Source organism: Oncorhynchus keta, chromosome 37 (assembly GCF_023373465.1).
Source record: "Oncorhynchus keta strain PuntledgeMale-10-30-2019 chromosome 37, Oket_V2, whole genome shotgun sequence".
Taxonomy (NCBI): Eukaryota; Metazoa; Chordata; class Actinopteri; order Salmoniformes; family Salmonidae; genus Oncorhynchus; species Oncorhynchus keta.
In genome coordinates, this window is record NC_068457.1 from 14522623 (window position 1) to 14594711 (window position 72089).

At 41.8% G+C, this 72089-nt stretch overlaps 1 protein-coding gene and 1 long non-coding RNA gene across 2 annotated transcripts; one reads left to right on the plus strand and one right to left on the minus strand.

Moving 5' to 3' along the window:
• Window positions 1–8014: 8014 nt before the first annotated feature.
• On the minus strand, window positions 8015–18348 carry LOC118370249 (SLIT and NTRK-like protein 6). The gene is made up of 2 exons (XM_035755175.2): window positions 17866–18348; window positions 8015–11440 (listed from the first exon to the last, which is right to left on the minus strand). Exons 1-2 carry the CDS (start codon window positions 17955–17957, stop codon window positions 8929–8931), a joined length of 2604 nt encoding a protein of 867 aa, XP_035611068.1. The 5' UTR covers window positions 17958–18348; the 3' UTR covers window positions 8015–8928.
• A 6674-nt stretch (window positions 18349–25022) lies between these two features.
• Window positions 25023–55225, plus strand: LOC118370250 (uncharacterized). The gene is made up of 6 exons (XR_004822767.2): window positions 25023–25153; window positions 25341–25612; window positions 25695–25781; window positions 45675–45757; window positions 54591–54631; window positions 54782–55225. It is a non-coding gene; the product is annotated as an uncharacterized LOC118370250 (long non-coding RNA).
• Window positions 55226–72089: the final 16864 nt, after the last annotated feature.

Sequence of the window (72089 nt, forward strand, 5' to 3'; positions counted from 1 at the left end):
GCTGCAAATGCAGCTTTTCCACTTCAATAATCTTTGAACAAGAAAATTGGTGGAAAGAAGAAGGACGCCATTGAGCCATAATCTCCACGTAACACCTCAAACCCTCACAACCACTTGGCTGAAATAAGATACGTCCGTCAAGAAATGAGCGAGCAGTGAAAAGGACAGAAACCTTTCGTTGCATCATTCAAATCTCATTTGTAACTGGAAAATGCCAAACAAATGATCTCGAGGAAGCATTTAGTCATGCTTATTTAGAAAAATGCATACATTTCTATGTACATCAGAGTGCCTGCATGGGATTACATTTCCCACAGTTGATTTGCTATCTTTCAGTCACCACTGACCCGAACAACACAGAACAACACAGAATGAATATACACATCTGCTTGCCTTGCCTCTTGGCTGTTATTTAAAAAAATAAAACGATATTCTTCTTCTATCAAAAAATACACCATACCTCCATATGTACTAGTCTTTCTTGGTGTCTTGAGGTAAAGGGAGTACATCTCCTATGTTGTTCTACCTTTGGGCATGTGATTTGTGGATGAGATCTCCCCAAGGGATTTAGCCTTTGTTCCTCTATGAAAGGGCAGCTGTCATTAGTTGAACACGAGGCACACCTGCGAAACATTAATGCAGCCTTACAGCTGACAGGATAACACAGCCATGCCTTGTCTGAACATTTGTGATGTGACGTGTTCCACAGAAATGAGTGGGCTTGGGCACTGGGTACTGAGATGTAAGCACATGTGAAGAAGACAAATCCCAAATGTGGTCATATTTAACAGGAGAAATCTTACATAATGTTTTTGATGTAATTGGGAAACTGAAAGGACACAATTCTCTATTTCATATGACAAAGCATTGAGTCCGTGCTTCATATTCAGTTTCTACCTGAATAGATTTGTGCCATTGAGCCTCGACTAAACATTCTCCATTTATCTGCAGTGCCTCAGTTAGCGGTTCAGTTTGTATAGTCCTAGCCGTCCAATGCTTTTACACCAATATTCTTCCTTCGAGTTCATTCTGTGAGAGCAGAACACATCCCAAAATACATGTGCCTCCAAGCTAGAGACAAAAATAATAAAATAATGTTAATATTAAAACAAAGGTCGAACTTACATTTGTGTTCTCAGATGCTAACACACTCCAAACACATGACAAATATCTTCCTTATCTCACCATCGTCTAATAGCTGACAACAAGGCTACAGTAAGGAAAACAATGTTATGACTGAAGGATGAAAAGGCCTCCGCGGAACGTTCTCAAGGTGACAGGAACGCTGAGATGCCTGGACAGCTTAGAGTAAGGTTTTACAAATGGCTCACATGCTTAAGTTATTTCGACTAAGTGAGGTACAGTACACAAAGAGATGCCAAACAAGTTCCAACGTTACAAAGGAATTCAGCATTGTATCTCAAGGAGAGCTAATCTTTTACCAATCTAACTTCTCAAGGAGGCATTGTGACTGCATAATCACATTCAATATAAGTTGGGGAGGTTATAGCTCATTTTGAAGGTGCAGTGAGGCGGCTAAAAATAGCTTCGGGGGGTGACAGAGCAGACAGTCCACGTGGAGCTTCCTCAAACGGGGGGTCTAACTCTGGTGCTCACTGCAGCCATCACAGCCCTGACAGGCCTGTCTCCCGTAGAGAAGAGGGGTTACAAAGGAGATGAGTGGGTTGGTGGGAAGGGGAGGAACACAGCAGAGATGGGGCGTGGGGCATGGGGCTTGGTGGAGGAGGGTAGAGGGGGAGTCTAACTCTGGTTCTCACTGCAGCCATCACAGACAAGACAGGCTAGTCTCCAGCAGAGAAGAGGGGTTACAGAGGAGATGAGTGGGTTGGTAGGGAGGGGTGGGGGTGGAACACAGCCGGAGATAGATGTCAGCACAGTGTCAACGGTGTTAACCGTGTCCTCTTCACCCCGGCACACACACACCACATTCAAATCAGCTTGGGTCAGAAAAGAAGGCATGTGTGTCGCAAGCAGGGATTTACCTAACACTTCAAATCAGTAGTCCCTCCAAATAACACCCGCACATCACTCTCGACAACAGCCCCCTTTAACTTCCAGCTTACTCCTCAAACTGCCTCATCATGAACAAATTATACTCAGCTGAGAGCTTTGGCAGAATAGAGAACACATGTTTTGGTTTCTATCATGGCGGAATGTCATAGAAGGGGGCCCCGATGGTGCCTGTGTGTGCAGGATATGGAGGGGGCCATGTAGCAATGAGGCCCAACGATTCATCTCTAAACAACCTGAAACTCGCGATGGTGTAAACTGAAGCCGACCGCTCGTTGCACCCTGGATACAACAACACGCCAGTCGGGTGGGGATGGTAACACGGCCACGCTTCCCATTAAGTGTTTACATCGGCCCCAAACTCCTGGAGAAACGACATCAATTACAGCTGTAGGTAGAACACGTTTGCAAGCGACAACGGCACAGGAAGGCTGGCGTTGTTGCTTACTTAGACATCCGTCTCTGTCAAGAGAGAGTACATTAAACTGTTCGTGAAATCTGGGGGTCTCTAAACAAGTGAGGGCTGACTTCATTGTTGTTACTTGTGATGTCAGAAGTACTGCGTATAGCTGGGACCCTTGATGCTTAAAGCTACATACGCTCAAAGAGACATTCACTCTGAACTTATACAGGGAGTAACAAATATGATGGACTAAAACGAATAACTGAGATAGTACTGTGAGATAATGAGGATTCTAGCTTTCCAGCCAGTATGAATGTGGCAGCACAACTGACATACAACCCCAACCCCCAATTGCTTGCTAATCTAGCAAATGATATGTGAAATGCACAGAATCCATATGATATCAGCCAGAGTACCATTGCGGTCCTGAGGGCTGCTCATTATAAAATGACTATCAGCATGCCAACAAAACAGAATGGCGAAAACACAGTAGTAGTTGTTCCAGATTCAGACACATCACATAGGATGTTTGAATTATCATAATGTAGTTACATTTTAAGGGAAAAGGTGTATAATTACATAACTATTGTAATATAAAATACGTACAAAAATAAAATAAAACAACAACACAAGTATTAAGCTATACCAAGATGTAGAAATAGATAAGTGAAAAATGTTTCAAGGAATATGTACAGTTTAGCATCCGGCAACACGGATGCGAGTGACAATGGTGATTATGAGCTGGAACATCTGGGATGAGTCACGAACGCCTCACCAAAATTTCACCTCCTTTTTGTCAGGACAAAAATACACACTAAGAAGGACCCAACATGTTATTGTTGAAGGTAAGACAAACGAAGGCCACACAGTACGTTACATTGGATCAGATATTACTCGAATGGCTTCAACCTTTAGCTTTGCATAGGTTTACTAAAAAAGCAATGCAATAATCTACATCTGCAAACTACATACATTTATCAGGGTTAGCTGTTTTAAAAGAGAAGATACATGTACAATCCTGCTTCAGGTTGCCGCAGGCCAATACTACATGATAGCCTATTGAAAATATTGAAAGAACGTATTCCTCAAAAGTGATGGAACACAGACAAGCTCTAAGGCATGTTTGCCAGAACATTGCTGCAGAGCTATGAGCATTCCCCATACAGAAAGCCTCAACATCCACACCCCAATAAAATGGATTGAGAGAGAGAGAGAAAGAGAGAAAGAGAGAGAGAGAGAGAAAGAAAGAAAGAAAGAAAGAGAAGAAAGGAAGAAAGAGAAAGAGAGAGGGGAAGAGAGAGAGAGGGAGAGAGAGAGACATGCACGCCGCCTCTTTGTGCTGTGCGTGACTGTGGCTTGTGAATGAGATAGCTGGGAGCGAGCACAGATAGTAATATGTTGGCAAACCATTAAACATTTAATTGCATCATCGGTCGGGTACAATAAAGGGTGCTTTACACTCTCCAGTCTCAGCCGTGAAAGAGCATCAGCGATCACTTGAAAAAATCCAAATCCAGACCTCATCTATAAGTGGATCATTACTCTTGTAATATTATTAGAAACACTGTGGGCAATGTCATAGTTTCACTGTTCGATCATCTTATGAGGAATGTCTCGTTTCGAAGCATAGGGCATGGGTGTGACTTCAGCAATGTGACTTCTGTCTCCTCATGGGCAGGCATGTCGTACACGAATGCACATTAAGTTGAACATGCAGAACATTGTAGCACGCGCAGGGCCGAACACTAGAGTCAGTCCTCACGGCCTCACAATAGTATGCTCGGTTAATGTATTAGTCTTTTTCACAGTTTACAATGTGGAGAGAGATGTTTCATGTGGGTCATGGAAGCTTTGAGCATGCAGGGCTGTAGTATATGAACCTCGTGTTAACAAGACAATATGTGATACGTGTGCATCGTTTCAGCCATATCAGTAGCTGCAAGGGCTCCTACAAATATTTTAATGTCATATGCAGGGTGTGTGTGTGTGGGGAGGGGGTACTGAAAATAGCTTTCTATTCATATTTCCAACATTTCTATGGATTTATGCTGTGTGTAAGCTAATCTATATCTAGCTAACGTTAGCTACTCCTCTAGGTTAAGGAACCCGTGTGAAGGTAATCAGTATATATTGGTGAAGGTTCCCTGTGGCGGCGTACATTAGACGATGAATGCATGTATGCATTTGGCTTCACTAAAGGCTATGGATTCATTAGCTTACTGTATAAGGGGCTGTTGATAGCCCGAACTATTCATGGGCAAGATGAAAATCAATAATGTGTTCTAATGAAACCTCTGTGGAATTCACTTCAATGGATGAATTCAAGCATAAAAAGTGTATCGTATCGGCTGACGCTTTAGAGTGGTTAAATAGAGCTTTTTCAGAATGTTTACTGCGGTGCAAGGTCGGCGCGTTCTACAAATAATGAGGTGACATCACCTACAAACGAACCTCTAAAATGGCTGTATATACACTTATATTACCAGGGTTCAAATTCAGTTGTCTGTTTTGTGACTGGATGTGAAACGTTGATGTTCTGATAACTTTGTTAAGTAGGAGTATATAAACAGCAGTGACCCTGGTGCCTTCCTTTCAAAGGTTTACATAATCCAACTAGACCATTTCTGGTAGAGTGCTCTTGTCCAAACCAACAGACAAAATATTCATAATTCACAGTTACATTTGGGGTCATGAGTCTAGCTTCTCTACACCACTGAAAGCAGTGATACGGTACAAATACTGTAACTCTCAGCTGGGTCGTGGTGGAACTATTGGCACCAGTGTACTGCTCAAAACTGCAGGGCAGAGGGCATTCTGTAAAAGAAAATGGTAAAGACAAGACATTAGCCACTTACTTTACAAAGTCTACTGTCCAAAGATCCACTGTAGATTGTCTGAAAAGTAGCTATTAGCAAATGGGTTGGCAATTTCACATCACACTATGTATGGCTCATATGATTGACTTTAGCTAGCTGTACAAGTAGGTCTATTACTGAAATAAAATGTACCTTTGAGTATAAAGGAGAGGGGTAAGATATTCAGCACTGACACTTTCATGTAGTTACTCTGACTCGGGGTACAATAGTTGATTTCTAGATGAGAAGAAATGTAATGTAAGATTGCTTTTACAGTAGAGGCCTACGTCTTGTGTGTGTTCCAATATTACCGTCAGCTTTTGTTGCAGTTCCGGCTGTCAGTGGCAGTGCCCGAAAGTATGTATATTTTGTTACGTCCTCCAAAGACCGAACTGTCGGCACGTCAGTAGCTGAACTAGAGGTTTCAAGTCGGCCAAGGTCTCTTCAAATAACAGGTTTGAAGTTTGAGCTACTAAATAAACATTGTGTGCCGTGGTCTCCGCCCATAGAAAATATTTGTTTTGATATTATTTTTCACCACACATATCGTGGTTTGTATTTCATGTATAATGTAGTGTGAAAAATGGTAGGGCTGGGAATGTCTACTGTACATGCCAGTTTGCACCAAAATGTAGCATCTGGAAAGAATATACCTGCACATGTTTAGAATTTTCCACAAATAGCCCCTTGCCCTCATGCTTAGTCATCCATAATAGGCATTGGGCTGGATTCATTTCATATAGACTGAAGGTGGAGCCAGTTAGACAATCACTGCATACACATTTTATCTCTACTCCAATGTTGACATAAAAGGAACTTTTTCTACTCCCCTGTCGGCACTCTGTATGTTGAGCAGTTTCGACTTCTAACTTCGACTTCCGTTGCTGAAATATTAACACCCACAAGGGTTTCATGAGCACAAAATACTGAAAACATTTCCCCCCAAAGGAACATTGTTTTGCAATTTGGTAAACGTCACAGAGAAAGACCTACCGGAGCACATCTCCCTTAATTCTCAAAGGAGAAAATCCCAAGCCTTATCGCTGTGTCCGTATTCCAACCCCAGTTCACCTGGGGGGGCGTGTGAGCAGTTTTAGTTCTGTCAATTATGATGTATAATGGAAGCACCGGAACAGCCTACTAAATCACCAGCTAGGATGGAAATGGAAGTCGTGTAGAGCAGTGCAGAGGGGATTTTCTATACCCCATTGTTGTGCAGTAATTAAGCACTGTGGATAAGCAATCTCAGAAGGGGGTCCAATAATGCAAGGGGGAAATGACAGACTTGTGTTTGCAAGGCAGAGAACTGGAAAGACTTGACATGCCATATTGGGCGATGGGGGAAGCCAGGCTTGAGCATGGATTTGACACGAAAGAGATTTTCGGTGTGTGCGTCTGTGTGGATATATATAGCAATTCATTTGAAATTCTACTTAGAGTAAAATGACCAGGATGAACCTAACTCTCAGCTTGATTTATTCAAACAAGCACACAGATGGTATATAATGCTGTGCTGTATGTCCATGGGAGGAATACAGAACATGCAGCAGCATTGGCGACATGCATAAGTGTGAATAACAATGTAATGTCATTACTATCTTAAGTGCCCTCTGTGCAGGATAGCATCATGATTTCACCCACTCCCCTGTTGAGCACATAATGTGCTATAATATTAGATGTTTGGTCACTTTTATGCTAAACTCATGACATAATGTAGTCTTTTTGCAACAGGCTTTGCAATATACCTGCAAGCAATCTGTTTAGAGGACTGAAGAGCTTACCTATTGTATTGAATCTTGATTGTTCAAAGTTTGCAGTATTGCAATTCTTTATTTACATTTAATACATGTTCACCTGCACAACACTGAAGGCACAAAATAACATAGAATGTGTGACATATATACAAAAATTACAGAATAAATAATTTCATCTACATTGGTATAAAATAAAGTTTACATAAAACATTTTCAGAGTTGAACAGGGTTGCTTACTCGATCAGAATAATAAAGTGAACGCATATATCCTGAACATTTATCATGCTGAGAGAAACTGGTCAGTTGTGATTTGTAAAAATGACACTCATACAAAAAGGTTCGTACACACGTCAGTAGTTCTGTCCCCTTCAGTAGCAGGAAAGGAACAATGATAAACAGAAATTGCTGTTGAAAAGTAAGTCGATTGTCATGCACCATCTTTTTAAATGGCATTTGATTAGTGCAATGCATTTCTTCTGTACAGATGCAAGATATGATTTATATATGTACTGGGACTTTTAAGTGCTAAGTTTAGGGAAAATGGATTTGTACAAACACGTTCCCACTGGTTGGAATACAAAATGTGGTATTGAAATAATGCAAGGGCTAAATCTAATGAACGACAGGACTAATGTGCACTTCATCATTGCGACTCAGAATACATGTTGGCATTTTGTTGAGTCTACGGCATTTTGAGCATGCTGATTATGGCATATGATTGAAACAGCCTGACAGAATTTGTGGAAAACAATGAGGCCTGCCAAAGATCTAAGCTAAACTGGTAACGAAAACTTACCCCTGCCGTACTTATTTGCCTTCCCGATAATTACATTTGGGAAAGATATCTGTTATATCAGCAACTTCAAGTGCTGTCTGTCTACAGTGACTTGCGAAAGTATTCACTCCCCTTAACATTTTTCAATTTTGTTGCCTTACAACCTGGAAATAAAATAGATTTTTTTTTTGGGGGGGTTTGTATCATTTGATTTACACAACATGCCTACTACCACTTTGAAGATACTAAATATTTTTTTCTTGTGAAACAAACAAGAAATAAGACAAAGAAAAACAGAAAAATTGAGCGTGCATAACTATTCACCCCCCCAAAGTCAATACTTTGCAGATCCACCTTTTGCGGCAATTACAGCTGCAAGTCTGTTGGGGTATATCTCTATAAGCTTGGCACATCTAGCCACTGGGATTTTTGCTCATTCTTCAAGGCAAAACTGCTCCAGCTCCTTCAGGTTGGATGGGTTCCGCTGGTGTACAGCAATCTTTAAGTCATACCACAGATTCTCAATTGGATTGAGGTCTGGGCTTTGACTAGGCCATTCCAAGACATTTAAATGTTTCCCCTTAAACCAGTGTATATACACTGAGATCATGTGACAGATCATGTGACACTTAAATAAAGTCCACCTGTGTGCAATCTAACTAATTATGTGACTTCTGAAAGTAATTGGCTGCACCAGATAATATTTAGGGGCTTCACAGCAAGGGTAGTGAATTCATATGCACACCACTTTTCCGTTCTCTTTTTTTGAATTTTATGAAACAAGTTCTTTAAAAAAAATTCACTTCACCAATTTGGACTATTTTGTGTGTGTCCATTACATGAAATCCAAATTAAAATCTATTTAAATTACAGGTTGTAATGCAACAAAATAGAAAAAAAACGCCAAGAGGGATGAATACTTTTGCAAGGCACTGTATAGGAAAATAAAACAAAGAAATTGCCAAATATACATTACATTCTGTGCTACAAATGACTTGTATGTCCAAGACCGCTGTGGGATATGTAGGTCTTCGACTGAAAATATAAGATGGCAGTTTTGGACAAGGCACTTATGGAGTTGAATATAAAACCATTAATTGTCTTTTTATATCAGTTAAATGCAGTTTGATGCTCCAGAACCTCCAAATAATCTGGCTCGGTGTGTAGGTTAGCTTTGAGTTCAAAGTACTCGTTTTTCGTTTGTTCCACCATGACCTTCCTCGGTCTCGACAACATAATAGTCTCCATTAATTTCAGTTCCTCGTGGTGTCCTGGAACCTGCATCTCTACCATTGGTTGTAGCTGGGACATGTTTTTCCTGAGGTATTCAGTAATTCCGAGCTGCTGCAGCTCCCTAACCCTCTCCCTCTCTAGTATGTTTTTATAGAGGGAGCTCGCATCGCCGAGTGTTACGAACTCAGTTGGGCAGTCTGACGTCACAGCTCTGAACTTCAAATTAGAGCCTGTGAGAGGGGAGGTATTCTCTGTCTCCATGATGCTACGACAGATGTGCTTTGGTTCGTCCAGTTCATTGAGGTCGGACTCATATTCTTTATGCTGAGTGCAGTAGGTGGGGTTGCGGCAGATCTGGACGATGGGGCTGTGTGAGCGCTCGTCATACACGGTGCTTCCGGTCCTCTGCCCCAGTGTGTGGTGGGTGGTTTTCTGGCCGTACATACTGTATTGCAGGTGGATGGGGCTGCTGCTCTCCCGCGGCTGCTCCTCCGCCTGTTTCTTCTTCACCCTCCTTCGCCGTCTGTGCACGAGGAATGCCACAATCCCTGCTGAACAGAAGATGACCATGAGGAAGATGACGAGCAAGCTAAGGATCAGAACCGAGAGCGGAACAGAGTCCGTGATTGAGCTGAAGAAACCGCTCCTAGAGCCGTCAGTCGCCACTGTGGTTGTCTCGTCCTCATCCGTGGGAAAGGAGTAGGTCACTAGGCCGCGGCACAGCAACTCGTTTCTAAGGGCCCTCAGCTCAGCCTTCTCCACTTTTCTCGGTGTGTGACACAAAATGGAACCTACGACTGTGTCCTTCCTCAGCTTCTCAACCCACTGTTTGAGACTGATTAAGTCACAGCTGCAGTCCCAGGGGTTGTCCTCTAAATAAATCTGCTCTAAAGAGTCAAGCTGGTCCAGCACGTTGCTTACAGGCAGGTGCATGAGCAGATTTTTTCTCAGGTTCAGTTTGGTGAGGGGCACGTTGCGAAATATCTGCAATGGGAGACTAGTCAGCAGATTGTTATTCAAAGACAAGAGTTTGAGATTTGGCAAAGGATTAAAAGCTCCTGGAACAATTTCTTTGATAATGTTATATTCCAAATATAGGTATTCAAGGTTGTGAAGTCCAATGAACATAGTCGCGGAAAGGGTTTCAATTCTGTTGCCGTTGAGATAAAGTTTTTTCAAATTGCTTAAGCTGAGAAAAGTTTCATTGTCAATGTAATCAATTCGATTGTTGGCTAAATTCAATAACTCTAAACTGTCATATGTAACAAAGTCATATTTCAACAGTCTCTGAATCATGTTTCCTGTGAGCACCAGCTTGGTAGGGCTTTGCTCAAGTATTCCAATATCTGAAATCCGTTGAATCCCTCTATCCTGACAATGCATTAAAAACCCAGCCACAGGGTGATTGTGACAAGAACAGTGCTCCACACAAGGACTCCCTGGAACATAAGAAGGTGTCGGAATCTTTACGACATCCTCTAACTTCGGAATCTCTGCCACTTTGGAAGACGGAGTGACCACCATGTCCAGTGACTTGGAAGGCTCCTCTAAGTTGATATCAGCGTGAGAGGGGCAGAGAACATCCCGTTTGATTTTGGCCAGGATGGTGCCCCTGAGGTGGTGGGGGCTGCTGCAGACCACCTCCCCAATGGCCGACTGGGCCCGCATGTTCTCCATCCAGATCTTCAGGTGAAGGATCTCACAATCGCACATCCAGTCGTTGTCCTCCAGAAGAAGCTCCATGATACGCCCAATGTGCTCCAGGAAGCCAACGTAAGGCAGGGTTTGTAACTGGTTCCCCCGCAGGTCCAAGTGGGTGAGCGGAACAAACCGGAAAATATTGCTGGGAAGAAACTCTATGGCGTTGTCGTTGAGGATCAGAACTTTGAGGCGGATGAGTTTGCTGAATGCCCCCGGCTCGACAACACGGATGAAGTTTGTGTCCGCCTGGAGAAACTCCAAATTTACCAAGCCGTGAAAAGTGTCTTCCTTCAACGTGACCAGGAAATTACTGTTGATGTGGAGCTTCTTCAAGGAGCCCAGTGCACTAAAGACGCCAGGTTCAAGCTCTTGTATGCTATTAGCCCCGAGATGAAGTGAAACGGCATTCTTTAAACCTTCCAAGTCTTCTGCATTCAACTCCACCAAGTCGTTTTTGTACAGATTGAGGTGGAAAGGTAGAGCTGACGGCACTTTGATTTGGGAGATCTTGCTGATATTTCTCTCCTCACAGTTAAGATACAGGATGCCATCTTTTTCTTCACAAGTACACAATGAGTCACAGGATTCACTCAGAAATACCTTGGAGGGGTGGATGTCTTGGAAACAAGCAGCAGTGAAAAATGAGCAAAGGAAAAGGATGAGGGGTAGCATTTTCTGTCCGTTGTATCTGCAAAGCATAAAGAAGGACGGAGAGAGGGAGGGAAGAGAAAGATGTTACCAAAATGTAATGGATTTGAAAAACAACAAAAACATTGTCAATAAATCACAAGCATTTGTTTACATATTTTTGCTATAAGTATCTTAACTACTTTGATTAGATTATCAGTCCCTTTAGACAGACAATAAAGCATGGGCTCCTATTATAGAAATACATGGACCCATTCTTTCCGAACTGTACCTATATACTTTTAATCCTGGATCATAAGATCAATGCAATTCTCACAGTATAGAAAATGAAGTTGAAACTGAATACACAATCAACTTTAAATTAATTATGCATTGATGTATCATATGCATGAAGGGAGCATTCTTTAAAACATGCATGGCCTAGTGAACATTGGAATCTTGTTTACATGGCCACAATACCTCATATACAAGGTAATGTAGAAAACTTCATATGTTTAAATAATACACTTGGGTATGGCCTAGAATAGATTTGATCCATGTTTTTAACCCAAGAAGAGCCAGCGTCAATAAAACATTTGTTTTCCTCAAATGAGCAAACATGTATTTTCTCACCCACGCGATGTTCCTTTTCGAAATCTTTCACACAGCAATGTGTGATCATCACACGAAGCGATGAGATTTCATTGATTCTCCCTAGATGCCGAACTAGCTTGATACTGTAGGTTGGGTGTATTGTGAGATATGACAGGCCTCACACTGTTGAATGACAGCGCTGCACTGCATTGGTGGAATAAATAAAAAAAATACACCGATCAAAGACAATGCTTTATCACTAAATGCTTTATCACTAAATGCTTTATGTGGATGGGGGGTAGAAAAAAAAATTACAAGATAAAAAAATAAAATGTATACTATTGAAAAGTGACTGGGTGTATTATACAATGGATGACAACAGGGTCAGGAGAGTGGAAAAAAAACAGCCCCACATCTATTTTCAGAATCAAATGTGTGTAGCTTGTGGTGAAGCAACTACACAGATCCATTGGAGGCCAGTGAAGCCTTATAAATGCCTTCTCATGCATGTAAGCAAGGCCAACTCATCACCAAACAGTTACTCTGCTAGTGGGAGGTCATAAAAAAAAAATGTACTGGGAAAAATAGTGCACTCTGAACGAAGGAAAAAAAAGAGCAGAAAACCTCGGAAATAAAACGTGTATCACTCGTCCCCTGCAGCCCTTGTAATATACACAATGATCCTTGTCCATATATCGCCAGACAAATAGGTCATTCACACTGTTTGTTCCATGTACTTCCTATTGCTCTCAAGTGCAATCTGTTCGACAGAGTGCTCGCGCCAAAATGGGGTTCCCGCTTGATGATTCCATAGCACCCTTATCCTGCATCACTGATTGTGTTTTAACACAACTGCAGCAGGTATCCTAGCGGTTAAGGGTGTTGGGCCAGTAACCAGAAGGTAGTTGGTTCGAATCCCTGAGCTGACTGGGTGAAAAATCTGTCAAAGTGTTGTTGAGCAAGGCACTTAACCTAATTGCCCTTGTGAGTCGATGTAGATAAGTGTGTCTGCTAAATGACTCAAATGTAAATGTCACAGTGGTGTGGAATATTCACAATGTAGTATATCAACCCTGTTATTAAGTCATAGCAAATCATAGCTTTTGGGAAATACAGCTATTGCCATTTGAGACCATTGTTTGTCCATTTAAATTGATTTGCGGTGACTGATGCTCCTAATACTTCTCCTCTGCCCGAGCAGAGCAGTTTACATGGCACTGATATAGCCTTGAAGACTCATCCTCGGTAAAGGGGAATGACATACATGCTAAAGCGTTAATCATTATCTCATATAGCTGCTCTTTTCTGCCTATAAGCATTGTAGACGCAGGATACAAACGCTACTTCTATGGCTACCACTACCGCTACTTCCACTGTTACTTCTACTGCTACCACTACTTCTACCACTACTTCTACTGCTACCACTACTGTTACTTCTACTGCTACCGCTACTGTTACTTCAACTGCTACCACTAGTGTTACTGTTACTTCTACTAATACCACTATCAACAACACTAACATGACTACTATTGTATTCCCTAAGTGTACAAAACATGCTCTATCCATGACAGCCTGACCAGGTGAAAGCTATGATTCCTTATTGATGTCATCTGTTAAATCCACTTTAAATCAGTGTAGATGAAGGGGAAGAGACAGGTTAAAGAAGGATGTTTAACCCTTGAGACATGGATTGTGGAGTGCCTTTGAACCGCATATGGTAGTAGGTGCCAGGCGCACCGATTTGAGTGTGTCAAGAACTGCAGCGCTGCTGGGTTTTTCATGCTCAACAGCTCCCCGTGTGTATCAAGAATAGTACACCTCCCAAAGGATATCCAGCCAACATGACAACTGTGGGAAGTATTGGAATCAACAAGGGCCAGAATCCCTGTGGAACGCTTTCAACATCTTGTAGAGTCTATGCCCCAACGAATTGAGGCTGTTCTGAGGGCAAAAGAGTGTGCAACTGTCACGCCTTGGTCTTAGTATTTTGTGTTTTCTTTATTTGTTTGGTCAGGCCAGGGTGTGACATGGGTTATTGTGGTGTGTTTTTGTCTTAGGGGTTTGTGGGGTGTCTATGTAGTCTATGGCTGCCTGAGGCGGTTCTCAATCAGAGTCAGGTGATTATCGTTGTCTCTGATTGGGAACCATATTTAGGCAGCCATATTCTGTGAGTGTTTCGTGGGCGATTGTTCCCGTCTTTGTGTTTGCACCAGATAGGGCTGTTTCGGTTTTCGTTATTTCTGTATGTATAGTTTTTCCTTCATTAAAATATCATGAATCACCATCACGCTGCATTTTGGTCCGATCCTTGTTCTACCTCTTCGTCAGAGGAGGAAATAGAAGAGAGCCGTTACAGCAACTCAATATTAGGAAGGTGTTCCTACTGTTTTGTACAGTGTATAATTATGGGTGGTTATGAAAGGCTTCTGTATTTTACATAATAATTGAATGGCCAAGATTTGTCTTAATCACTATGAACAGAGGCTTTGACTTTCACAGAAATATACCCAATATATTCCACATTTTGGCATTTCTTCCAGAGCAGGTGGTCTTCCAAAGCAATGTCATCCATTATACAACCAAACACTGATGCCCCCCCACAGCATTGATAACGGAGGACACACAGCGGCTGAGCGATAGCAGGCGTCCATGATGCTGCAAACCCCAGCTCCACTCAGGTGGCCAATCTTGCGGCACACACACACACACACAGCTGATCCCCCGATGAGATAGCTATAATTGGTGCCTGATCGATAAACGCCACCGTGCACAGGGCTTGCCACAATAAACAATGCAGCACACACCTATACAGTGGGCTCGGCTGGTTTGCCCCACCTCGTTGATAGCGAGCATATGCGTGATATGCTAATAATAGCAGCACGACACCAATTCCCCTGATAAAGCCGATTTTAGCAGGCGTGCATTTCAAAAGGTCTGTTTTAACTCATTTGGTGCAATTGTTTTCCCACAAGGATTATCAGTCAGATGTACCAAGTGACTTTAAATATGTTTAGCAAGATAGACATCTGCAGACGTGCGAAACATTGTCACAATCAAGGCACTTGGCTCTGCAGTAATGTAAAACACAGCAGAATCTGGACCAAAGGAAGACCCCTCCCGTACTCCCTAGTTAGACCAGAAATGTATTATTATTATTATTCTGTTTTAAAGGAGACTTTGGAGGACGCCATTTGAGAATATCACACACACTGACAGAAGCCGTCATTGGGTTATATAGGGCCCGTGATTTGTTTAAGGAGTTGTCTTTACTCAAGTCATTAAGGTAAAAGGGAAGATCTTCCATAATAGCACTGAGCTGCATGACCAAAACCACAGACATGCCCAAACCTGGGAGATCTTGTAAAACTAGTCAACTTTAAATGACTCATGATGAATAACTTTGACAAGTGACTATCTTTCCCCACCACACAAAGTAGGAACAGTAAAAGTCTCAACAAATGTGGTTTTCTACAGAAGCATCATCCAAAATGACGTGATGTTGAAATATCCTAACGCAGCCTAGTCGTTGGTATCCTTTTAATCTGTGTAGATCCATTACACAAGCCAAGATTAGAACACTTAAACCCAAAACAAAAGGCTGTGATTTCGGTATAATCACTTTGTACAACATAAACATGACATTTTCAAGTCACATACACCACCTTGCCAGTCTCAAATCAACAACATGATTCAAATGACCCCTCTGGATAGATAAGTGCTGTTAGTTTATGATTATGTATTTCTGCATGGTGTATGGTATTGGCATTTGTGTATTGACATACACACTGAGTGGACAAAGCATTAAGGACACCTGCTCTTTCCATGACATAGACTGACCAGACTGACCAGATGAAGACTTCGACTGACCGGTCACTTGTTAAATCCATTCAGTGTAGATGAAGGGGAGGAGACAGGTTAAAGAAGGAGTTTTAAGACTAGAGACAATTGAGACGGATTGTGTATATGTGCCATCCAGAGAGTGAATGGGCATGACAACATATTTAAGTGCCTTTGAACAGGTATGGTAGTAGGTGCCAAGCATTGGAGCATCCCAGTGGAACGCTTTCGACACCTTGTAGAGTCTATGCCCCTAATGAAATTAGGCGGTTCTAAGGGCAAAAGGGGGGCACAACTCAGTATTAGGAAGGTGTTCCTAATGTTTGGCATACTCAGTGTATGTTCACCATTTGCAATACAACCTCTAATTGCTTATTTAGTTATATTATGGAGCCATAGTGTTGAAAGCTAAGGACCACAGTGTCTCTGTACAGAAGTAGATTAGCCAGCAGACTGGAGGCTAGACTAGGGGTTGTTACTGCTGCACACCGGATGCCACGCTCATGGCTGAAGGACTCTAAGGGAGGCAAGGCAGAGAGAAACTCAACTCGAAAGCAAATTAGGAGCTTCTGCACACGATATTGTGCAGTGCATGAAAATGCACCCGGTGGAGGACCTCTGCGCAATGTTCCCAGGCCAATTCATGGAAGGACAGTTCCCTATTCCAGTGTATTGGAAGTGATGTGCTTGTCCTACAGGGAAACCACTACTCCCACATACATCTATAGAGACGTCACCATGGTCCTCAGTCCCACAGTCCACGGATGATATTTACATTTGATCATTCAAGAATGGTGTCTCTGTGTCCCATTACAAACTTTTCATAAGGTCTGCATGTGTGCGTTTGATTTTTGATTTTTCTTCCTGTTCTTAATTCATACTCAATGACTTGCCGAATCAGGAATACGGTTAGTGGGTGTCCACGGGTGATAAGTCCAAATGGGAATTTACATGATCCTACCTGAGCAGGAATACAATCTAGCACAATAACCATATATTGTAACCACTTTCTTCATGCTTTAAGCTAGATTTCAATGCACAGTGAGTGCATAAATGTGATGACCAACTCAACTTGGTCATCCTTTAGCTCAAAGACCATGCACTTACATGGAATCCATAGTCACATTTTATTCTGTTCCCAATGCATTATATTCTTCTACACATATGACTAAAATGTAATTACATGTAAAACCTAGGCCTGTGCATTTTATTTGACACATTCTCAAACAATATTTCATCTGCAGTTACAGTGCTCAGCTGAGTAATTGCATTCTGGTTGCATGGAGGTACCTTCCATGTTAGAGCGATGTTATAAATGCCCCCAGTTATGAGGTAGCCTAACTTACCTGATTTACACACAAAACATGTTGAAATTAGAACGTCTGCACAAATAAATTTTGAGTCAAGTAAGCTGGTAAGACTCGTGTGTGCTATTATTACCAATAGAAATCGCTCGGGAACAGTTTAGGTGAGCATATGCTGAATCATGTTCCATGTTCCAAGGACGATTGATTGTAGTAGACTAAATCAATGCGTTGCTGGAGATTTGTAGTACGTGCAGCTGAATTTAATGCATGGCGGTGCGCCAGGTGCGCGTAAAATACCTGAATGTGTCTTGTCGACCCAGGTGTAACGTTACTTTAGCAATTTTATTTCGACTAATTCAACTGCCCTCACGAACTAAATAATTATTTAATCAGACAATCCAATTTGCAAATGGAGGATAACAATTGTTGAAGTTGTCTTTCCAACTGCAATCTCTAAAAACACACGCGCTTTGGCCAGAACACTTCCGGACGTTTAAATACAAAATATAATACAAATTGATATCTGTAGGTTATTTGGAGGAAAGCGTGCTCACAGCCTCAGCTAGTCCGATCAAACCTCGCCATATCGAACGGACACCTGGATACCACACAAGATAGACGCAGGAAGTTAAAGTGACTATATGTCCTACCAGTCTAAAGGAAGGTTGTCAACAAACTAATTATAGAAAGTAACGAATTTATAACAGTTGTGAGACTTCTCGTTCTGATGATATGATAGGCTACTTACCCGTTGTGCAGAGTGAGAAAGACTGTGGCTAATCCAAATGATGCTTGGGTTAGAGAGGTTGATCCATGTGGAGACGTAAGGATGCGAGGCATCAAAAGTCCCCTCAAACCGTTTATTTAAATTTTACAGCATCTTCTTTAGAGAATAGGCTAGGCATACTGGTGTAAATAACGTTTACTTTTGTCACCTCTTCTTTTAGTATTAGACTGTCGGCGTTTACAATCCGGTATTGCAAAGTGTTCAACCCGACGCGACCCGTCCGAAGCAATTTGGGATGTGTTGGCCTTTCCACTTTATCTTTGATTAATTAATTGATTCATGTAGATCCTTATTAGTCTCCCTGGTCAGTCCTCTCTGTTAACTTCTTCTGTGCTAAGTTACCAGCCACTAAAGGGTGAGTGTAACTGTAGAGCCTTTTTGGAATACTGAGCCTTAGAATTTGCATGCTTTTGAGCGGTGGAAAGCTCCGAAGTATTGTAGTTGTTCTGGGCTCCTCCCCCCGAGACTCACTGACTTTTATGGCATTGCATGGTGTTGTGGAACGCGTTTAGGAGAAGGTATCTGGTTCTGAAGGTCAGATTGCCCACAGTAAACCTACGAATGTTGATATAATATAATTATTTATAATGTGTCTATATAGATTCATTAGAGATTCACCTCCATCTGTAATGTAACTTATTGATTTGCTTTATTTATGTTTTTGTTTGTGTGAAGATGACTGTTTTGGGGAAACAGAAATCTTTCCTGGGAGCCATGATCACAGTGAATATCACTTTAGGTCATGCAACTGTCAGAAATCGCAGATTCTAAAGTATTTAAAGTGTGTGTGTGTGTGTGTGTGTGTGTGTGTGTGTAGGTGTGTGTGTGTAGGTGTGTGTGTGTAGGCGTGTGTAGGCGTGTGCAGACGTGTGCTTTATGGCTATGTGTGGTAAGCATGAAACCTAATATTTCAAGTGAACTACAAGGAATGTTTACTGTGCAGGGGTTACCTTGTAAAGGTGTTTACATATGTTTCCTGGTCTCTTGAACTCTCTGTTTTACAGTAAAATAAAGCCTCACCTTGGTTGTCTTTTTACAGTTCCTATCAGGGAAACTAGCGCTAGGCTAGGTGTTCAACACATCATATTTTATTAATGCTCAAAATAACAGGAGACAATGGATATGGTTTCACCCACTAGATATTAAAGACAGTTGACATGTTTGACAGTTGTCATGAATAATGCAATGTAAATGTGTTTAGGACACCCGCATTGACAATGCGTTCTCATCCTGAAAGCACATAGATACACATTATTGTTTATTTACATTCCATCGACACTAGCAGTTAGTGTATTCCTTCCATTATAATTCAACCTGTCACTCACTGAGGCATACAAGTTATGTGTGAAGGTGTGAAGCTAAGGAATCATCCTTAAAACGACTATCCGTACACAGTCTATGATACAATGGCCTATACATACAAACAGATTGAACTCTGTGCATACTTCATCCTAAGTGAAAGATCAATGGTTGGATTTTCTGGTCAGTAGTGCCTGAGCTTGGATGGGATCTGACTCTAATTGAACCTCATAGTTCTATACCATTACTATATCTCTGTCTGATTGTGTCAGGCGCATTTGGAAACTGTTCAAAGAATGATTATCTGATCTGAAGATGCTCAAAGAATGATTCTCTGATCTGAAGATGCATTGGGCTTCACTTCCAATATTATACTCTCATGGGGTAAGATATTTAGACAACACCTGGAATAATCCATCTGTAGTTAGATTATTTAGTCCAACATTTGTTCATTTGGTTTACTGCTTCGTAAACATCTCATTTGATTCAGAATTGGTCCCCAAGGTAAGTAAATTACAGTTATCCGAATCCTCATGAGCAGCTTTCGAAAGTAGAGGTCTTGGAGGTATTTGAATGAGACTGGTTCAATATTTGATGATATAGCTAGAATTCAATCAAAGTTGCACGGTAAGCCATTGGGGCTTGTCCTTTGAATCACAGAAGTGGACTGTTTACGTTTGTGTGCATTAACGCACGTTTATGTTTTCTGTGGTTTGAGGCATTATCCGCTATTGATTGAATTTCGGTCTTTCAGGTAAATATCTGACAAAATATTAATATGCAGGTATCACAGAAAGTTTAGAGCCCAGCTGTCTAGCTTCAGTGTTTTCTTATGGTGATGCAAATATAGCACATTTGAGCAAACTGAATCTCACTGGAAGTTATACATTTGTTGAGAGTTTGTTTGTTTTGACCTGAAGGCACGATGTGCCTCATTGTTTTTGTTGACTCTCCCCACACACTGTCACAGTCTGACTCAACCGTGCTACCCCACACTGATCCTCTTCCTCGTAGGCATGTCACTACTGGCCATTTTACATGAGAACCCAAATTTACCCTGTAGAAATAAGACAAACTGGGACGCACTGGGTTTTTAATCCGAGTAGGCAACACAGGTGTCTGTAAACTGGTATAACGTCAACCCTGACCCCCAATGAGTTCAGAGATCATATTCAGGGTATGCATGTTAAACTTATGCCCTAACAGACTGATATTGTAGATAACGTTTTGATAGTAGAGATCACAGACAATCAATTATAGTATGTACCGAATGTGCACTAATATATGTATCTTTAGGGACAGTCAAGGTGGTCGCCTGTCTTTATTTGTGATGAAAAATGGTATCAACTGATGCCTATATACATAAAGTATTATATATGTCAATTCGAAGCTTTAGATGACAGCTTCTTCTGACAGTTCCATTATTTATTTTCTCTGTTTCGTTTACAGAGACATATTGGTGACACGACGGAGAGCCTATCTCCATAACAGCCTTCATCGAACATGAAATTATGACGATGAGGGATGTGAGATGAGTGAGGTTAGTGAGGTGAGCACATCATTTCCCATGATAAGAGACAAATGCACAGGAAGCAGGTCCCAACTTGTCGCATTCTCAGTAACTAGCAGAATAACCTGTCCTGGCAGAGTTTCACAGTCCAGTAATGCATTAGCTACACTGACAGAGGATTGTTTTCTATGTAGTTGATGGTCCTACAGTAAAGTAGGAAAAGATAAAGAAACATTCCTTTACTTCTCTCCGATGCCAGAAGTGTGGGAACATTTGATTTAGTGTAGTATTTAGATGGAATTTGCCATCACAATGTAAACGTTTGAGAAAATCATAATGGTATTATATACCGTAATATTTGATAAAAAATGTTAAAAACAATCGCATAGAAATCATGCACCCACCACCAGCAAATATTACAACAAAATATATGGGTTATGGGTATTACTGTGCATTGACAGTGCAATACCAGATTCTCAGCACACAGCAATGCGGAAAGACATGTCCTGAAATTCTGACCTTTTCAGTTTCAATCATCAGAGGCAGGCACTAACAATGTGACATACAGGTTCTATAAATCTAGGGGCCACATCCACAAAACGGTTTCAAAAAAAGGTCCTAGGAATCCTGTTAAAACCTGTTTTAAAGACCAGGAGGAGGATGTTAAGACACTGCTCAGACAGTAAAGTCGACTCTCATCTCTCTCATGACAGTTTGAGGCACCACAAAGTTACCACGGTGACAGGATCTTAATATGCCCTGTATAGTCACAGCAAAAATGATCCAGTATCAACAGGATTGAAACATTTAGTCCATAATGTTTAACATTTCTTTTCATTAAAGGGGTCAATAATGTTGGTTGATCACTTTGCCTGCCCTTTATTTTTGCCTGATATGTTGACATGCATAACCTTTTCTCCATACCAATTCTGATGGTTGTCAAAAGCGAAATCTTGACAATATCACTGATACAACAAGATGCTCTTCAAACATCACACCATTGAATAACTCTAAAATCGCTTTGGCACACTAGGTGTCGAGTAACAAGCCGATAATGTTGCACACAACGTTTGAAAGGTCTATCATATTCTTCAAACAGAATCACAGTTAACATAAGCCATAGATGGCTTCAGTTGGCATGCTCAACTTAGGCATATTTTATAACAATGTGATATTGCGCTCAAGAGGTATAACTTGAATTAACATAACGTATGAAATGCAATAATCTGAAGAAAAATAATCTACCTGTTCATGTATTAGCCTAGTGATTCTAGGTATTTAGGCCTATCGTGTGGAACAGGCCTCATGTGTAATCATTGTCAAGTGCAAGAGACAAGTGTTGCGTGTAGGTCTAGATGACTTATGGGTTGATCATATAGAAATATCAAAACGTTCCGTCAACAACTCCAAAGCAATTGCATATACCGCAGGAGCCACTGCCTCACCCCCTTTTGTGATTATCAAGACACTTGCTGCTAACTCTTAACTGGTTAGGCCAGGTCAAGAGGGCTCCTGAATATCTGTCGACTGGGTGGAGTCTTATGACGAAAGAGGCTTCACGCATAGCTTTTATTTTCAACTATAAGAGGTGGGAGTACAATGTCTCTATTTTCCGCACTTACAACCAATTTTCTACTATGAGACACTTTGTGGATACTGACTTAAGATGTGATTATGTGACTCAGACCTCCACATAATTGTATTGTAAATCCCAATGTCAATATTAATGGGAGATGTGTTGTACTGCAGACCAACACTGAGTGCACAAAACATTAAGGACACCTGCTCTTTCAATGACAGACTGATGAGGTGAATACAGGTGAAAGCTATGCTCCCCTATTGATGTCACTTGCTACACTATCAGTGTAGATGAAGGGGAGACAACAGGTTAAAGAAGGACTTTTAAGCTTTAATAGAATTGAGACATGGATTGTGTATGTGCGCCATTCAGAGGGGGAATGGGCAAGACAAAAGATTTAAGCAATACAAAAAATTGAAGTGCCTTTGAATGGGGGGTATGGTAGTAGGTGCCACTCAACAGTTTCCTGTGTGTATCAAGAATAGTCCACCACCCAAAGGACATCCAGACAACTTGACATAACTGATGGGAAGGGAAGAATTGGCGTCAGCATGGGCCAGCATCCCTGTGGAACGCTTTTGACACCTTGTAGAGTCAATGCCCTGACGAATTGAGGCTGTTCTGAGGGAAAACGTGGGGAGGGGGTATCCTTATTGTTTTGCACACTCAGTGTACATCTCGAGAAAGGTATTCTGCCGGCCCATTGTGTTTATTCATTTGTCTTTGCGTCGTAACAAATGTTTTGTAACAGAAAATCAAAAAACAAGCATTATTATTGTTTTTGGACCACAAAGGTCAGAAAGTTCCCTTCTCGTTTTGGCCACATTGCTTCAGTTTGGTCCCTAGTGAATATACCCCAGGCCTACTGCTGCCTTGTCACTGATACGGTTGATTTGTTTTGATTTGTTTGATTTGTTTTTCTGAAGCATCAGTTGAGGACCATTTGGAATAAAACAGTGGAACATCTCTGCATCAAACAAAAGGTTTTTCTGAAAGATTGTAAATGAGACAAAACAGATTGTTCTGTGATCTATTCTTAAATCCATAAAAGTTACAACAGAGTAAGTCAAATTTGACTTTACTGCTTTCTGATTGTTTTCCAAATAACAAGCATTTAACTATACTATGATGCATATCAACAAAACACTAGGCTGTAGCATGCTGTCTCTTTTTGATGTTGCTTGTTTCAAAGTTCAAATGAGCTCAAAGGCTACCAATGATGAGGGAAGTGAACGTGAAGGTTTGGCATAGTGAGTTGTGTTTCCTGCCCAATAGCAAATAACATCTCTAAGAGTTATCTTTCTCCTTCTTCTCCTTCTTTGTATCATGATTGTTTGTAGTTACACTTTATTTGATTTATCTGGTATAGTATTCCCGTTGAACATTTTAAGTAGACGCAGATGTTAAGCAAGTCTAGATGTCGTAATTCAATACGTTTTTAGGTGCCACTCATTGATGCAGTATTACCTTTGAGCATCAATTCATTGTAGAACCCCTTGCACATATCCCTTGTTTTATATAGGCAGCATCATATAGACATGACTAATAGATAATAGAGTGGTTTGTTGTCTTTATTGTACGGAATTACACAATTAATTTGAAATCCTGCTGTGAGAAAATAGTGTTTATAATACTATGATGCAAAAACATCTACATTTGTCCTGGAAGTGTGTGTGGCGGGTCTATCAGCTCGACTGCACTTGCAGTCTGGGTCATTGCAGTGGCTGCGAATCTGTTGGGATGTAATCTTCAGTGAGAGGAATTGTTGGCAGAACAAATATGTTATCTGCAAATAGAGAACAGAGATAAAGGGAAATTATGGGGAAAACAATATTTCTGTCCAGAAAAGCTGTGGGTAGGTGACCTGTGAGAAAACAAAACTTTTCCATGAGCGTCACGGCGTGTGACCAAGTTAGCTCTGCTTTCATTTGGGGAAAGCACAAGGTAGAAAAACACTCAAATAATATGATTGCCAAAAGCATACACAAATTGCAGGACACTACTGGGAAATGACAACATTAAAGACAAAATGGATAAACACAGCAACATCACCAGAAGTGCAACATTTGAAATAAATTAATCATTTTGGAGAATACCATTAACGGACAAGGGGGAGAAAGAGGAAGTTGGATAAAATTGTTCCATCAACAGGGATAGATAGGCATGATTACACAGGCCCACTGACACTAGGACACAATGTGATATTTTCAGGTCATGTTCAGGCTGCAATGGTGCAATACAGTAGGTTGGCTGTTAGGACTTATTTCAGGATATTGTTGCACATCAGCTGATCAGTATTGGATCTGTTGAGCCCTTGTTTACTGCTTAATGTGACTAATCAAACCTGTGGCATGTATTGAACCCGGAACAATTTAAGACGTAGGCATCAGCCCTGGCAGCTAACACGAGTCTTCAGGTCTCATGCAAAGCTGCCCACCACACGAATATATGGGTAACTCTCAATTGTATTTCCTTTATTCTTCCTGTCCTCTCTCCTCATCTCCTTCACAAATCGCGTCGGACAAGGCCAGATTGAAGGAACCTCCAATGCGATTTGAGAAGGAGGCGTGGAGAGAGAGGACTTGTGGAATCAAGGAAAGAGAATTGAGATTTGTGGTGGGTAACCTTGCATGAGGACTGAAGACTCTTCTTAGCTCCCAGAGCTAATGCCCATGCCTTGGAAGCACCCTGTGCTACACTTAAACCCTCTTTCATCTCTTCCCCCTCTCAGCAGCAGCTGACAGATATCACTTGTGTGATCTGAGTCACATGCACCAACGAGACTGACCGAATATCAAACGAGAGTCACCCAGGCGACTCCAGACTCTGACTGGAAGTGAACAAAAGTCTCCAGGCTCCAGGTTTGAGGATAGTCATCATTCAGGCCTCGTTCGCCAAATTACTTCTGCTACACACTGCTGAATATGAACCTATTATTGACTTAGAAAGCCTATATGTGAGCTTGCTATGTGCTGAATCATACTATGCGAACAATAAGAACAGCATGCACAGTAAGATTGATATTGCTTTTTTGTGGTCATTTTCCAGAAGATTGGACAACGAGACACCTGTCTACACACTTATTACCCTAGAGACGTTCACTTGATACGCTGCTCACTAATAGTCGTGTGACAGACTGTACCTCCCCTTTCACTGAATAGAACAAAAGTTTGAGTACCTGGCAATATCTCCCCTTCCACCGACGAGGACAAAAGAGAACTACCTGGCAATATCCTGTTTATTGTCCCACTGAGGCTTGTTTAATTAAAAATAAACACCTCTTTATGGTCCAAGGTCGCCAATACAATTGGTGTTCTATTGTACGTGAATGAAAGCCCTTTGTGTGTTCTTTACGTTGTTTACTGACTTTTGTGTCCCCCATCACCCTCTTCCTCTTTCCAGACAGGAAGTGGCCTATTGTGGACAGAAGCAGATCAGTGAGAGTGGACAGCTTGTATTGGTCGTGTAGAAGGGCTGGACAGCCTCAGGGTAAGGCCTCACACCACATGCTGCTCGATCTCTGTTGGTCCTGGCCTGTCCTCCCTTCTTGTAATAGACTCCTCTCCAGTCCCATTTAGGTCATTGTGTAATGGGTGGGGCGGCGCGGTCCATCGGTCCCGCAAGCAGACAGGTTGTGTGTTAATTAAAGAGGCTTGGGTTGCAACTGAATCACCATACTCTTGAGAGCCTGCCGTGGTTGACCACATCAGAGAAACCTTGCTTATCTAAAGGTACATCTACTGTAGGTTCAGTCGGTGACATTATGGACAAACATTTATTTTTCAATGTTTTTGTCAGCTTGCACAATAGGCACATGTCTCCAGTAGTATGGTAGTTGCTTTCTCAACGACACAGATGATTTGATTAATGCTCCCTTCTGTAAAGCTTGACATTTCTAAATCAAATTCACAGGAAGCATGGTATTTCCATTGGTTTGCATTGCCCCCTTCTGGTGATTTGCCGTACAAATTCAAACAGAGAGCAGTTTCGGGGGTGAGGGATCCAAAACTACATTGGCTGCTTGCACCTACTGATTGAACTGTATCTACTCAAACAGTGTACAAAACAAAGCATAGCAGAGAACTGTTTATTTGGGATAGCATTTGAGCTTTTAGAACTTTGTGTCTGAACTACGTATGCACTTATTCATATATTCCAATAATTCAATCCTGCCATTTAATTGTGTCTGTCTGTCTGTCTGTCTGTCTGTCTGTCTGTCTGTCTGTCTGTCTGTCTGTCTGTCTGTCTGTCTGTCTGTCTGTCTGTCTGTCTGTCTGTTTCTGTTTGCTATTTGATTTTGATGTTGCTAGTCAAACAAAAACAAGGGTTGGATGTGAAGAAATACATTTTATATAACTTACCGTATATAACACAATACCGTATATCATGTGACAATTTGCTAATCTTAAAATTAAGAGTCAGTAGAGCCTTCAAATCCATACTATTTACATTCAAATACATTATATGTGTGTAGGGGACCCGTAGTGAGAGGAAAAACACACTTTTGACAGCTCTGTCAAGTGCAAAGCTTAATCACAGCAATTACCTGTGTATACACTGCACAGTGCACCCTGTGGACGAGTGCTGGAAATACTGCATGTTCTCAGGCATGGTGATTGTGTGTAGAACCATTTCTGGATGTATTTGCCCTCATCTAAAATACGTACAGTGTATGTACACAGTAGGGGGCTGCTTCTGTTTGGTAAAGCTCTTGAATCAATTTGAACTAATATTACAATGTTTAGCTACTGTTTACATTGACATAGTGCACCCACAACCTGTTCCATATAGAACGTATTTGCAGTAGAGTTAGTGCACATTTTAATGTACACGCTGTGATTTTCTCTCACTCTCTCTCTCTCTCTCTCTGTCTGTGTGTACGTGTATACCTTGTCTCAGATTCTTGTGCTGCAAAACCTGCCCAATGAGTCCCAGCTCCTGTAGCCCTTCTTTACCCCTCCATCCACACACACAGGGCCTCTGCTGCAGGTACACCTCCACCTCCTATTACCAATGACCTTCATCTGCCGACTGTGACCAGGAAGTCATCCCCAGGGACCCTGACTGGCACACTGTTGAATGCTAATACCCGGCTCAGGCTGTTCTGGCTTTAGAGGTCGTCTACCATAGCTTCCCATCACTTCCTCTGAGCCCCCATCAAATGTTAAATCCTCCTAAATGCACCTCAGCGGCTTTGGTACCTAGCGTTCCCTGCACGACTGCGCGGGTCACTCCAGCTGAGGCCTTGCTCTTTAGAGCCAGCCAGTGAATGAGAACACAGGGAGAAAAGATCAGTCCAAAAGATAAGACCTGGCGTCGGCTGTGAGTTGTTTGTGATGCTAATGGTGAGCGTTTTGAGGACAATTAGCGACAGACGAGGCAAACAAAGAGAAAAGGTCGTCTGGGAGAAGAGATTAAGCCAAAGATTTGGTTTGGAGGCATGTGTGGTGGGGTTTGAAAATTGTTCAATGTTAAGCAGTTTGATCTGCCATTAAAGGTCATAAAACAGATGGACTACTTATCGGAGAGACTCTGAGAGCTCAACGGGGCCCAATGTAGTAGGACTATTCCTGCTGAAAGCAGTACAGTCGTCACTAGAGTCCAACAGGAGGGGATTATAGTTAGTTATTTGCAGTCAGAAACTCCTCACAACACCTGTCCTCACCACGACCCGAACCCCCATGTGAGTCAACTCAAGTAGCTCCCCTGGAGAGCTGAACAACAAGCCTCGTTTGGTGGCAGAGATAAAAAAAAGTCCCCCAAATGATAATGAAATCGGCTCATTACGATAATGAGCAGCATTGGTAATGAAGGTGATTTGCCTAGCCTCTTCAAATGCCCGATATCTGTCACCTAATTACAGGCGAACACCAGGAAAACATTATGTAAAACGTGGCGTTTGGGGCCTGGGGAAGATCAGGGAAACAGCAGCTGTATCTGTTTGTCTACAACACTACAGTTCATGTCTTGTTTTTTCACACTGTATTCAAATTGGATACATGCTGGTTTAGGGATTGTCAATTACCTGATGTAATATTCTGTAGTTTGAGACACTGCCCACTGTGCAAAAACTGGTTGAATCAATGTTGTTTCCAAGTCATTTCAAACCCCAAAATCTATGTGATGATGTTGTATCAACATGGAAAACTGATTGGATTTGCAAAAAGTCATCAAAGTAAGGGCATTTCGATTTTTTTCCCCCACGTAACTTTTAACCTAACTCTAATGACATGGTGACATTTGTTGTTGATTTCCCATTGAATTCACGGTTAGTTGACAACTCAACCAAATGTTAATCAAAACTAGATGTTGAACTGACGTCTGTGTCCAGTGGGTGTGATCTGTTATGTCTTGAGCGTGGGACAGAGTAGATTGTGGATGAGCTTTTTCAGGACAAATCGAGTGACTTTTGTTGTCTTTTTTTGGTTTGTCTGCATAGATGTATCCATATTTTATGGTACACTGTCTTACCAGTATGTATTTAAATTGTATAGTCGACAAGGACATGTACTTGAGTGTATCCATTTGTCAACAGAGCACACTCTGCCTTTGTGCGGATTTGAATCCTTTCAATCTTCTACATTTGCATTGTCGGATAATAGGTGGCTCAATAGAACAATGTCAACGGGGGAATTTGAAGTGTACTCAGCTACATCTGGTGGAAATGGAGCTTTAAAGATCGACTCGTTCAGGTCAACCAGTAACACAAGACCCACTTGTTCAGTCCTCAATGTTCTTTCCTAAGACTAGAAGATTTACAGGGCTACATTCATGTGATTTGTTTGTATTCTTCTCACTTGAGCAAAGCCCTAAGCAAATATGTGTTGGGTGATTTTACTGTCCTGGAAAAGGACATTTTGGAGAGGATACCATCAGTGTACAGGAGAGGGCACTGTTGAATTTCCCAAAATATTTGAAATAATTAAGTCATAGAGGATTAAATCCCTCCCCTACACATGTTATGTACACACATATGAGCACACACACACAACCCCCCCCTGTCATCTTCCATTCTCAACGAAACAAAATTAGAATTAGTTTTTAATTCCCCCAATTTCCTGACGGCGTTTTAAATCAAACACATCCAACAATTAAGTTTCACATCACTGGTGACATTGAGGAGCATCTATAGGACAGTTACCATCCTCCCCTTGAGGCATAAGCGTTGTCAGGCCAGAGCCAGTTTGATTTCATCACTTTGATTAAGTGCTGAGAGCTGACACACTCCTGGTTGATGACGGACAGCTATTAGGCTCTCCAGGGTGTTTGGAGACTTAAGATGCCCATAGCTGTTTGCTGACACACGGCAGTTGGAAATGACCCTGTATGTCATGCTGTGGGGACCATGGAGTGAGGAATAATAAAATATAGTAGCCTACCGCATTGCCAGATTGGATGTTTGCATTTGTTTTCCCTCTAGATAACAAAGGACCTGCACAATGATTAGATGATAACACAACACAATATACAAGTCTATTCCACACTGTAACCTGTAATGCCACATTCACGTAGTGAGCAGGATATCCTTCAACGACAAACAACATCAACAGAAACAAATACAGCCATCCTTATCGTGGGTACTGTAGCTTTCGGATGAAGGCACTGCTCAAAACGGATGTTACAGAAGTCGTTGGTGGCTCATGCTGACTGGCCTGAGTACAGCTGTAAGTAGAGTGCCCAGATGAGTGAACACATAGCGATGAGAGAGGCAGCAGAGTGAATGATGGGAGGAAGTGGGACGTACATTGGAGCCTGGGCTCCCCTGGATAGCGGCTCATCTCCTGTCTTTGCACCCTGGTCAGGGAATGCATAAATACATCAATCACTGTAGTGGCTGTGCTCAAAGCACTTACCATGTGGCTGTGGAGAATATAAATACTCTAAGTCCATGCATTTAGAGGATGTACATGTTTGTGTGTGTGTGTGTGTGTGTGTGTGGTGGAGGTGTGTGTGTGTGTGTGTGTGTGTGTGTGTGTGTGTGTGTGTGTGTGTGTGTGTGGGGTGAAGTGTGTGTGTGTGTGTGTGTGGGGAGGGTGGGTGAGGTGGAGGGTGTTTGTGTTTATGTGTGGGTGGGTGGGTGGGGTGGAGGGTGTTTGTGTTTGGGTGGTGGGGTGGAGGGTGTTTGTGGGTGTGGGGGGTGGAGGGTGTTTGTGTTTGTGTGTGTGTGGGTGGAGGGTGTTTGTGTGTGTGTGTGTGTGGAGGGTGCTGTGTGTGTGTGGGGTGAAGTGTGTTTGTGTGTGTGTGTGAGTGGGTGGGTGGGTGAGGTGGAGGGTGTTTGTGTGAGTGGGTGGGTGGGGTGGAGGGTGTTTGTGTTTGTGTGTGTGTGGGGTGGAGGGTGTTTGTGTGTGTGTGGGTGGAGGATGTTTGTGTGTGTGTGGGGTGGAGAGTGTTTGTGTGTGTGGGGTGTAGGCTTTTTGTGAGTGTGTGTGGGGTGGAGGGTGTTTGTGCGGGGTGTATGTGCGTGTGTGTGCGCATTCGTAAATCTGTATGTTGAAGCTTCTTCGTTCAGCCATTTCCTAGTTGTTAAAATTAGAATAGTTTGCCTAATTTGGTCAGGTCTTCCATAAAGGTCCATATTGCAGCTTTAACCCAACTCCTAGTGACCTCGTGAAGAGGTTTTGACCTCTTGGCGTAATGGTTAAGGTGATGACTTGACGAGTTTTGAGTCCCTGTCAGGGCTACCGCCGAAATTTGTTACATTGTTGTCAAAAGTGGGAAGGCTCCCGTGAGGTCATCGGAGAGGCGTGTACACGAGAGGGACTTGGTACAGAGAGGTATGGGGACACGCTCTCTTGAAGGAAGGACATAGTCCATCCCTTGTGTACACCTCTCCGATGGCATCATGGGAGCCTTCCCACTTCTGACACCAATGTAGCAACCTTAAACCAACACCTAGTGACTTGGTTCAGACATCATGGCATAATGGTTAAGGTGTTGGCATGACAGTTGCTAGATCCGGGTTGGAGTCCCAGTTGGAGCTACCCCCTCTCCCCCAAATTTACTACAATATCATCATTATTTTTCCATCTTTCGAGTGCTCCCAGGATCGTCATAGCACATAATGCAGCAAGACACTTACTCCCTCTCCCCACACCCAGACACAGCGATACCCCCATCCGTCCCTCTCAATTAGCCGCACTTAGTTGGCAACACCACTGTGACGGAACAGACTACATCTCCCAGGTCACCGCGGGGTGGATCCCTTCCCATTATTAATGGCTAAGCTGTGGGGGCAAACAGAGGCTTAGCGCCACAGCACTCATTTGAGGGCGATGCAGGGGCTGGGACTATTGAAGGGGATTGGCTAGCACACCCACCATTACCCAATTGTGTGGGCATTGCGTTGGGAGGTGGAGGGGGGCTGAGGCAAGGGAAGGGTGAAGGTTGACTGACAGATTCTTCCTGTTGTTAATTGTTTTAGTGATGGAAGGCACATTTATGTAACAGACAGTGCATGACCTCGAGGCATTATTGGTTATCTCCCCGGGTGTGATATGGTAATGCTTAGTGTTTAGAAGTGCGTGGTCTATGTCCAGCTTAACTGCTGAGATGACAATGAAAAGCCCAAGAGAGGTTTTGTGTTTTCACCCCAGATAAATAAAGAAGGGTTATATGCCAAGTGTCACCTTCACCTCTGTAAGGGGTCTACTTATAAAACATGCAAAACTCTCCATCAATTTAGGATGTGATTGGTTACATTAACCATCAATTGTTAGAATTTAGCAATGTTAGACTGCTGTTAAAATGTCAATGACATCACAGTCTGTAGTGGTATGACTGACTATACATATACATGCATATAACATACAATTTAGTAATGCCTTGATATGCATCACGTTTCGTGGATCAAAATTCCATCAGCAGTATTGGCTAAATGTGGGACGTCTTTGGGCAAGGTCCATTTTGGCAGATTGCCAGTGGCTCGGGTCGTATATCCCAACAACCACCTGCATTGACTCTCTCAGACCCCTTCCTCCATTCATGGGGCATAAACATGCCGTTCACATGTCCAGGAAACACTGAGTGCATTGTGTCCCCTGGATGAGTTGTCCCTGCAGAGGCACATGCATTTTAATCATACCCCACAGTCCTAAATAGCACTTGAAATACGGAAGCAGTGTCAGAGGCTCAGACAAGGTAGAAAAACAAATATTTTTGGGAGGATGAAACGCTGATCCAAGCAGCATGCTAGCTGGCAGTAGCACCTCTACTTTACTTAACTACCGTCATAAAATTAACAGCCGCAATAAAACACATACTGGGAAAGTATGTTTCTAATGACCCCTGCGGGCCCTTAGGTCAATTACGTCGGAAATTATACAGTAAAATATTATGGAAGTCATGCTATAGTCCCAATGCTCCGCACTGGGATTTTGAGGTGTGCAATTGGATAGCAGTTATCCTCTATAAGAATGATGAAACACTCATTTAGAAAGAGTTATGGAGCAAATCCTGCATATAAATTCCTTTCATTAGTTCGTTCATCTTCTTAGAGCAAATAACAACATTTTCTGTAGCAATGTTGCACAGGGTTATTTATCGCTATGGAATTCTACGGTGTTATCTCGAGGGGACATCATTGTGCACATCTTAACCACCTATTTTTCTAGGGATTACGAGTGTTTACAGGAGTTTTGTACTGTTTCAAGGACAACATGTGAGCCCTAGCGATAACGCCACAGGTTATGTTGATGCTGAACCCATACTAATATTCTCTGGGCTACCGCAGATTAAGTTTATCTGCTTTAAAAATGCATGAACTTGCTATAGCTTGTAAAAAATGTTGTAAGAATGTGTAAACACAATCTTGTTATGGCTGTATGTAGCTGTTCCCAGTGTCGTTTCCATAAAGCAATAGACATTTTAGTGTATTCCGTGGTGCCCCCTTCGGGCGACAGGGGCAATAAATCATATGTACACTACTATAGCTCCCAGCCTTTACAACAACAAGCAAAAGCATGACTCAAGTCCTAAACATGCCAAGTTGTTACAGAACCAGAAGAGAAGCATGGGAGTTGATGGTAAACCTGCTGTGCTACAGAACCATGAGTTACTGTGTGGCTTTTGGAGAACATGCTAGCTTCAGAAACCCATGCATGTTGTACGGCCTTCCTCTGCCCCTAGCCTAAGGCCCAATTCAATTTGAATTATTTGCATACCACTTTTTATTTTTTTATTAATCAATACATTGCTATGCACAATCTGGAAAACAGCAAATGTTTTTGCTAAATGTCATTGTACAAAGAAAAGATTCTATGGTTTTCAAATTGTCTTCAATCAGTAAAAAAAGACATAGCTTGACAGAAATCTCTGCAAATAGTCCCCACTTCCTTTCAGACTTCCCCCAGTGATATATGCAGAGCACTCTAATCATGGCAGTTACTTAACTCTGAAGTCTCTATCATTCATCCTCTCCCATTCAGTGACTCCCTTACAACCCTGGACAGAGTAATCGACTTCTGACGTCAGTTATCCACCATTATCAGACAGCCTTCCTCCCTCCTCTTCGCGGACTGTATGGTCGAATTATATCCTATTGGCCTTTCTATGGGCTTTTGTTGACATCCGTATTGTGTTTGATCTCTCCAAATAAGCATGGTCATTTTTTTTGTCTGGTCTAGCATTGACCATAGCAGTTGTTTACCATAAACCACACAGTTTTACCCTACTTGAAATGGAAACAGGCATACACAAAAGTATAACTGCATTAAAAGTTTCTAAAAGAAAAGGGGAAAAAGTAAGGACAAAGAAAGACAGGAAATGAATAATAAAAATCACTCCCTGCATTAAGTGGACTGTTTATTCCCCCCTTAGCACAACACAAGGACACACGGCTGTTTACAAAGGAAGAAGACCAGAGGAGACTGATATCCAAAGACCTATTATGCAGAGAAATAATCCTTGAATATCCTGGCGTATTAAAAATGGAAAACACAAATGGGAAATCCATTATTACCCAAAGTACGTAGTGCTCCACTTGATGTCTAATGCCAAAGTCGAGTATGCGTTGACCTCTCATTAACCTTGAGTCAATCTGAACTCAACATACAGCTATAGTATGTGGACACCACTTCAAATTAGTGGATTCTGCTATTTCAGCCACACCCCTTGCTGAAAGGTGTATAAAATAAAGCACACAGACATGCAATCTCAGTGACTTTCAACGTGGCACTGTCATAGGATGAACAAGTCAGTTCGTCAAATTTCCGCCCTGCCAGAGCTGCCCAGGTCAACTGAAAGTGTTGTTATTGTGAAGTGGAAACGTCTATGAGCAACAACGGCTCAGCCGCAAAGTGGTAGGCCACACAAGCTCACAGAACGGGACTGCAGAGTGCTGATGCTCGTAGTGTGTAAAAAATAGTCTATCCTCGGTTGCAACACTTACTACAGAGCCCCAAACTGCCTCTGGAAGCAACGTCAGCACAAGAACTGTTGGTCCGGAGCTTCATGAAATGGGTTTCCATGACTGCGCAGCCACACACAAGCCTAAGATCATCATGTGCAATGCCAGGTGTTGGCTGGAGTGGTGTAAAGCTCACCGCCATTGGACTCTAGAGCGGTAGAAACGTATTCTCTGGAGTGATGAATCACGTTTCACCATTTGGCAGTCCGACAGACAAATCTGGGTTTGGCGGATGCCAGGAGAACGCTACCTGCCCGAATGCATAGTGCCAAATGTAAAGTTTGGTGAAGGAGAAATAGTGGTCTGAGGCTAGTTTTTATAGTTCGGGGTAGGCCACTTAGTTCTAGTGAAGGGAAATATAACGCTACAGCATACAACGACATTCTAGATGATTCTATCCAACTTTGTGGCAACAGTTTGAGGAAGGCCCTTTCCATTTTCAGCATGACAATGCCCCTGTGCAAAAAGTGAAGTCCATACATAAATGTTTTGTCGAGATCGGTGTGGAAGAACTTGACTAGCCTGCACAGAGCCCTGATCTTAACCCCATCTAACACCTTTGGGATGAATTGGAACGCCGACTGCGAGCCAGGCCTATCGCTCAGCATCAGTGCCCGACCTCACTAATGCTCTAGTGGCTGAATGGAATCATGTCCCTGCAGCAATGTTCCAACATCTAGTGGAAAGCCTTCCCAGAAGAGTGGAGGCTGTTATAGCAGCAAAGGGGGGACCAACCCAATATTAATGCTCATGATTTTGGAATGAGATGTTCGATGAGCAGGTGTCCACATACTTTTGGTCATATAGTGTATTATGGTCAAAGAGGAATGAATATCACCAGCAACACAAGCAAGTGTATGTACTCATATGTCAATCACAATCACATTAGCCTTAAAGGACCAGAATGTTCTAGATCATTCTAACCAATCCATCCAATGATGGAAATTATCTCACAATGAACTGTGCTTGAATACAAAGTATAGGGTGAGGCTGTAGTATCACAAGTAACAGCATGGGGGCATTGAAAGATTGAGACAACAGAGAAGTAACCAAATGAGATGGTTATGTCATTCCTTGCATGCAGCAGCAGAGGCAGAATTAGATTAAAACAAAGCTCTGCCATGTTACGTTGTTGTTTTGTCTTTAGTTTTTCTGTTGATTTGTCCTATTTTAGCTCCTGCCCACACACTGTATCAAGACATGGACTATTATGCAATGTCATTGAGGGGAGCATGTAACATTGGATTGATGTAGCATCCACCAGCTGTGTGTGTGTGTGTGTGTGTGTGTGTGTGTGTGTGTGTGTGTGTGTGTGTGTGTGTGTGTGTGTGTGTGTGTGTGTGTGTGTGTATATATAGTCCCCTATTGAGCATATCACAGTGATTATCAGCTGTGCCTCGCTGAAGGGGAACTTAATGTTCTCATTTGCCAGTATTATATATCATGAACAGTGTCATCCCAGGGCTCCTCTGTAAGGCATGCTGTAGGATGAGGACAGGAGTTAGCCTTGGCCATGGTGGGTGGATCTCTCTCTCTCTCTCTCTCTCTCTCTCTCTCTCTCTCTCTCTCTCTCTCTCTCTCTCTCTCTCTCTCTCTCTCTTCTCTTCAGCCTGTGGATGGTGCCCAAAGGGCTCGGAATGATTCACAGGCAGGGAGCTGTCATAGAGGGACATGCAGCCATGCACATCCACCCCAACAGCACACACACACTGTAAAGCCGTGCCCTTATGCCTGTTTTTCCTGCCACAGCTTCTCCCCCGCCTGCATGTCTATTCACTGTCCAGATAGGAGTCCTACTACTGTACAGTTTGAATACTTATGCACGGTGGTATCCAAGGGTCACATGGTGAAGTCTAATGTAAAGTCCTCCTCAGTTGAACTTCTTCTTTTCAGAGACACATACAGTATTTGATGTTGTCATAAAGGAGCATACCTCAATGGGTGAAAACAGTAGTGTTTGGTTATACTTCTTGTATGCTTTCTTCAGCTTCTTAGACCCATTTTTCATTAGCAGGTGTGTATTGGTGGGACTGGGTGACTAGATGATGGACAATGGAAACACTATTGTTTGTATGTTATTTTCCAATGCATACTGTACAAGTCAAAAGTTTGGACAAACCTACTCATTCCAGGGTTTTTCTTTATTTTTACTATTTTCTACATTATAGAATAGTAGCGAAGACATCAACACTATGAAATAACACATATGGAATCATGTAGTAACCAAAAAGTGTTTAAACACATCAAAATATATTTCATATTTGAGATTCTTAGAAGTAGCCACCCTTTGCCTTGATGCCAGCTTTGTACACACTTGGCATACTCTCAACCAGGTTGATGAAGTAGTCACCTGGAATGCATTTCAATTAACAGGTGTGCCTTATTAAAAGTTATGTTGTGGAATTTATTTTCTTCTCAGCCAATCAGTTGTGTTGTGACAAGGTAGGGTTGGTATACAGAAGATAGCCTATTTGGTAAAATACCTAGTTTATATTATGGCAATAACAGCTCAAATAAGCAAAGTGAAATGACAGTCCAGCATTACTTTAAGACATGAAGGTCAGTCAATACGGAACATTTTAAGAACTTTGAACGTTTATTCAAGTGCAGTCTCAAAAACCATCAACTGGCTTTCATGAGGACCGCCACAGGAAAGGAAGACCCAGAGTTACATCTGCTGCAGAGGATAAGTTCATTGGAGTTACCAGCCTCAGAAATTGCAGCCTAAATAAATGCTTCACAGAGTTCAAGTAACAGACACATCTCAACATCAACTATTCAGAGGAGAATGCGTGAATCAGGCCTTCATGGTCAAACTGCTGCAAAGAAACCACTACTAAAGGACACCAATAAGAAGAATAGACTTGCTTGGGCCAAGATACACGAGCAATCGACATCAGACCGGTGGAAATCTGTCCTTTAGTCTAATGAGTCCAAATCTGAGATTTTTGCTTTAAACCGCCATGTCTTTTTGAGACGCAGAGTAGGTGAACGGATGATATCCGCATGTGTGGTTCCCACTATGAAGCATGGAGGAGGAGGTGTGATGGTGTGGGGGTGCTTTGCTGGTGACACTGTCAGTGATTTATTTAGAATTCAAGACACACTTAACCAGCATGGCTACCACAGAATTCTGCAGCGATACGCCATCCCATCTGGTTTGTGCTTAGACCCACTATCATTTGTTTTTCAACAGGACAATGACCCAACACACCTCCAGATTGTGTAAGGGATATTTGACCAAGAAGGAGCGTGATAGAGTGCTGCATCAGATGACCTGGCCTCCACAATCACCTGACCTCAACCCAATTGAGTTTGTTCGGGATGAGTTGGACCGCAGTGTGAAGGAAAAGCAGCCAACAACTGCTCAGCATATGTGGGAACTCCTTCAAGACTGTTGGAAAAGCATTCCAGGTGACGGTTGGTTGAGAGAATGGCAAGAGTTATCGATGCTGTCATCAAGGCAAAGGGTGGCTACTTAGAATAATCTAAAATAGTACATGTGTTCTGATTTGTTGAACACTTTTTTGGTTACATGATTCCATATGTGTTACTTCCTTGTTTTGATGTCTTCACTATTATTCTACGATGTAGTAAAAATGTGTCACGGATCCCTCCGGAACTGTCATTGGGTGCACCTGTCCCCTTTTCCCACTGATTAGTACTTGTATAAGTGTGCCCTTTGGTTTCCATTGGGCTGTCGATTATTGTTACTATGTCCGTTGGTGCGTGTGCGTGGGGGTACTGTCACGGATCCCTCTGGAACTTTAATTGCGCACACCTGGTCCCAATTCCTAATGATTGTATTTGTATATATGTGCCCTTTGTTCACCATAGTGCTGTTGATTATTGTTAATATGTCCATTGGTGCGTGTGAATACCTGTGCTGTGTGTTTTGGGATTTCGTGCCCTTGTGGATTGCGCAGATGATTATGGGTCTCGTCCCGTGTGTTATTCATTCTGCGTGTGTGTTATTTATTTGAGGTACTCTTCGCTGTTTTGCTTGGGTTTCAACTCTGTTTTTGTTACGTGTTTGTTTGGTCTTTGTCCCCGTGCCTTTACACGGCACGCCGTACTTTGGGCTTAATAAAAAAACTATTACGCATTCCTGCGCCTGTCTCCCAAATCCATTCATACCAATGTGACAAAATGAGTAGGTGTGTCCAAACTTTTCACTGGTACAGTATACGCTTTCCTCAACTTAGCATCCATTCTTTTGCATTATCAGTTGTGTATCGGTATGTCGGGGTGACTTGCAGATACACAGATTTTAATTAAGGGTCTTTAGTATATTGTGTCAGATCCATTAAATACATGTCTCTTTGCTTAATTCACGCTGGGGATGATGGTGTGAGGATAAATCTCACCTTTTAGAAGATTACGTTTAGATGGGGACCAACAGAAATAATGGCTAAAGTAAGAAGATTAATGAGGAAAATAAAGCAGTCATTCACCACTGAAATATGTCATAGTAAAACCAATAATTTCCCTGCTGCTACAGTACTTCTGGGTGACTTTTTGTGTGTGCTCACCCAGCATACAAAGTGAATGTCTACTGCCATGTACAGTGGGGCAAAAAAGTATTTAGTCAGCCACCAATTGTGCAAATTCTCCCACTTAAAAAGATGAGAGAAGACTGTAATTTTCATCATAGGTACACTTCAACTATGACAGACAAAATGGGATTTTTTTTCTCCAGAAAATCACATTGTAGGATTTTTTAATGAATTTATTTGCAAATTATGATGGAAAATAAGTATTTGGTCACCTACAAACAAGCAAGATTTCTGGCTCTCACAGACCTGTAACTTCCTATTTAAGAGGCTCCTCTGTCCTCCACTCGTTACCTGTATTAATGACACCTGTTTGAACTTGTTATCAGTATAAAATACATCTGTCCACAACCTCAAACAGTCACACTCCAAACTCAACTATGGCCAAGACCAAAGAGCTGCCAAAGGACACCAGAAACAAAATTGTAGACCTGCACCAGGCTGGGAAGACTGAATCTGCAATAGGTAAGCAGCTTGGTTTGAAGAAATCAACTGTGGGAGCAATTATTAGGAAATGGAAGACATAAAAGACCACTGATAATCTCCCTCGATCTGGGGCTCCACGCAAGATATCACCTCGTAGGGTCAAAATGATCACAAAAACGGTGAGCAAAAATTCCAGAACCACACAGGGGGACCTAGTGAATGACCTGCAGAGAGCTGGGACCAAAGTAACAAAGCCTACCATCAGTGACACACTATGCCGCCAGGGACTCAAATCCTGCAGTGCCAGACGTGTCCCCCTGCTTAAGATAGTACATGTCCAGGCCCGTCTGGAGTTTGTTAGAGAGCTTTTGGATGATCCAGAAGAAAATTGGGAGAATGTCATATGATTCAGATGAAACCAAAATATAACTTTTTGGTAAAAACTCAACTCGTCGTGTTTGGAGGACAAAGAATGCTGAGTTGCATCCAAAGAACACCATACCTACTGTGAAGCATGGGGGTGGAAACATCATGCTTTGGGTCTGTTTTTCTGCAAAGGGACCAGGACGACTGATCCGTGTAAAGGAAAGGGGCCATGTATCGTGAGATTTTGAGTGAAAACCTTCCATCAGCAAGGGCATTGAAGATGAAACGTGGCTGGTTCTTTCAGCATGACAATGATCCTAAACACACCGCCCGTGCAACGAAGGACTGGCTTCGTAAGAAGCATTTCAAGGTCCTGGAGTGGCCTAGCCAGTCTCCAGATCTCAACCCCATAGAAAATCTTTGGAGGGAGTTGAAAGTCCGTGTTGCCCAGCAACAGCCCCAAAACATCAAAACATCTATAGGAGATCTTAATGGAGGAATGGGCCAAAATACCAGCAACAGTGTGTGAAAACCTTGTGAAGACTTACAGAAAACATTTGACCTCTGTCATTGCCAACAAAGGGTACATAACAAAGTATTGAGATAAACTTTTGTTATTGACCAAATACTTATTTTCCACCATAATTTGCAAATAAATTAATTAAAAATCCTACAATGTGATTTTCTGGATTTTTATCTTCTCATTTTGTCTGTCATAGTTGAAGTGTATCTATGATGAAAATTACAGGCCTTTCTAATCTTTTTAAGTGGGAGAACTTGCACAATTGGTGGCTGACTAAATATTTTTTTTGCCCCGCTGTATAAGCACCAATATTTCGTACGTAAAAGAAACTGTGATATTGCAAAATCATGGTGGTTAATCCCAATTGCTAAAGCATCGTTATTACCAGTACTGTCTTGGTTTCGGTTCCTTTCCAACTTTGAAACTGATAGTGAGAGACTCTGTTGGGAAGGCCATTGTTGACTTCTCATATTAGGAAAAAAACAAACAGCTTGTAAATTTTAACAAGGACAGTGTACATCCCTGAATATCCTGTCATATGTCCAACCGGCCTGGCCAACATCTATCTGCCTTGGACACGTCTCCGAGTCCTTGTGGAAAGCTTATTTTTAGCCAGGCAACATGTGTTTTTTTTTAGCAAGTATTGAAGGGGGCAGGTATACAGGGACTCTGGTCAAACATGGTAGCATTATGTTCCCGTTTCTCTCCCTCTGACCCATTTCTTTGTCTCTCTGGTGTGCTAGATACAGACTGAGTGCATGTACCTGAGCTGATCTCTCACTGTTCTTCTGAAACCATGCAGGGTTAATTTGCCACAAGAGCTAGAACAGTAGAATGGCTAATTAAAATCCACTGCAACACTTCGGTCTCGATTGCAAGCCCCAGGACCATGTGTTTAGGAATTTATCACCCATACTGAATGTTAATAGCATAGCATGAACCCGAACATCCGTTGCCTCTCTCCCCAATTGGATCTCAAATCACTGCGTGCACTGAGCCAATCAAACCTTTGTGTGTTCAACAACTTCTTTTTTGGTTTGGTGAAAATTTGTTGTCGGCCAATGAAATTCTGTACCATAACAACCTGCAGACTTCTGAACTAACTGTGTCCCTTTCAAAGACGACATTGAGGTTGATATGAAGTCCAAGATTGATGTTCCTCCCAATTTTATAAGCAGCATTTTCTTGCTATTTAATAAGCTTGTAATTCAAGTCAAAGGGGGGTGACAGTTTGAGCACAGGAAAGAGGTCATGGCAGCTAGTCATGTGCCTCTGTGTAATAAAATGATATGCCATTAGCAGACACTTTTCCCCCCAAAGAAATATATCAACACATTACAGTAGGTATAGATTATATTTGCTTCATAGTTTGACATGGCTTGTTGATTTCATGACAACTGTTTGTCACTCCCATCCATTAGGAAGACACAGTTATTATCCCCATCCCTCCCATTTAGTACACTGGAACCATGCGCATGCTGAGTGAAATTGCATATGGATTGGATGACAACAGACGGTGTGTGTATGCGTGCGTGTGCATGTTTACTTTTTATTTGCATACGTGGCAGCTAAAAGCTGAATTGTGTATACAAGTACAAGCAAACAAACAACAACAAATGGATACATTGTTGAGAGCAATGGTACTGGAACAGATGATGGATGATAGAGTTGAAGCAGATGTGATGGCATTTGGAACGGAGGAAGCATTGATTGATGGATGACTGGAGAAGGGAGCCGGTCAGAGTAGAAAGACAGTCAGATCTGGAGCCTGAGCACCGCATCTAGCTGTCCGCTCATGTCCTCTGTGCTCCAGGATGTAGATCAGTTAGCTAGCTGGCTAGCCACTCCTCTCTCCACTAACACCATGTAGCACCCACTTGGGTGATGCTAAACTATGCTGCCACAATGGCGCTGGAAGCTCACCACACAATATTAACAGTCAGAGTAGTAGTTTATCCACTAGACCGAGCCATCTCTGCATGCAGTCTTATCACTTTTTCTGCTTCTCTCTCCATGCCAGTTGCGTTCTAATTCACTTGAATCCAAACAGTCCCCAAGCTAGCTAGCCATTAACGGTCAAAATGTGTCTTAAACTCATTCAAATCAAATCAAATTGTATTAGCCACATGTGCTGAATACAACAGGTGCAGACATTACAGTGAAATGCTTACTTACGAGCCCCTAACCAACAATGCAGTTAAAAGAAATACAGATAAGAATGAGATAAAAGTAACACGTAATTAAAGAGCAGCAGTAAAATAGCAATAGTTAGACTATATACAGAGGGATACCGATAAAGATTCAATGTGCGGGGGCACCGGTTATTTGAGGTAGTATGTACATGTAGGTAGAGTTATTAAAGTCACTATGCATAGATGACAACAGAGAGTAGCAGTGGTGTAAAGAGCGAGTGGGGGGGGACACTGCAAATAGTCTGGGTAGCCATTTGACTAGATGTTCAGGAGTCTTATGGCTTGGGGGTAGAAGCTGTGTAGAAGCCTCTTTGACCTAGACTTGGTGCTCAGGTACTGCTTGCCGTGCTGTAGCAGAGAGAACAGTCTATGACTAGGGTGGCTGGAGTCCATGACAATTTTTAGGTCTTTCCTCTGACACCGCCTGGTTTATAGGTCCTGGATGGCAGAAAGCTTGGCCCCAGTGATGTACTCCAACCGCAAGGCAGTGATGTACTGCCTTGCAGTCGGATGGCCGAGCAGTTGCCATAACAGGCAGTGATGCAATCTGTCAGGATGCTCTTGATGGTGCAGCTGTAGAATCTTTTGATGATCTGAGGACCCATGCCAAATCTTTTCAGTCTCCTGAGGGGGAATATGTTTTTTGTGCCCTCTTCACAGCTGTCTTGGTGTGCTTGAACCACGTTAGTTTGTTGGTGATGTGGACACCCAGGAACTTGAATCTCTCAACCTGCTCCACTGCAGCCCTGTTGATGAGAATGGGGGTGTGTTCGGTCCTCTTTTTCCTGTAGTCCACAATCATCTCATTTGTCTTGATCACATTGAGGGAGATGTTGTTGTCCTGGCACCACATGGCCAGGTTACTGATCTCCTCCCTATAGGCTGTCTCATCGTTGTGGGTGATCAGGCCACTGTTGTGTCATCGGCAAATTTCATGATGGTGTTGGAGTCGTGCAGTCATGAGTGAACAGGGAGCACAGAAGAGGACTGCGCACACACCCCTGAGGGGCCTCTGTGTTGAGGATCAGTGTGGTGAATGTGTTGTTACCACGTGGGGGTGGCCCGTAAAGAAGTCCAGGATCCAATTGCAGAGGGAGGTGTTTAGTCCCAGGGACCTTAGCTTAGTGATGAGCTTTGAGGGCACTATGGTGTTGAACACTGAGCTGTAGTCAATGAATAGCATTCTCATATAGGTGTTATTTTTGTCCAGGTGGGAAAGGGCAGTGTGGAGTGCAATGGAGATTGCATCATCTGTGGATCTTTTGGGGCGGTATGCAAATTGGAATGAGTCTAGGGCTTCTGTGATGATGGTGTTGATGTGAGCCATGACCAGCTTTTCAAAGCACTTCATGGCTTCAGACGTGAATGTTAGAGGTTGGTAGTCATTTAGACAGGTTACCTTAGTGTTCTTGGGCACAGGGACTATGGTGGTCATCTTAAAACATTTTGGCATTACCAAATCGGACAGGGAGAGCTTGAAAATGTCAGTAAAGACACTTGCCAGTTGGTCAGCGCCTGCTTGCAGTACATGTCCTGGTTATCCGTCTGACCCTGCGTCCTTGTGAATGTTGACCTGCTTAAAAGTCTTACATCAGCTGCGGAGAGCGTGATTACACAGTCTTCCGAAACAGCTGGTGCTCTCATGCATGTTTCAGTTTTATTTGTCTCGAAGCGAGCGTAGAAGTAATTTAGATCATCTGCTAGGCTCGTGTCTCTGGGCAGCTCTCGGCTATGCTTCCCTTTTGTAGTCTGTAATGGTTTGCAAGCCCAGCCATCTGATGAGCGTCAGATCCGGTGTGGTACAATTCGATCTTTGTCCTGTATTGAAGCTTTGCCTGTTTGGTGGTTCGTCAGAGGGCATAGCGGGATTTCTTATAAGCTTCCGGGTTAGAGTCCCACTCCTTGAAAGCGGCAGCTCTAGCCTTTAGCTCAGTGCGGATGCTGCCTGTAATCTATGGCTTCTGGTTGGGGTATGTACATACAGTCACTGTGTGGACGACGTCATCAATGCACTTATTGATGAAGCCAATGACTGATGTATTGTACTCCTCAATGCCATCGGAGGAATCCCGAAACATATTCCAGTCTGTACTAGCAAAACAGTCCTGTAGCTTAGCATCTGCTTTCTCTGACCACTTTTTTATTCATCTAGTCACTAGTGCTTCCTGCTTTAATTTTAGTTTGTAAGCAGGAATCAGGAGAATATAATTATGGTCAGATTTGCCAAAATGGAGGGTGAGGGAGAGCTTTGTATGCGTCTCTGTGTGTGGAGTATAGGTGGTCCAGAGTTATTTTCCCTCTGGGTGCACATTTAACATGCTGATAGAACTTTGGTAAAACGGATTTAAGTTTCCCTGCATTAAAGTCCCCGGCTACTAGGAGCGCCACCACTGGGTGAGCGTTTTCTTGTGTGCTTATGGCGGAATACAGCTCATTCAATGCTGTCTTAGTGCCAGCCTCTGACAGAGGTTGTATGTAAACAGCTACAAAGAATACAGATGAAAACTCTCGGTAGGTAGTGTGGTCTACAACTTATCATGAGATATTCTACCTCAGTTGAGCAATAGCTCGAGACCTCCTTAGATATCATGCACCAGCTGTTGTTTACAAATATTCATAGACTACCGCCCCTTGTCTTACCAGGCGCCTCTTTTCTATCCTGCTGGTACATCGTATAACCAGCCAGCTGTATGTTGATTTTGTCGTCATTCTGCCACGACTCCGTGAAGCATAAGATGTTACAGTTATTAATGTCCCGTTTGTAGTTTAATCTTCCGCGAAACTCGTCGATTTTTTTGTCCAAAGATTGCACGTTTGCTCGCAGAATGGAGGGAAGTGGGGGTTTATTCGATCACCTAAGAAATTCTCAGAAGGCAGCCTGACCTTCGCACTCGCTTTCTCCGCCTCCTCTTCATGCAGATCACGGGGTTCGGGGCCTGTTCCTGAGGAAGCAGTTTATTCTTCATGTCGTGAAAGGAAAAGGAGGATTCTGCTAGTCGGTGGTGAGTAATCATAGTCCTGATGTCTATACATTGTTTTCATCATAAGAGACAGTAGTGGCAACATTATGTACAAAATAAGTTTAAAAAATAAATTCCAAAAACAACGCAATTAAACAAACAAAAAAACACAATTGGCTGGTGGCACGTAAAATGCCTACCGTCCTCTCCAGAGCCAATTTTCAAGATGACCAATTAATTACTACTTATACAAAAGCAATCCCCCAAAAAAGCTGATAGAAAAATGTATGAATAAATGTAAAAATAAAAATGTCTGGTTCATATACAGTCAATGAACTAATTAGACCAGACCCAGCTGCCAATGCATTGGTGCCTTAAGGTAGAGCCATGCAGGTCGGAACTGACCAATTTTTCCAAAAGTAAACGGCCTGAGTGGGTCATCTTCATTTATCCACCATCTTTGGTGATGCCAGGGCACCCGCCAAAAAAAGTGTGTGTGTGCACATGCCTGTGTGTGAGAGAGAAAGCTCCTGTTATATCACGCTTATACATTGTGACATTTGCTTATAAATGAAATCGTGATGCCTTTACAGCATGTATCATTTTTACAGTTTGCTTTCTTTCTGAGAGAATGTAAGGTCAACTAGACATTGAGGTCAAGTCTGTATATAGTGGGCCAAGTCACTCTTTATCAGCTTGACTTCTTAACTAATACAATTCCTCATTAAACAAATTAACTCAATCTGTGAGAGACAATGTGGAATATGGACACATTTCGACTTCAAATGTATAAAAATGACCAACAATGTATTTTTGGGGAAGTGGACTTTTCCTTTAACTCTATACTAATTACTAAATTGTGTTGTAGCTGTGTTTTCTTATAAATCAACATGTTCACTTTATGTCAATGTAAGATTGACAAGATGCAAAGAAAGTGGCAAAGACAACGGCCTAACGGCTACCTATTCATTGGGGGTTCAATGTCCACCACAGTCCGTTATACCCTCACATGGCTCATTCCCATTGGAACCTTCCATTTGTCATTTACCTAATATAGACATTCTATATACCCAGACCCAGTGGGACGGACATAATTGAATGGCTTTGTCAAAGACTCTTTTTCCTAAAAACCTCATAGGGATTTGCTGCTGTTAATTATCTCCCATTGGTATATGGCCTAGTTTTATAATTACTGGTCCTTCCAAATATATTACCATGTTAGACTTCCCTATGGATGGTTAATAATGTTGAATATGATATATATATATATATATATAGTATATATACATTGCCGGTTATATATATATATATATATAGGTGTATTTTTATGATCCATAACTATATAAATAATGCATATTGAATTTTGAGAGAACTCTTTATTTAAAGCTCTTTATTTAAAGTTGTCAATGGCTAGCTAACTGTAGCTTGGCCAGCTAAGAGAGCTGTTATGGTTTCAATTACCAAGCACTTTTCTAAAACTAGGGGGGTAATTCAAAGGATATCATTAACTGTAGGTCGAAGGGTCAGATAGTTCAAATTAACCGAGGTTCAAAAATAAGGGCAAGGGTTCTAATCTCAAAGCCATGTATCTTTGTATGGTCCCCAAAGTACTTCAAGTAGTCTCTCATTGGTTGGATCATATTATATTCCCAACCCTAGGTCCCCTCCGCCCCCTCCCCCTGGTGTAGATTTAAATTTAGCCCTAAGCAATGATCCAGGGTCAGTTTTGATTTTTAATCTCTATTAGTGAAGGTTAGGGTTATGTTAAAGACAGCTGATTTTACATCAGCGCACAATGCCTAGAGCTTTTAGCAATATCAGGGTTATAGGATATGTATTTTTTTATTGTTGCAGGTTCTTCCATTCCACATCATGACAGTACTAAGTTGCATCATGAAATATCCAACATAAAAAAAGCTAAAGGCCAAATCGATGTCTTAATGCACATAAACTCTTGTGAAAAATTCACCTTTGCTTTAATCTTGAGGTATATCTCAGTAGGCCTATATGTTGCCTAGGGCTGTCATCTTATATTCCATTAACTTAATTTGCCACGAAAGTATCTTTCACATTATCCCATTTCAAAGCTGTTCTACGTTTTCATTGCACGGTACAAATATTCAAATGATTTATGTATGGATGTGCTTTACCAATTTCAATGAAAAAGACATTGTCAGAGTAAATCAGCACAAGGTAAACTGGAAGTGATGGACCTTTTTACCTTTTAAACTCATATTGAAGTCGATGCAAATCGTGAGACTTTTTAGATACATTTCTTCTAAATTATTCTTTATCAAAAAAAAATATTTTAACATCAATCTAAAATAAATATTTTAAATTCCACGAATGTGGCTTTCAGTTAGTGATCCGACACCATTTTACTTTAAAATAGTAAAAAATAAATATATACAATGTGGCGACAGTTTAGAGACAAAGGATTCTAAAGAATTAGCCCACACAGTTGTAATGCACTTGAGTTACCTTTTAGTACTTAAATAATTATCTCCCCATTTGCGTGTGACTTTTGTGTGTGCAGAGTTCCAGTTCTGTTTTCTGTGAGCAAAATAAGCAAAATTGATTCTCTGCAGACTTTCTGTTTTAGTGTCCGTATTTATAAACAAGACTAAGGGCTCTATTCAATCAGATCTGCTTTAGCCGACATCAGCATGGCGGTTGTTTCGACTGTGTTGTAGGTGGAACTTTGTTAGAGCTGTCAAATCCACAATTGGCTCCCGACATTATATCTTGAGCGGACATTGCCATTGGCTGCATGGAGTCGCAATAACAGAAAACCCATGCAGCCATGTTTACAAGTTTGAACACTGGAATGTGAGATGTAATCCTAACCTTCATTCGGATGATAGAAACCCTCATTATTTTGTTTAATGATTTGTCAATTTGAGCGTCATTATTTCTGAACTTCAAACACGTGTGGCGGGTGTGGCTTTGTTACAATGACAAGAGCAGCTGTTTGCCGATTTAACAGCTCCAATGCAGTTCCACCCTCCAAAACATCCGCTATGCAGGTGTATGCTATTGCCGGTTAACGCTTGATCTGATTGAAAGTACGCCTTAGAGCCAAGTTCATTTGTGATTTGACTCACTCACTTCATAGAAAGTGTACAAGATGCACTAAACAAAACTGGTCAAGGATAAATTGTTATTACATTTACAGTAACATATTCTAGGAAGTGTGTGAGTCAAACCACACATTACTCTGTAACCTCTATCAGGCTGGCTGATTACTCATACCCGAATAATGTTGTTGACTCGTGCTATACTTGTATTTGTGGCCAAAGCATAAATGAAAGAAAAAACCCACGTAGAAAACCACCACCTCAAACTTGTATCTCAAACAGACCATTTAAAAAATGCTTGCTATTTTGTCATAGAGGATGATGTTAGGTTTTGATCGAGACATCTCATTGGGTCATTGGCTGAGATGGCCAATCAGCTGTTTACTCTTCATTAATATTTTTATTGAGCCATATACACCCACACCATTCTGTTGTTGGGGTATGCCCACACTATTCAAACACAGTAAAGTTGCTTTTTAACATAGTTAATCAAATTTAAAAAATGGAAGAAGTGTATGTAATTCATTATAGATCACATTTCATAGAAATCTGGAAACACTGGACAGGTACTTTAAACTATGTTGGCCCTGACTAGCTCACGTTGAACCTCAATTTCATTCTCCAGTCAGCTTGTTATCCATCCATGGGAGGTACAGCTGATGACCAGGGCATATAATATACACAATGATGATATGGCACTACAGTTCCCATGATTCCACGTATGGAACTCTTCCTGCATTTGCATGGGTATTGTAGTCCATCAGCCGGTTGCCACTCATCTTGATTCTTGTCACTTCTCATTTGGGGTAGAAGCCAGGCTGATCATTAGTCAACCATGAGTGCCTCCCTGCCAGCATGCTGTCTCTAGCTGCTCCATGGTATCAGCAATTATTCACAAAGCCCCACTTTGGCTAACACCTCCCTTCAGAGTCTGCCTTTGTTTAAAAGCCATTGTGATGCTTCAACAACAGACACAGGAGATTCAGTTCAGCCAGACAGGAACCAAGAGAAAGCAGGCTGTAGTTGTGTAGTATGTTTCATGCATCTGCTGTGTGTGACATGACATATGATGTACGATTTCTATTTTCGCCAGAGGGGTCGCATCCTAGCTAATATCAGTGGGTGGAGATAAACCCTCGAAGGGAATCGAGAGCAACCTAACTATCATCCATCTTGAGGGAGGGGCATGGTAATAAGTGTATATTCAGTACGGCTCAGTGTTTGTGACGTCCTCCCCTCCGCCTAGGGATCGGGGATCATTGTTCTTCGGCTTCACCATTTTTGTTAATGTAACCACGCCGTCTTGCCTTCCTCTCTAGTGTATGACTCAGGGCGAAACAAGGGTTTTACTGTTTGCAGCTCATTCATTCTTCGTAGGCTCGCTAGTTAATTAAAATGCTGAATGGCACACTTTAGGTAGAAAACACAAAATTCTGTTGTTTGACCTTTTTGTTTTTCCATTATGTGCCGAGGTAGAAATGACGTGTAGATGAATGGATAATGTATTATCATGGCTGACAGGCCTCTTTGGAGAAATGAATGATGGGAGAACAGGGAACAGAGTTTTGGTTAGGGTTTACTTCATCACCAATCCTTTTGTGCAAAGCTAGGTTCCTCTCAATGCATATGTGTGGCTAATGACAGGATGTGGCTGTGTTTAATATATTTGTTTTCTTGAATTCTGCATTGATGATTACATTGTAGACCAAACAATGGATGATTAACTATAATTAGACGTAATTGGCACTTCTAACAGAAACCTTGTCAGTGCCTTCAACTCAGAGAACACTTCCAACCTCAATCATTATAGTTTGATCATGTTGCTTGTTATGCAGCAGTGGCAGACATTGGGATAGAGACCAGAAAATAACTCTCTGGCTGTGCCTTAGTGTCTGTCTGTCCATCTTGTTTTAGTCTGGTCTTGTCTGTATTGTCTTGTTCATCTGTCCGTATCTCACTTTGTTACTTTGGTACACATCAACACAATATACGCCATTTTCTCCTATTTCACCAGTTAGCAGACCTCTAGAAGCACCTAATGAACACTGTGTGAGTCACCTCATACTTTATGGATGCGTGATGAGTCCTTTCCAGGTACTGTAGACTCCATACTGTTAGAGCCCTAGGCATATATTAATGAACAGCCAATAACACTCCAGTATATGCATGTGCATATCAATCTCCAACTAGGCAGTTCTGGCTGTAGTCACTCTCTTTAGCCGTCATCAACCTTCCCGGTACGCCCCTTTTTCCATTTGGTTCAATATCTGTTCATTATATGCTGAATTTTCATATGAAAGACAATTACATCAAGGAACAAAGAGACGAGGCTGTTGTGCTCATTAAAATTGTATTTGTCACATGCACCGAATGCAATGGGTGTTGGTTTTACTGTGACATTTTTTGCTTCCGTGCCCTTCCCAATGATGCAGAGTTTAAAAAATTATATAAGAAGAATAGTAACACACAAGTATTAAAGTACACAAGAATGGAGCTATATACTTGAGTATCAGTAACATATCAATGTGGAGCTAGATACATGAGTATCAGTAACAGATCAATGTGGAGCTAGATACATGAGTATCAGTAACAGATCAATGTGGAGCTAGATACATGAGTATCAGTAACAGATCAATGTGGAGCTAGATACATGAGTATCAGTAACAGATCAATGTGGAGCTAGATGCATGAGTATCAGTAACATATCAATGTGGAGCTGTATACAGGAGTACCGGCAGCAGATCAATGTGGAGCTATATACAGGAGTACCAGCAGCAGATCAATGTGTAGCTATATACAGGAGTACCAGCAGCAGATCAATGTGGAGCTATATACAGGAGTACCAGCAGCAGATCAATGTGGAGCTATATACAGGAGTACCGGCAGCAGATCAATGTGGAGCTATATACAGGAGTACCAGTAGCAGATCAATGTGGAGCTATATACAGGAGTACCGGCAGCAGATCAATGTGGAGCTAGATACAGGAGTACCAGCAGCAGATCAATGTGGAGCTATATACAGGAGTACCAGTAACAGATTAATGTGGAGCTATATACAGGAGTACCGGCAGCAGATCAATGTGGAGCTATATACAGGAGTACCAGTAGCAGATCAATGTGGAGCTATATACAGGAGTACCGGCAGCAGATCGATGTGGAGCTATATACAGGAGTACCGGCAGAAGATCAATGTGGAGCTATATACAGGAGTACCGGCAGCAGATCAATGTGGAGCTATATACAGGAGTACCAGTAGCAGATCAATGTGGAGCTATATGCAGGAGTACCAGCAGCAGATCAATCTGGAGCTATATACAGGAGTACCAGCAGCAGATCAATGTGGAGCTATATACAGGTGTACCAGCAGCAGATCAATGTGGAGCTATATACAGGAGTACCAGCAGCAGATCAATGTGGAGCTATATACAGGAGTTCCAGCAGCAGATCAATGTGGAGCTATATACAGGAGTACCAGCAGCAGCTTAATGTTGAGCTATATACAAGAGTACCAGTAGCAGATCAATGTGGAGCTATATACAGGAGTACCAGCAGCAGATCAATGTGGAGCTATATACAGGTGTACCAGCAGCAGATCAATGTGGAGCTATATACAGGAGTTCCAGCAGCAGATCAATGTGGAGCTATATACAGGAGTACCAGTAACAGATCAATTTACAGGGGTACGAGGTAGAAATGTAAAGTGAATAGGCATCAGGATAGATAATAATACGAGTAAAATACATCTTCTGCACATCTATCACTCCAGTGTTTAATTGCTAAATTGCAATTATTTCGTCACTACGGCCTATTTATTGCCTTACCTCCCTAATCTGACTTCATTTGCACACACTGTATATAGACTTTTCTATTGTGTTATTGACTGTACATTTGTTTACTCCATGTGTAACTCTGTGTTGTTTGTGTCGCACTGCTTTGCTTCATCTTGGCCAATTCGCAGTTGTAAATGAGAACTTGTTCTCAACTGGCCTACCTGGTTAAATAAAGGTGAAAAAATAAAAGAACAGAGTAGCAGCAGCATATGCTGAGCGTAAAATGGTATGTGTGTGAATGTGTTTTTGTGTTGTGTGAGTGTGTAGATACTGTAGTGTGTATACATGTATATAGTCTTGTGAGTGTGCATAGAGTCAGTGCAACATAGGGTCCGTGCTGATAGTCCGGGTAACCATTTAATGAACTATTTATGGCTATTTAAATCTTATGATTTGGGGGTGGAAGCTGTCTCGGAGCCTGATGGTCTGAGAGACAATGCTCCTGTACCGTTTGTCAGGCGCTAAGAGAGTGAACAGTCTATGACTTGGATGGCTGGAGTCTTTGGCAATTTTACGGGCCTTCCTCTGACCCCGCCTGGTATAGAGGTCCTGGATGACAGGGAGCTCGGCCCCAGTGATGTATTGGGCTGTTCGCACCAGCCTCTGTAGTGGTTTGCGGTCGAGGGTGGTGCATTTGCCATACCAAGCGGTGATGCAGCCAGTCAAGATGCTCTCAATGGTGCAGCTGAAGAACATTTTGAGGATCCTAAGGCCCAAATCTTTTCAGCCTCCTGTTAATTCCTTAGTGATGTCGACACCAAGGAACTTGACCCGCTCGACTACAGCCCCGTTGATGTGGACGTGGGCACGCTGTCCCCTCTTTCTCCTATTGTCCACGATCAGCTCCTTGGTCATACTGACGTTGAGGGAAAGGATGTTGTCCTGGCACCACACTGCTAAGTCTTTGACCTCCTCCCTGTAGGCTATCTCATCGCCGTTGGTGATCAGGCCTACCACCGTTGTGTCGTCAGCAAATGACGGTGCATTAGTGCATGGTATGAAAAAGGCCCCCTTTGCAAAACACAGATCACGGAGGCCAGACCTGTGCTACACGTCTGTGAGTAAGCCCGTAGTGTGTCAATTTCTGCCTAATTGTGCGACTCATTAAGGTAGAGCTGGGAGTATTTGACATTTGGTCAATAACTGCTGTCATGATTAAGCTAAATGGGGAGAAATACAGTATTCTCGGGATTTAAAGCCTGTCCATTTCTTGACACTCATACAATAGAGTGATTATTTCAAACCTTTCAAGAATAAATAAAAGCAAGGTTAACCTTTCTGTTTCATTCATTTGATTGCGAAGATTGCGTTAGTGTATTATGCATACCATGGTTATAGTCTTTGGATAGTCTCATACAGTGTATCAGTGAAAGCGTATTGGAATTTTGAAGACATAGTGAGCCTCTTTCTTTAAAAGAAAAACCTGAAATGTATTAAGGCACAAAATAAGGACACGTCAAAGTTATTAACTTACTTGTCATGATAAACACGTATGACTGGCATGCTATAAATTACATTTGGACAGATTGACGATTCCATGGAACATTCATTAAGCTAAGTAATCAAAACTTTTGAAACTCATATCCCTGGTAAGTTTGCTATACATGAATGGTATTTACATTGTGCAGTTTGCTGTGTTCTAATCAGTTATCATTGCTCAAACCTTCCAACCTCAGAGCAGAAATGCTTTAACTTTCAAACTAAGATGGACACTATGATGACATAACGCCTCAGAATACTAAACGACCATTTATACTGGATGGATAGCTGCACAAAAAATAGCCATGTACCTTCATTTTCATCTGTCAAACATAGTTACATTATACACAGCACTATCTTTAATTATGTCAGTTCCCACAAACAGATAATTGCATTTATCTGTTTGCCCAGTTCTCTGTGCAAAATTGTGTTGCGTGAGTTGTTGACAATAATTGATTTTTCTTTTTTTTCTTCAAATACACACACCAGTCTTTGCCATCCCGGGGAACCAAAAGCCCCTACTAAAGATGGTTAGTGCCCTATACAACACACATGGTATGCTGTCAGGGTTCACATGGACAGTGTGTTCCAGGACATAGTTTCTTCCAGATTTGTATATTTGTGAGATCCAGGCACCAACCAAAGACCCTAATTGGCACCACTTGCTTGTCCTTGTCCAGGTCAGCATTACCTCTGTCTGCTGCTTCCAGTTCTTCAAGCTACCGGTTTCCTGGTAATGGAGGAGCCCACTGATACCACCTTCTGGACCGGTCCTCATATCCATCTCATTATTGCCCTGGAACCAGCTACATCAATGGTCCCGCCAGTATGCTATGGCAGCTGTGCTGTACTTTTCACAGATGTGCCGACATGTGGTGGAGAACAAGCATTCTAAATAACCAATGCACAAGGTAGAGGAACAAAAACGGTGGGTCTGTTCCCTTTGATGGTCTTTGTTATAGATAACAACACACTTTTACAGGCTTGCCTTGCAGGTGAATTTATTGGACATCAACAAAGGGATTCAACTGAAACGCCATTACGTGTCAGACAGGTGTTGCTGCGTCTGCAATATCAATCATTGTCTGTAGTGTGCCGCCGTGTTAAACATCACTAAAGGTTCTGTCTGGAGAACAAAGTTGTGCCTTGTAAGTCTTTCCTTGAAAAGTCTGTACATTCTGAGTAGACTAGTAAATAATTGATTTGTAATCTTGTTCCAACCTGTCTATTTCATGTCTTAGGATCTGTTAAAATGTAGTTGAATTTGGTTGGTTAGTATCACAAGTACAACTTGTCCGAGGTATTCTGAGAAATGGGACAACCTTTGACCTAGGTAATGTTTTATGGTATTTGATCCTTGTGTCATTTTGTAATCTCATTTAGTCTTTCTGAAACTTTGGATGCATTGAAATAATCTGCACAGCCAATGTATTATACCTTTCGAGATGCCAGTGGATTAATACAATTATATAAATGATGACACTTTTCCACACTTGATCTAAAGCTCATCACATTCACGCTTAATGTTACAGCTAGATCAAAGTTAACAGAGGCATTTTCTCTTGCTTCTGAATCCTTCACCTTCCTCTTGTTCTGAAAGCCCACTTGCAACTGCTGAATGTGTAACTTCTCTCTGGCCACAACTTTTTTGGCAGTCTCATATTGAAGGAAGCGCTATGTTGTTGACCGATTGCCATGGAGCCGGTGAGTCTTTACTTCGCTTGTACACTGTCTTCAATCACATACTGGACACTGGCTTATCAGTCCATGCTATGCTTATCTGTATTTCCTTTAAAGAACAAGTCAAGTCATGGAATGGGTGTGGATATGAACTTTACTCACTTTTGTGGACAAACTTTGCTAGCATTTTTCTATAAGAATTTGGGGAAGATGGATGTCCACGACTAAATTGATTCAGAGTAGAGAGGGCGGTATCTGCTGTTGCTATCCATACGACATGAAATAGATATGGTATAAACTGCATTATGGCTTTAACCTATACCCACATGATAAATACATCCAGTCAACCATGCCAACGGTCACCCAAGCGGGGGAAGGAACTGTAATGAGATCTTTCAAATAAAATGTAAGGTAGAAAGATCTGGCACAAAGCACTGACCCTCCCACTCCTCCCAGTCTCAGAGATGTCTCCTCTCACCTATTGGCCTATATTTCCTAACCACTTTCCCATGTGGGCCAATCAGCCTCTTTCACTCCTGTGACCTAAAGAGTAAACATGAGCCAAAAAGCAAACAATAGGATGTTAGTTCAACCAGAGGTTAGCACCAATGACTGTAACGTCTACTTGTGTTGTACCAAACACTAAATAACAGATCCTTCACCTTGCCCCTGCATTCAATATGAACCACTGCAGTTGTTTAGGAATGCAGGCATTGCCCTTACTGTTTCAGACTCGCTCCTCCTTCATGCTCAACTAACATTCAAATGTCTCACACTTTATAGTAGTGAATACTGTATTAGTGCTGGTTGGTTTGAACTGCCAACAGACTTTATGACAGGTGATCTGTCATTCTTAACGCAGTGCAGATGAAGCTTGGTCTAGATGTCTCAATTTGAACTCTAACATAAATTGGACACTACGAATTGCTATTGCAAGGTGTGCAGTCGTGTTATCTTTATACATTGATTGTTGACATGTTTTATGATATTTATTTGAAACTGAATGTTTTATTGGAATGGCTTCACAAAAATATATTCTCTCTAAAACAGGAATTGATGTGGCAGCCAGATGAACAGACCCCAAGGCAAAGTCAACCTTGAAGACAGGTACCAAAGCACTTATCAGAGTGTCGGCTCACGTGACAAAATACAGACAGAGAAAGGCAAATCACAAAGTTGCCACAACGCCTAGATCCCTGCACAAAAGATAAGGCTGTCACCATGGAGATCAGTGAGGTCAGTTTAATTTGTGAGCCCCTCTCAACCACCTACACACTCAATTCTAGGCTACAGTGATGGATAATTCACCTTTTCTGTGGGTATACAGTCTGCCTCCGATGGAAGCTGCTGAGGCGAGGACAGCTCATAATAATGGCTGGAATGGAGTATTATGGCTGAAATGGAGTGAAAGGAATGGTATCAAACACATGAAAACAAAAACAAAAAAGGTGCTTGATACCATTCCATTATCTCCATTCCGGCCATTCATTTGAGTCGTCCTCCCCTCAGCAGCCTCCACTGCTGCAAACATATCCACAAGTGTTTGATATTTTCCCAGACATCATTCATGTCCACCTTGGAGCATCACCATATCTGAAACACACACACACACACACACACACACACACACACACACACACACACACACACACACACACACACACACACACACACACACACACACACACACACACACACACACACACACACACACACACACACACACACACACACACACACACACACACACACACACACACACACACACACACACACACACACACACACACAGATTTGTACACTCATAGTACCCATGTCAGAATCTCTTGGGGTATGTGTGCAATAGTGGCTTCTTTCTGGGCTTCTCCCCAGATCAGCAGGCCTCCCATTAGATTGAGACTGACTGAAGGAGACAAGGCGGTGAGTGTGCGCTGGTGCATCTAAGGCCCGTGAGGCAGCCTTCCACACACAGTGTGACTCATGTGATCCAAGGCTTTGACTAAAAGAATAAGGAGGACTCCTTTAGGGGGCTTGCTGCCTTCACTAGTTGCTTCCTTGTTGTTGTTTTCCCCCCCGGGAGGCATATGGTTTCATGTCGCTTTGTTTTTATGTAGGACAGGGAGCGTTTGTTGATGTTGGAGTTTGGGGAAAGAGTGCTAACTCACTCGCTAAGATGTTGTTCCATTTGGGGAAATATGGTGGAGATTCGAGCCGTGACATTCTGAGAACTATTTCGGTGACAACAAGCGACTAAACAGATGATATTCCCGTTTCATTTACTACACACCGGTGATCCTTACAGTATACATAAGTTGTATACATTAGTTGAAGGTGTTTATTTTTCTAGCTTAGATTTAATCTGTCATGGTCTTGTTGCTGTAAAGTTTATTCTGGATTTTACTTTTATTATAGTAAAATCATGTAGATATTTGGAAATTACATTCACTATAGCCCATGCTTCAACTAACTATCCCTCTCTCTTACAATACCTTGAATCCCCATTCTCCAACAGTATAGTACATCTGTTTGGAAAGTTATCCTCCGATTGTTGCAAAGTGATTAATATCAATGGCTTAAATGTGGAGAGCTCTTCTCATGATTACTAAGCACTTTCCTTCTCTGGATCACTGGACATGGTCAGTGAATAGATATTTAAACTACTTAGAGTATTAGCTACAGTTACAATTGTCAGGAAAGCGGATTAGAATTTACTGTGAAGATTAAAAGCTTGAGTAACCCTTGGTGCTGTTAGCCCCACAACAAAAGCTATCGCCACCTCATGCAAATTTAACGTGTCCCTGCAAGATACCTGGGGAGTCCAACAGCTTGAGTATACTGCGTTCTGGGTATGAAGATGATCCCAACATCAACCATTAACCAGATTTCAAAGGGTTCAATAATTTTGAGTGACCTCTTTTATCGAAAACACATCTGTAAAAAGTCATTATCCTCTTAATTCATATAATCTACAGCACTGGCAATGAGGGTACAACTCTGTGTGCAGCTGAAGTATTGAAATCACAATTTTTCTGGTCTGCATAATGTTTCCATGAATCTTTCTGAGGACCTTTTTTATGTTATTACATGGCAGGATGCCAGTTCAACACTGCGGTTCCTCAGAGGTTGACTCACATTGCCAGGTGTCGTCTGGCAGAGATGGAAGTCAGATATACTGTGGATTATTTTCAAGTAAATTGATGTGAGAATTGTTTATTAATCCTTAAGAGTATTTGTATTTGTATTTATTAGGGAACCACATTAGCTGTTGCCAAGGCAGTAGCTATTCTTCTTGGGTTCCAAACACATTAAGGCACTTACAGTACATTGCATATAAAACAAAAGATAAAACAGTACACCATATAACATTATTACACCTTTACATATCTACAATACAAAATGTATAATACCGCCATTCAAAAATATTACAATGTACGTGTGTGTAGAGTGCGTGTGCAAGCGCCTGTGTGCGCATGCGTGTGTCTGTACCTTTGTGTGTGTCTCTTCACAGTCCCCACTGTTCCACAATGCGTATTTTTCCATGTTTTTTAATCTGATTATACTGTTTGCATCAGTTACCTGATGTGGAATAGAGTTCCATGTAGTCATGGCTTTGTGTACTACTGTGCGCCTCCAATGGTCTGTTCTGGACTTGGGGACTGTGAAAACGACGCCTGTTGGCATGTCTTGTAGGGTATGCATGGGAACTGTGTGCTTGTAGTTTAAACAGACAGCTCGGTACACACAACCTGTCAACACTTCTTACAAAAACAAGTGATGAAGTCTGTATCTCTTCCACTTTGAGCCATGAGAAATTGACATGCATATCATTGATGTTAGCTCCCTGTGTACTTTTAGGGGCCAGCCGTGCTGTAATTTTCCTAACTTATTCTTTGTGGCATCTGACCACACGACTGAACAGTAGTACAGGTGCGACAAAACTAGGGCCTGTAGGACCTGCCTTGTTGATAGTGTTGTGAAGAAGGCAGAGCAGTGCTTTATTATGGACAGACTTCTCCCCATATTAGCTACTGTTGTATCAATATGTTTTGACAATGAAAGTTTACATTCTAGTTTTGCCTCAAGCAGTTTAGTCACCTCAACTTGCAAAATGTTCACATTATTCATTACAAGATTTAATGAAGATTTAGTGAATGATTTGTAAAAAAAAAATACAATGCTTTTAGTTTTGCCTGCACCCGCATGCCCGACTAGCATCACCACCCTGGATGGTTCCAACCTTGAATATGTGGACATCTATAAGTACCTAGGTGTCTGGCTAGACTGCAAACTCTCCTTCCAGACTCACATCAAACATCTCCAATCAAAAATCAAATCCAGAGTCGGCTTTCTATTCCGCAACAAAGCCTCCTTCACTCACGCTGCCAAGCTTACCCTAGTAAAACTGACTATCCTACCGATCCTCGACTTCGGCGATGTCATCTACAAAATGGCTTCCAACACTCTACTCAGCAAACTGGATGCAGTCTATCACAGTGCCATCCGTTTTGTCACTAAAGCACCTTATACCACCCACCACTGCGACTTGTATGCTCTAGTCGGCTGGCCCTCACTACATATTCGTCGCCAAACCCACTGGCTCCAGGTCATCTACAAGTCCATGCTAGGTAAAGCTCCGCCTTATCTCAGTTCACTGGTAATTCCGTAGCAAGCAGGTGTATCTCACTGATCATCCCTAAAGCCAACACCTCATTTGGGCTGTTCAGTACTCTGCTGCCTGTGACTGGAATCCAAAAATCCTGAAGTTGGAGACTTTTATCTCCCTCTCCAACTTCAAACATCAGCTATCCGAGCAGCTAACCGATCGCTGCAGCTGTACATAGTCTATAGGTAAATAGCTCACCCTTTTTCACCTACTCATTCCCATACTGTTTTTATACTGTTTTTATTTATTTACTTTTCTGCTCTTTTGCACACCAATATCTCTACCTGTACATGCCCATCTGATCATTTATCACTCCAGTGTTAATCTGCAAAATTGTATTATTCGCCTTCCTCATGCCTTTTGCACTCTGCCCATTTTTTTCTACTGTGTTATTGAAATGTGTAACTCTGTGTTGTCTGTTCACACTGCTATGCTTTATCTTGGCCAGGTCGCAGTTGCAAATGAGAACTTGTTCTCAACTAGCCTACCTGGTTAAATAAAGGTGAAATAAAAAAAATAAATAAAAAATTTAGGACTAACTTATTCCTTGCCGCCTATTCTGAAACTAAATTAAATTCAAGATGTGGCACATAGGAGTGGCAATATAGTCCTCGTCAAAATCCGTCAGTTTAATTAAGCAAGAGATATATTTTTTAGCATGGGCTGCATCTCAATCCACCACATCTGCCTATGTCGGCCTTCTGCATCTGCCATGGAAAGTGTAAAAGCTACAGCTGTGTTTGTCAGACCAATAGACATCCCGAAAATTGGTCTTCTCATGAAAACATCTGTAGCGTCGGTTTGGTCCACAAACTAATATGATCACTTTAGGGAAAGATGAGATTTTCACGAACACAATGTGTCACAAGTGTCATGGGATTCGTCTGAAGGTGACCCGGTAAAAAAAGAAAAATGGAAGTATGGAGGTCGATTTGTGCCAATGAAAGAAATTGTTAAAAATGTGTTTTAAAAAAAAAACGAAAGAAAGAAATTCCTGAGTTTTTGATCTATTTTTTGACTGTCTGTTTTGCCATTTATGAATGTGTTATTCAATGTGTTTCTATGGGCTGTAGTAGTGAAGGCCAAATTCAATGTTCTAGCATATTTTATTCATTTTTTTGCTTCGTAGACACCCCCATCAAAGGTTTAGGATCAACAGTCCTAGAATTAAACTAGTGGATTAATTCCCCCATAGGGGTCTTTGTAGTTTGTGATAACTGTGGGTTTTCTTTTCATGTGGTGATTTCAATTGTTCAAGCTGTCTGATGTAGTGTTCTGTTAACATTTAGAGGCATTGTTCTGCTACCTAAGTGACCACATTGCATGCCTAAGTTGCACTCTAAATATTCGCTCCACATTGTTAAAAAGCAGATGAGCACATGTTTACTTTGACCATTTATTATGAAAGGGAGAGATAAGAGGAAATTATTTTAGTATTTCAAAAGGAAATGCACGACAAAGAGATAAGGAAGCTAGATAGAAACCGCTTAGAGGACCTTAAAACGTGGCTCAAATACACAACAATGAATAGTTCCAGCTCTTTGAGGAGGAATTGTAATGCAACGAATTGGCTGTAATTTATGCAGTGTCTCGCATTTCATTAGTGCCATATTATACCTGTCGGGCTTAAAGGGGCATGGTGCAGTTGCTAAATACCTTTTTTTTTTAAACTTTCAAATCAATGATATATACCCATTGATTCTTGAACTATATGACTTATAGAAGCCTCATAAGATTGTAGTTCAACTGCCGTACCCCATCAGAGCCCAAAATATAAGCTTGGGTTATGCCTTTGTTTGTAAACGCTGTATATGTAAACAAACACTGTATAGCCTCAAAACATGGTTAAAACTGGAATTGTTATATAATGAATGGTCAGTCCTTGTATCCATAGCTCTGTCCATGAGTTTGAGAGTGGTTATATTTTTTTCCAGACCCGTCCCTCAGCTGTTTACCAAATCAGTGGCGTGGTGCCTCTTTGTTATTGTTGAGACTGCAGATCGCCCCTTTAAGTAAAGTGTAACCTACCTGGAATTCTAAAACTGTCCAATTTAGGAAGCAAGCCTTTGTAACTATATTTCACTTTATCTACCCACACTATCCTTTGTCGTCTGGCACATTTGGATCCCCAGGACAAGGACAGTCTTTTCTTATGCATCATCTATGTTCATTAAGTCCACCATTAAGGGATATGTCAGTCTGTCCTCTTTGCCACAAGAGTGTAACAGTTTTCACAAAACCCTGGGTCTCTCTTCTATTCAAAGGGTACTTTTTAAGGTTTATTTGACCAACCGGGTGTTCTTGCTGTAGTGACGAAGAGATTCTCTCAGCTATCCAAATGCAATTTTTCTAAATGTCACCTGTGCTCATAAGGAATCGATGGGCAAATTAATATGATAACGACACTGCAACCTAATGCGGTGGTCCATGATTAGATATCAACATTACTGCATGTTACTGACACGGATTTCATTTGATACATGCTTTACCTAGAGGATTAGAACCCAAAAAGACATCTCTATATTCACGTGGCAATGTATTACACAACTTCCATTGCAAAGCACACACAGGATTTAGTGTTTGTTTGAAATAATGTATTTCAAATGAACCAGACTTAGACTGTCAAATGTATTTACTATTTAATAGATGTGTCACCCCAGGCTAAAGGCGTGTCCCATCACGTTCGGGATAATACACTGTTTTGTTAAAACTGTTAAAACTGTTCCATTGTCATAATTTTGCAACCTGTGGTGAATAGTGGAATATATATGAAGAGAGCGCAGTATGTGCCTTTTTAGGATTAAAACAGACCAAAATAAAAATCCTCACACTACATCTTTTCTCAATACTCCACAAAAGGCGAAGATATGTCAATGATTCCTTTTTAGATCAATAGAAGAAGATGAAAAGTAAGATAATTGATGTAGATAATGCACTGGTAGTCAGCAGCATCAGCAATAACTGTCTATACGAAGAGCCTCAGGCAGATTCTAAATACTCTCTTGTATTATCCTCTCTTGTCTTCCCGTGAGCGCACCAAAATAACCATGTAACCCCATGCATATGTATACATGCCTATACATTTTGTCTGAGGAAACCATTCAGAATATGCCATGTGAATGGCATCAAATGATATGCAAATGATTGGTTGAGGATATGTTGTATTGCGACTTAATTATCTGTATTGTGAAATAATTCATACCCTGGTACAAAACACTGGTACCGCTGAGACCAGTACCGCCGAGACAGGTTATTGGAATGATTGGTCAGGGTGATTGATCTCTGGCTGACTTGGTGTCACTCCGTAGGAACACTTAGCCGCTGCTGAAGTTTCAACCATTAGCTCCCTCCACATAGGAACTTGACTTGGGTTGCCATAGAAACTAGGATTTATTTAAAGCTTGGTAATAACGCTGGGATGAGAGGAGTAAAGTTTTGGCCCTGTGGTGCGGAGAAGAGGTCAGCATCGAATTGCAACTTGGTGATAGATTGACACATGGAAAGGTTCTGAGAAAATAAATACAACAAATAGTATCAGCATTTCCCGTGTGGCTCAGTTAGTAGAGCACGGAGCTGGCAATGCCGGAGTTGTGGGTTCGATTCCCGTCGGGGGACCAGTACGAAGAAGTTTGAAAATGTATGCACTCACTACTGTAAGTCTCTCTGGAGATGAGGGTCTACTAAAATGTAAAAGCTTTTCAGAAAATGAAATGCTAAAATCATACCTTTGACATTTGCATATGGAAGAGTAGGATCCCCAAATCAGTCTTTTTGTCCAGTATGCATTACATTGAAAATGAGTAATGTGGTGATTTTTGCATATTGACTATATTGGAGAGGCAATTTTATTCCATTTCATGAACTATCACATTGTATTCCATGTGCATGGGTGTATCATGCCCCTCGGGAGGGTTCCTTGTCAATGCTTTGAGGCAACATCTTAAAAGTCAATGGAAAAATCAGTGAATCGGTGATAAGATGCAGCAGATATCAGAGAGCTAGGCTCTAATTTGTAATGGGAATTCTCAGAGCACAGTGTGAGACCAGGTAGGAGTTTGGGTGGTACATCTCCGACTGTGTGAACAATTACTAATTACAGTAGACTGATTAATTCTAGATTCCACTGATGTAGATGGATCTTACAGCCACGGGCCACAGAATAAGCCTGCTTGATGAGACAGAGTATGGTGAATTCATTATGAAAATGAACATTGAGTACCCAAATGTTCTTCTTGCCTGTGTTTCTATCTTTGACGCACTTCCCAAAACTTTGCAGGTTGATGATTTCATTACTGTCTTTTTGGATATTGAGTACTCAGGTCAAACATACTTTGCCCAGGTAACAGTCAATTGTGAGAGCTTTTTCACTGACCGAAAATGGGACCCTTCATCGCTTATAAAAAAAATTGTATCTTCACATCCCATCTTTCACCCCAAAGGAGTCTTAACATTATCCATTAAGATGTCATTTTTAGATGGAAATGAAGACATTTATTCTAATCATTTTCCTTGGAGTCCCATTGACCCATTTCTGAAGCCCCAAGAGATTCCTGTTGTCAGTGGCACACTGCAGAATGGAGATCACTCTGAAACCGTGGCCTTCGTTCGCACAAAGGTAATAATACATAGGTATTATTTGATTTTCACGGGGATAAATTGTCATACAATTAGCAATAGCACTCTCGAGGGGCTCAATTCAATCCCCAGCGGTGTCCAGGTCCATGGGATAAGACACCCGTCTATAAATAAGTATTATGTCACCATAGAGTTTTTTTTTCTTTAATGAGGTTTGTTATTTTTGCTCCAACACATTTTTAGTTCCCAGTGTTTCAACCCTAAAATAATTTTTGTAATATCAGGATTTTTCCAATAGCGCTAAAATTATCAAATTGCTGAGTATTTATGCAAATATATTTCATGCAGGAAAAGACAATTACATTATTTTTTTTACTTACTTGCTCAGTTTACCAATGCCATATTCACAAACAGAGCCAGACACCACAACACACACCCACTCATGTACAGCTCAAACACAAATAGAATGCAAGTAGAAGTCCTACGACATATGTTGCTGTAAAAGTGAGGAGACAGACATAATCCCTTCAAATGCATCCTCATTTAAAAATGCTTATCTCTGGGGTCTGTTCCCTGAATACTGTAAACCAACAGTCAAAGTGTGTTGGAGGGGAGATAATTAATGCCACTGCATATAAATGCAGATTAACTGAGGGAATTTTTCAAAAGGATCAAAAATATCTTTAATGTGGCGATGGATGTTACTTATGCATTAGAACATTGTTCAGCGAGTATCTGAAATGTTCGATGGAGAAATTCCATTTCAGGGTTCACTGGCCTTTCTGGAGCCACTCATCCAGGCAGCTGTAATGTATGCCCTCGTAAAACTTGTCTATCGAATCAATTTCCCTATTTCAATTACCACCATTACGAAATGCGCCAGTATGTGTCAGTCTAGTTTCGCTTGTGCAAATAGATGAGTTTAGTTTCACTCTGATCAAAGTCTACAGTATATAGAGTAAAATGGCATTTCATAAAAAGATAACTATATGTTTTATTTAAAGATAATGCCCCTGACCTCCACCCAGCCAGATATACACTCTACTTTCTATGACGCTACTGCAATGTATTGTTGTTTTATGAGGTAAGTCGGCCTGTTGATGGCGTGTTGTTCAATACATCCATCCGAGTCTACAGATGTAGGATCTTAATTTGATCACTCTTTTGTTGCTGAGAATTTTCCTGCAGCACAGGACATGCAGATGAGCTTAATGATTTACATAAATTCACTGAAACCCTACATTAACACACTGTCATATTGACGGTTTTGCACATTTCATGTAGCCTAATTTTTGCCAGCTAATAGCCTCACCACTGATTAAGCAACATTATCGACTAAACGGTCAAATCCGGTTGCTGCAGATTATTCTGCTGCGACAACACTGGTCGAATTAAGATCCAAAATCTGTACGGAAGTCTATACGCTGACAAGTCCTTGAACAGAAGCCCTCTGAGGAGCTATACGTAAAAATAAAAACAAGACAATTCACAAAGACCTAAAGGCTGGACGATATGTACAGTAATCCATGTCTGCTTTTAAAATACAACTAAGGGCTGACAAATAATTGCAAGGCCATATGACGTTCATATAGCAGGGAATAATGCATCAACAATGCAGAGTAGTGGTTAGTTACAAGGGGCCTCCGGTTATGCAGATGTGGCACTATAACACTCAGACATCAGGAGAAAGAGTCAATGGAATAGTCTAAGTATACCTCCTGGTTTCTTGGAAAACAGGGTGTTGACATACAGTCCTTGCCGCAGCACACTGTGTTTTCACAACGCACACATATATTAACCCTCTCGAGGAATACCTTATTACATTCATCGCCACAGAGAACCCTTGTCAATAACTACACTCTCAACCGATTCAATTTCCCTGGCGTTATACAAGCTCCTACAGACAGGGGAGAAGACGTATGCCTTGTCAACGGCAAATCTAATCAAGTGCCTTCCCGGGCAAGTCCTCCTGTGCTTGTTTGTATTCAAGATGGTGGGCGCGCGACTGGTTCTCTTTAGAGACTTCTTAGCACCCCCACCACCATTTGTTCTCTGTTCTGGATTGCTGCAGTCCTACAGGATTTGGAGTTAACATGTAATTATCAACAGATTTACACCCCAAGAAACCGAAGCTATTTTAGCTTCTACTTTCCAAATAATTACTTAAATGAATGTATTAAGCGCTCTGGCACAGAAAAACATTAACTGAGTTGGCAAGTGTCCTGGGAAAGTGCTGCATACTGCTGTTGCAGGTGTTGTCACACGAGGGACAGCAATATCATTTTTTAAAGCAGCGGCTGAAATTACCGCAGTGCTTAGATTAACTTGAGCAATGTCGGAAATCACTGCAATGCTGAAATCACTGCAATGTTTGGATTACACCTTCCTGTCATTGTAGTAACAATGCACATGCTGTGAGGCTGGTGAGAAAAGTCAATGGGATTGGAGATTTGATACACTACATGGCCAAAAGCTTGTCGAACATCTCATTCCAGAATCATGGGCATTAATATGGAGTTGGTCCCCCCTTTAATGCTATAACAGGCTTTCCACCTGATGTTGGAACATTGCAGCGGGGACTTGCTTCCATTAAGCCACAAAGCATAATGAGGTCGGCCACTGATGTTGGCGATTACGCCTGGCTTGCAGTCAGCGTTGTAATTTATACCAAAGGTCTTTGACGGGGTTGAGGTCAGGGCTCTGTGCAGGCCAATCAAGTTCACACTGATCTCGACAAAAGTTGCTGAAGTTGCTTCCAAAGGCAGTTTGGAACTTGGTAGTGAGTGTTGCAACCGAGGACAGACAATTTTTACGTGCTGCGTGCTTCAGGACTTGGTGGTCCCGTTCTGTGAGCTTGTGTGGCCTATCACTTCGCGGCTGAGCCGTTGTTGCTCCTAGATGTTTCCTCTTCACAATAACAGCACTTAAAAGATGGCATCCTATGATGGTGCAAAGTTAAAAATCACTGATCTCGTCAATAAGGCTGTTCTACTGCCAATGTTTGTCCATGGAGATTGCATGGCTGTGTGCTCGATTTTATACACATGTCAGTGTGGCTGAAATAGTCGAATCCACTAATTTGAACGGGTGTCCACATACTTTTGGCCATGTAGGGTAAGTATATTTATTTGCCCTAGGTTTTTTTGTGCATCTGTTGAGAATCAGCACTCACAACCTACACTCAGAGTTAATGTTTCTGTTATCACTTAGTTTATGGCTTTGTTCCAAGCCCATGGCAGAAATATGGGACATGTTGCTCCCATCTCCGATCTTTTATTCATAGATTGAATTTGACACATGAATATTATTGACATTTTTACATCACATTGTTCTTACTCATGGTGTGCCTTGAGAGACGATGCCATCTTGGAACTGTGTTGACCTCTATTAATTTCTGTTAAAGCAATGCTAATGACAAGGACATTATAGACCTTCATCTCTCTGATGTTCTAGTACCAAAAGGTGCTGTAGCCCAGGGCCATGTTTTTCTCACTGGCATGTGTCACTGCCATTGGGAGAAAGGGATTGAATTGGCAATCTCATTTTGCATATCACTATCATATGATGCTTCATACCACTTGTGTTTCATGTTTCTTTCATCGCTGCTATCAGAAATAGTATTGATTCATAGCCAGCCAATTCACAGGGCGACACTAGTCTTTAAAAAAAATTCAAACACATTTTCTCCAATCAATGTTGCCTTGAAAGTAATGAATACTCCACACAACCGTGTTGTCGGACAAAACATTAAATGACTCTGTTATCATTTGTCCAAATTGTTAGAGAACACATACAGTATAGCACGTACAAGGTTGCACAGAAACACACAACACACACACACACACACAAGCAACACCACCAAAACGACCTCATTGAAGTAAGCAAGGGCTGCTGAGGAGAATGTAGCTTGCTACAAACATACATAATGAGAAGTGCAAGCTTTGTAATTTCTGAAGATAAAAGTGTTGTGATGAGAGCCGGAGACAATAGCGCCACATTAATCTTACAGACAAGTAGGTGAAGCTTAACATACTGTTCTCTACGCTGAAGCCTTTTTCCAGAGCTAGTCCCGGGCCTGCTTTATACCTGATTTATTCAACCAGCCTTTTTATCAGTGGAATTGATCCCCGTTTCCGGTTTGTCGCGATTAGCAGATATCTGGGAACAGACATTCTATTAGAAGCAGCAATGCCCCCCTCCTCAAGACGATCACAGTTGGAAGACAGATGGTGAGGTTTAAAGACAATTCTGTTTTGTTCAAAATGAGGTTTGCAGGATGGCTCTACTGCTTTAGATTACAGTGCTGTAAATCTGAAGTTGTTATACTTTGAACATCACAATGTTATGGGTATACAGTACATGAATTGCTTTGGCCACATGTAAGAATCATATAGTATGATAATGAGTGTAAGTGACTGCATTTTTTGGGGGAGGGGGAATTATACTATACGTAGCCCAACACAATGCGAACACAAATACAGTTGAACGCTATTCCCTGAAATCCATGTCCAATTGGTATTAAGCTTGTTTCTACTAGAAATGTAATAGCCAATGCAGTATCGATGGCATATCACTCCTCTGCCGTTGCTTCAGATGTGTTGGTTTTATAAAATGTCTATCTATAGGCTTACTAGAGCGACCACTGTGTCCTCTAAAAACAAGCATCATACCTGGAGACTAAGGTTATTACAACAGCTTGAAATGACGACTCATGCTTGAGCACTACTCCTAAACCCAGCCGCAATACAACACCTGAGTCATGGTGCCACTCAACCACCACAATGCAGCTTTTCTACCCTACAGAATAATCTCTCATTCCCTCTATTTTGGCATCCTCTAGCAGTCTGCCATCCTCTCTCCCTGGATAAGAGGACTTCACTTGTGCCCACTCTGTATTTATCTGTGACTGCCGAAGTGTCTGAGCTCATGAGGAACTCTTAATGCAGCCTCTGACAAGTGCCTCCTTCCTCGCTAACGATGACAGAGGAAGTTCCCAGACAATCAGCGACTGCATCAGTCTTGGTAAGGGGGACCACACTGGAAGAGACAGGCGTTCAACTTTGTCTGCCAAAGCATAGCAGCCACTGGTTCTGCCGGCAACTCTTGTTTTTGCCGTTACTCCCAGCAACCCCGTCAATGTCTCCATTGCCTATGTAAACCATAGTATTGCTGCTGAGGAAATGGCGTTCTCTGTGCTCTATTTAGAGAGTATATATAACAAAAGCATCATACATTATGGGAGTGTAAATATGTAGCGACAGGGATAATATTGGGGATAATATTAACACATGTACTGTATCACTCAAGGATGACCTAAAAGGCGTGTCATTGATGTTTGATAGGAAAATCTTGAGATGTCTCAACTTAAACTGTATATGTTTTTTTGTTACTCAATTTGCATTTAGATTGCTGCAGATAAACCACAGTTTTCACAAGCAGCAATGCTAGTTGAATTGTGTCTTATCTCACCCTATAATCACAGACAGACACTTGAATATGGACACCTGTACACACATGCATGCAAACATGCGCGCGCGCACACACACGCATGTACAGTACACACACACACACAGACCCAAAATGAATCACATTATGATATTTACGTACTGTCATAAGAAATATTGCTCATGGCTGTATTTCCAAGTCCACTTACAAATCACCACTGCATACATCACATCATAACCACTCCACAATAGACCTCCTAGGCTCCTAGAAGGGATGGCAAAAATAACCAGTGACAGTTTCTTTAGTTGCCTTCAGCCGTCAGATCAAATATAGAATTATGCCCTCAATCTGTGAGGCAGCCGGGACCGCTTCTGCTCTGTAACAAGCTCTGGCTGCTTAGTCCGATGAGTTGTTTCTCCTTGTAAAAGGACATATCCTAGTTTTGATCTGATCTCTGGGATGCTGTCTAAATGCCTGATGACAGTTATTTACAAAAAATATATACAGTACCAGTTAAAAGTTTGGACACACCTACTCATTCAAGGGTTTTACTTAATTTTTGCTATTTTCTACATTGTAGAATAATAGTGAAGACATCACAACTATGACATCACACATATAGAATCATGAGGTAACAGTTCAAATAAGCAAAGAGAAATAACAGTCCATCGTTACTTTAAGAGACAAAGGTCAGTCAATCGGAAAATTTCAAGAACTTTGAAAGTTTCTTCAAGTGCAGTCGCAAAAACAATCAAGCGCTATGATGAAACTGGCTCTCATGAGGACCGCCACAGGGATGGAGAACCCAGAGTTACCTCTGCTGCAGAGGACAAGTTCATTAGAGTTAACTGCAGTTTGAAAAGCCAAGGCTAGCTTTTTCAAGCAGAAATTTGTTTCCTGCAACACAAACTCAAAAACGTTCTGGGACACTGTAAAGTCCATGGAGAATAAGAGCACCTCCTCCCAGCTGCCCACTGCACTGAAGATAGGAAGCACTGTCACCACCAATAAATCCACTATAATTGAGAATTTCAATAAGCATTTTTCTACGGCTGGCCATGCTTTCCACCTGGCTACCCCTACCCCGGTCAACAGCACTGCACCCCCCACAGCAACTCGCCCAAGCCTTCTCCATTTCTCCTTCTCCCAAATCCAGTCAGCTGATGTTCTGAAAGAGCTGCAAAATCTGGACCCCTACAAATCAGCCGGGCTAGACAATCTGGACCCTTTATTTCTAAAATTATCTGCCGAAATTGTTACCACCCCTATTACTAGCCTGTTCAACCTCTCTTTCATGTCGTCTGAGATTCCTAAAGATTGGACAGCAGCTGCAGTCATCCCCCTCTTCAAAGGGGGGGGGGGCACTCTTGACCCAAACTGCTACAGACCTATATTTATCCTACCCTGCCTTTCTAAGGTCTTCGAAAGCCAAGCCAACAAACAGATTACCGACTATTTTGAATCCCACCATACCTTCTCCACTATGCAATCTGGTTTCAGAGCTGGTCATGGGTGCACCTCAGCCACGATCAAGGTCCTAAACAATATCTTAACTGCCATCGATAAGAAACAATACTGTGCAGCCGTATTCATTGACCTGGCCAAGGCTTTCGACTCTGTCAATC

What these genes read in the sequence shown, in the direction of transcription:
- LOC118370249 (XM_035755175.2), bottom strand. Translation starts at nt 17,957, where the DNA reads ATGCCTCGCATCCTTACGTCTCCACATGGATCAACCTCTCTAACCCAA. An exon ending in TTTCTCACTCTGCACAACGG is followed by an intron (nt 11,441 to 17,865) that starts GTAAGTAGCCTA and finishes TATGCTTTGCAG; the next exon opens with ATACAACGGACAGAAAATGC.